Genomic DNA, 72,089 nt, shown 5'->3' with positions numbered 1-72,089 from the left:
GGCCGCTATTCCGATATCGGTCCGCTATTTAAATCCCTGAGTATGCATGTCATTTCTTGACAACCAATAATACAATAAGCATTTCCTTCTCATATATAGACAGAGATTGTGCCTAACCCCAAGGCCCTTGCTGGAGAAAGCCATTAGTCTTTCTTTTTGTTGAAGTACTACTCTTATTCCATACCTTGATGCATCAGTATCCACACAGAATTCAAGTTAGAAATCAGAGAGTACAAAGACCGATGTTAAACATAATGTAGCGGTAACTTGATAACTCCATCCCCAAGCATTTTTCTTAAACAAATTGGTCAAAGGTCTTGTCATTATGGCATAGTGCCTAATGAGTTTGCGATAGTATCTTGAGAGGCCCAAGAAACTCTTCAATTCTTTAATGAAAGTAAGAATTGTTCACTTGCCCACACACTCCACCTTGGCTTGGTCTATGGCCACTGTTACTTAAGAAATGATGTGGCCAAGATACTCTATTTGGACAGTGCCAAAAAAGTATTTTCTTTACTTGGCATAAAGTTAATGCTGCCTTAATATCAAGAAAACTTCTTTAATGTGGGCAATGTGCTCAGGCCAAGTAGTGGAATACACTAGTATATCATTAAAAAAAAGAGCTAGAACTGTCTTATTCAATAATAGCTTAAAAACGGTAGTCATGAGAGCCTGGAAGTTGGAAGGAGCATTGATGAGCCCAAAGAGCATCATTAAAAACTCATAATGGCCTTTATAAGTTTTGAAGGTTGTCTTGTGAATGTCAACCTCACACATTTTGATTTGGTGATACCTTGATATTAAGTCTGGCTTGGAAAAGACATTGACATGTCCCAACTTGTCCAAAAGTTCTTCAATATTGGGAATAGGGAACTTATCTTTGATGGTTAGTTGATTAAGAAGGGAAAGTGGTAGTTTATGCTTCCAAAAAACTAAAGGTTCATAAGCATAACTACCCAACCCATGATTTGGAGTTAGCAGCGATGGTGTTCACACTTAAGATTTGGCGACACTACTTGTATGGTGAGAAGTGTACTATTTATACTAATCACAAAAGTATCAAGTATTTACTTATCATAAGGAGTTGAATTTACGACTATATGATAGAGTATCACCCTACAAGGCCAATGTGGTAGCAGATGCACTGAGCAGGAATTCAATGAGTGAGCAAGCTTTGTTTGCATAACTAAGTGTAACAAGTGATGAAGGATTGCTTTTGGAGTGTGACCAACATTGTCAGAACGGATCAAAGAGAAGTAAGCCTCAAATGAACAGTTGGCGAAGAGGGTCCTCAAATGAATAGTTGGTGAAGAGGGTTCGCTGAGTGGAACAATGAGTGCCAAGGGACTTTGCACTTGACAATGAAGGGATACTCTGTCTCCGTGAAAGATTTTGTATGCCAAGAAATAAGGAGTTACAACATGTTATCCTCAGGGGAGCCCACAATAGTTCATATGCAATGCACCCAATAAGTAACAAGATGTACCGTGACCTTCGCGAACTCTATTGGTGGCCTAGTCTAAAGCGAACTGTTATAAAATTTATAGAGAAGTACCTAATTTTCCAGAAGGTCAAAATAGAGTATCAGTATCCTTTAGGATTGCTTTAGCCACTCAAAATTCCAGAATGGAAGTGGGAAAGGATCACCATAGATTTTGTGTCAGACTTGCCATTGACTGCGACTAAGAAGAATGTTATTTGGGTGACTATAGATCGCCTTACGAAGAGTGCACATTTTCTAGTTGTTCGCATGAGCTATACTTTGCAAAGGCTTACAGAGATTTACATTGCTAAGATAGTGAGACTGCATAGTATGTTAGTTTCCATTACTTCAAATCGAGATCCTCAATTCACTTCGAGATTTTGGAAGAATTTGCAAGAAGCTTTAGGTTGGAAGCTTCAATTCAGTATTGCTTATCATCCTCAAACAAATGACCAATCTGATGAGTAATACAAGTGTTGGAAGGCATATTGCGAAGCTGTGTTTTGGAGTTCACATGAAGTTGGGAACGTTACTTAACATTGACAGAGTTCGCCTATAATAATAGTTTCCAAGCACGTATTCAAATGACGCCTTTTGAAGAAGTATATGGAAGGAGGTGTCAAACACCCTTATGTTGGACTGTGTTGGATGAAAAGTGAATAGATGGTCCTAAGTATTGTTTCTAGTCTATGTCACTCCAATGACTAATGTGATCTCTGAAACTTCTGGAACTCCTGAGCCGAGTTCGGGGTGTCACACAATCTCATAACCTATCCAAAGAGATCCTGAATCGAAACTTTAACAATATGATGTTATATGTTCAAATCCCACATTAAAAATGTATTTTGTATAAAAAGATAAAAACATCCTTATATTAAAAAAAATTATTTAAACTTTTAGTCATTTTTCAATTCCAGTGATGATAACAAGTAAATTAAAAGCTAATTTTGATATATAACTTTCATTATTACATCTACTTATTTCTAATGATTAATATTTTCAATTGAGTAACACAATTTTTTCTTTTTTAGAATTTACGAGTGAGTTAAAAGATAGTTAATGGCATGAGAATTAGACCTCATATGGATTGAAGAAAAAGAAAAATATGCATGCACTTGACTTGATTGCTATCAACCATGGAAGTAGATGTTGTTGCCTTTCGTTATATTATTGTAGACAAACCCAGCCTATAAATCAACTAATTTAAGTAATGGGTTGATTATTGATATTTGCTCAGTTATCATAATCTAGTAAATATTCCAATTCATTTACTTTTCCCATTTGGTTGAAAAGAGAGAGAAAAAAAGAAACTTTGAGTAGTAAAGGAGAATTTTTTTCTCCTTCTTTTATTCACATTGGAATTGATAGATAAGACATGACAAAATTTTGGGCGAATTATGAAAAGATGCAACAAAGGGTTTGTTCCAAATTTTTGCTACATAGAAAGCAAATGAATTTATTGACAATGAAATGAAAATTTTAAGGCTTTGGCCAAAAATAAAAATGAAGAGGCAAAAGCAGCAAGCAGGGCCATGGGAAGTAAAGAATATATATATTTTTTCCCTTTTTCTTTTGTCACATTTGAAATTTTTTATTGAAGAAAATAAAAGGAATATTGATTTCATTTTCACACATATAAATTAGAAGTCAGAGATACTCTTAATCTAAGTGATTAAATGATAATCACCAAATCATTCCCTAATGTTTAGGAGTAATTTTTGAGCTTCAAATTCCCATATTCATGCATGAGGTTTATGAAATGCCTCCCCAAAAGTTCCTCAAATTTGACTTCAGCATTATAAAGTTCTCATAAATAAAAGTAAAATTCATTTGTACTAAAGTGGATTTTTTTAAGAAATTTTTTCTATATGAGTGTAGTATTATGATTCTTATTTTTTTTTGATATAATGTTTAAAATTTCCCATAGCCCCTTCAACCCTTCAATAAAAGAATTATGCGCTTTAACGCACTCAAATCCACTATGCGCTTTAATGCACTCAAATCCACATCTTCTTGCACTAACAGTAATACTGATGCCAACTAAGTTAAGACTCAATCTGCCACTAAATTGAATTCTTAAATTGCTTTTACTTTGAGGGTAATAACTTTACTAAGGTTTGAGTTATTTGATTTTAAAATTGCTTTTTTCAATGTAAAAAAGTTGGAAATTATGATTCTTACATTTGACTTCAAAATTTGTTTATTTTAATATTACTTATGATTGCAATAATATTATTTTATTAAAAAATATTTTTGAAAAATAATTAGAAACAATATAAAAACACTGAATCATAGTAAATTTTATGAAAAGGAAAAGAAAAGAGAGTTATTATTATTATTTTAATACAAACAAGTTAGAAATGGTGGCCAAACATTCATAGCACCCAAACAATCAAACACGTAAAGCCAAATAGCTTTTGCATGCATCATACGCACTTAACCTAAACATCATTTGGTGGTCAATGAATCAAATACCCACTTCCCTAAAAAAAAGCATCATATTCATAAAGATCCATATAAACATATTTCTTTTTTTTTCACTATTTTTTAAATATATTTTTTTCTCTTATTCTATTATTAAAGTGAAGGTTATGAGAATAGTGCTGAATCTTTTTGCTTAAAGGATAAGGCAATCGAAATTGAGAGTCAGTGCAGCCCTTATATTATTGGTATCCAAATTTGGAAAAGAAATTACAGATATTGAAATTCCGACTTTAAACTCATCATGGGTTTCACTTACTTTGTTTTGTTGCCTATAAAAGGACCATTTCTCATTCGTGAAGTTGGCAGCCTAAGAGCAAAGTAGAGAGAGAGGTAATAGAGAGAAAAACAATGGGAGGCCGATCGCCATTTGCAGCTTTGTTTAATGGGTTGAACACAATGAAACCATACCTTGCAATGGTCTCCCTGCAGTTTGGATATGCAGGGATGTACATAGTCTCCATGGTTTGTTTGAAGCATGGAATGAGCAATTTCATACTCGCCACGTACCGACATGTCGTCGCCACCATTGTCATTGCACCCTTTGCCATTGTTCTCGAAAGGTTGTAATGCCACCTTGCGGTTACGATTTAAACCGCAATGGCTCCTCTATCACGAACGCGTTCATATTTCTTCAACTCCCTTAACCTTATCGTTTCTTTCCATTCTTTTATGCAGGAAAATAAGGCCAAAGATGACCCTCCCTGTCTTCCTCAGGATTGTAGCTCTTGGTTTCCTAGAGTAATGCTCTAAACTCCCTTCCTTTTGTATCTTCATGCAAATAAATGCATAATTTCATGCATACATATAATAAGTAATTAAACATTATTAATGGGATGTTTCAGGCCCGTGCTTGACCAAAACTTTTACTATTTGGGGATGAAGTTAACAACAGCAACATATTCATCAGCTTTTGTCAACATGCTTCCTGCTGTTACCTTCATATTGGCAATGATTTTCAGGTGAGAAAAAACATGCCATTGCACCCCACATCAAATAGCTTAAAATTTTCCATCAAGATATTAAAGGAATTTATCGGTCGAATTCAGGTTAGAGAAGGTCAATGTGAAGAAAATAAGAAGTTTTGCAAAGATCATTGGAACAGCAATTACAGTCATAGGAGCAATGGTGATGACTTTATACAAAGGTCCCATTATTGACTTCATCAAGTCAGGGGGAGCAGTTCACCAAGGAACCGCCACCGAATCCGCAGATAAACATTGGGTTACTGGCACAATACTGCTTCTTGGAAGCATCTGTAGCTGGGCAGGCTTCTTTATATTGCAAGTGAGTCCGAATCCGATGAACCCTTGAATGAGAAAAAAAAAATAAAAATAAAATAAAGTTGATTGAAACTACTTATGTTTGATCTAATGCTTTTGTTATGGTTTCTGGTTCAGTCCTTCACGTTGAAGAAGTACCCTGCAGAGCTATCCCTTACAGCATGGATATGTTTCATGGGGATGATTGAAGATGCAATTGTGTCACTCATTATGGTTCGCGACCTAAGTGCGTGGAAAATCGGGTGGGACTCGAGGCTACTCGCCGCATCCTACTCTGTAAGTGCCCCCTACATAGCCTTTTTTTTCTTGGCAGCCATGATCATGCACATGAAACAGATATATATCAACAATTCTAATATCAAAATTTGTGATTGATCAGGGGATAGTGAACTCCGGGATTGCGTATTACGTGCAAGGAGTCGTGATCAGGCAACGAGGGCCGGTTTTCGTAACATCTTTCAGTCCTCTATGCATGATCATCACTGCAATACTAGGGGCAATTATTTTAGCAGAAAAAATCCACCTTGGAAGGTATGGTGCAAAGTGCAAACAACTTGATCTTTCATTTGTTTTTGATAAATATTGACACCAGAAGCATATATTCTATTCATCCTGGGATGATAATAACAAAGTTTACAAATTAAAACATAATAAATTTTGCTGATAGTGACAGAATTGATGCATTTTTCAAGTAGCTTCGTTTGCTTTATTTAACCATTAAACAACTTAAATATCTTATTCATTAGTGGATTCTCCATTGTTTTTCTCATTATTTTTCTTCTTTTTTCATAATTTCAGCATTCTTGGAGCTATTATCATAGTCACGGGCCTCTACACAGTGGTGTGGGGTAAAAGCAAAGATGGGGAAAACTCGGAAACAGATGTGAAATGCAATGGCCTGCAGGAATTGCCTATCACAGGCAATGCTAAATCAATCACTGATGATGATGATGATATTAATGGACCTACCAAAACCTCTTCACTCAAGGAACATAAAAAATATTCCCTTCCAGGTGTTTGATTAAATTCCTAGCAGAGTTGCTCTTCCCCCAACCGATAAAAAAAAATTAAAAATCACTATTTAACATCCCTTCCCCTCTCTATCTCTATAACTGCTCTGCATCTAATGTAATTTAGCTAATTATGTTTTGATTGTTCTCTTGAGGCTTCTGAACTTGGTGCAGTAAAAATTAAAAACCATGAGTGGTTTGCCTATGTTCTTTGTCCAAATGTTTCATTTCCATACTTTTAAGTTCTTTAGCTTAGTTCTCATTATATGCTATAGCAGTCTACTACTGCAAATACCCAAAATAGCAATCAAGCAGCTAAATTTGTTCCAGGTATCTCAATTATTCCAGGTTCATCAATTTTTATATATTCATTGGAATATTTTTTATTTAGCATCCTGATAGCTACATAAGCTATACCTTGATTGAAAATGGCTTGGGAAAGAATCAGATTCCTCGTGTAACTTGCCAATGTGAAGAATATGAAAAGAAAAAAAAGGTTAAATTCTATCTGTAAATTTTACAATGTACTGTGGATTGTTTGGTTATTTTTAGTATTTGTACTTTACAAATTTTAAAATTCCAGTTTTCGTCAAACAGTAATTGTTAAATTCATTAAATAGAGTTTAGTTATTTCTAATTCTAACGTGCTAAACATATAACTATACGTGTAATGTCATATCAGCTTCTTATTTTCACATATTACTCACTAAAAATCTAATTAAATGATTAATGTCTATCATTTGCATGAAGAATGAAATTTCGAAATTTGAAAAGTATAAAAATTTAGAATGATCCAATTGGAGAAAATAAACTAAATCTATAATTGTACGCATAGTACAAGACTAGTAATTGAATTTAACCAAATAGATTTTATTGTTACAGTTTGGGTCAAGACTAAAATTTTAAATTTTAAAAGGTATAAAGATTAAAAATTTGAATTTGAAAAATACTAACTTTTGCAAATTACATGGAGTAATACTAGAATTAAACAAAGAAAAACCATCAACTATTATTATATTATTGTTTTTGAACTAGTGATATATAGGAGGTATAACAGAAAGAGGTAAGAGTCGTGAAAATATTTGAGCATATACATATATGAGCCTAAGTTGGAGTCATGAACCTGTTTCAATTATCAAGTTCATATGAAACCGTTGTTATTTATTTGATTTTATATTGTAGATTCTCTCCCCGGAATCTTGCAATGCATTGAAAATGACAAGTAACAATTATGTTATGAATTTAGATAAGTACAAGATACTAGTGTATTTTTATATTAAAATAAAAATTCAAAGCTTAAAATTTGGATCAAGTGGATTGAGTATTAATTTAAAATAAAACTGAAATTGTTTGACTTCTCTCAATCAAACTTGTTTACTTAACAAAAAATAAGATTAATTCTGATTTCAAATTCACTTATTTTCCCCAAAATAATTGTTTGGTTTTTAAGACTATTAAAATATATGTGAATTGAGTCATCTAGTGAGGTAAATTCACAAAGTTTTTAGCCAAAAGATATCTATTTTACACCCTTATTTGCTATAAATATATTAATTTTTTTTAACTTTTCTTACAAGGTCATTTTGACATCATTTCATATGTAATACAATATTTTGTATTTCATATCTGATATTCGACAGCCGATTCATTAGGATTGCCCTTTTTTAGAGATGGTGGAAAGAAATTGGCCTCAAAATGGAGTATTTTAGCTTGTTTGGAAACACCTATGAATTAGATATAAGACAACATCAAAAACAGAATCTTAGTAATTGATATTGATGGAAAATACGGAAGGAGGTTCAAACATAAGTTTACTGTTCTGTTGTTAAGAATATTTCGTGGGTAGCGTATCTTTCTATTTTAAAAAGCACTATTTGTTTCGAAGAAAAACAAAGAGCAAGAAGCAGTAAGCTATAAGGCATATGAGAAGGTTGGTAATAATACTATTTATAAGTACCATGCATGCCTAAATTTAAGAAATTTGAACATTAGTCAAACAAGTTGAGACAATTGAGAAAAGCAAAAACGGATTCAACTTCGCCTTCTATCACATGCTAGGGGCAGAGAAAACTGATTTGAACTCATCATCTTTATCTTCTCATTTGGGCATTTACAAGCCCAAAGTATGCAATGCTTTAAAAATAAAATTTAACAGGCTTTACTGAAGGATGTGAGGCTCTTCAAAATACATTATACTCCCAACAATCCCCACTTATTTCAAAGAGTAATGGCAAAAATTTTAGCTTTGATATAAGTACTTTGATATACTGTAGTGATTCTAGTATCCTTTAGACCATAAACAAGAACTTAGGTAAATAAGATATAATTTACTGAATAATTGATGAAACTTTGAGTTTCTATGAACCAAAACTAACATTCTCATTGATCACATAACACCTATAATTCATTTTTTAATGCAGTTGTTCACTAATAAGCCATGTGCGCAAAGACGGAGCCAAAAGCTTTTTTTGGAGGGCCGGAATGTCTATTTTTACATTAATAAAAATGCAATTTCAGTATTTTAATAGTCTATATCTTTATGATTTTTAAAGGATTAAATCAAATTTTTATCATTTTTGAGGGGGCCAAAGTGTAATTTATCATTACTAATTTAAAATTTTATAAATTATAAAGGGCTTAAATGAAAAATTTTCCATTTTAGGGTGGCTCGAGACCCCTACCAATCCCCTGGCTCCACCACTGGATGTGTGTGCCTAGATATTCGTGAGTGGTCTAAAGACTACCATAAATCTCATAGAAGTGGCCTCACTTCACACTATTATAGGTCAATCAATCAAGTGTATTCTTCATACCAATACACCACTTATAAATTATATGAATTTGGTTAAGAGTTTTACTTATTCTCACTTTCTTTGCAAGTTCCAACACTATTGACACCATAAGAGGGGCATAACTTTTTTTATAGTACTCAATGAATCAACTAATGATTTGTTATTACCCATATAAACCTAATTCCTAGGATTGCCAATCATATAGGTTGGGTTACAATCATTATTGTTATCACAATTAGGTAGTAGTTCCCTTTCCCCTCGATGTTTCATTTTTTAATTTCTTCCTTAGGGGTCTAGTTAGAGGATCGACTGTAACACCCCTAGCCTATTCCTATCGCCGAGACTAAGCTACAAAATGTTACAGTACAAAACAGAATAATAATAGACATTTAACAAATAAATTGAATAAGAAATCATTAACTACCATTATATAAGTCATTCAGTACAAATTAAACTTTTCTCGAGCTTTATACGAACTTTCATAAGCTCAAAAGTTGACTCAAAATGAATAAGGACCAAACTGCAAAGATTTCAAATGTTCAAAACAATGTTGTGATGTGAGGGAGTTCTTCGTTTTAACGTCACCAAAACAGTTTTTTACATCAAGACATCAATCTGCTCGACATTGCAACGTCATTCACTGTTTGGCCTTATTGAGATGACGGGGTTCCTCGTCTCAATATGACATTAAAGGCCTTTTCTCATCAGGAAACGTGAATCCTGTTTTGGTATATTAAGGTTATTTGTCACTTATTTCATATAATCTTTCAAAATAGCCAAAAGGGTGCATTAAACACATCCTATACCTACTCCAAAAACGTCTAAACCAATATGCCACAATTGGCACCAATTCACAACAAAGATACATAAATCATTCCAAACCATTCCACCTATTTATATCATTTCATATCACTTATCCATTCAAAACAACAAGTTAATTCAAGCATTCCAAACTTATTATAAGTACTTAGCCATATATGCATGTCGAAACCATTTTTAAATCGAGTTTTAGAAAATGGGAATCGACTTTAAGAAAAACGAAAACGGGAGTCGCCACCAATCTTTTTAGGTATGATTGGATCACCTTATAAAATGTTTTGTTTTAAAACATTAATTTTGGTCTACGAAAGTCGAGAAAATGGATTCGGGAGTCGGTTACGTACAAGGAAGGGTTAGCACCCTCGTAACGCCCAAAAATTGGTACCAAATTGATTATCAAGTGTCTTTAATGTCGGAAATTTGAAAGTTTTAAGATGCAAACCTCTTTTAATTAGAATGTCTCAATTTTGAAAATTAAGGCTCACTTATTTCAAACGAGTTAAAACATCACATCCAGTAAGTTAGGACGCAACATTTTAAAACCTTCGAAACTAAGCTCGTCTTTCGAAAATTTCTATCTCGAAACAACAAAACGCCATATCCAGTAAGTTAAGACACTATGTTTTGAAATCTCAAAATAATTGTTTAAGTTTTGAAAACTAAAAATCACTTAGAAGGGTGCTTGACTATTCGAATTCAACAAGAAAAGTCGCAACCCAGTAAATTAGGGCACTACCTTTCTCGAAGTTTCCAAACATCAAGCATTGCCTTTTATTTTTTTTAAAAAAAACCTTGGAATATTATTTTAAATGACGTTTTAGGATGACATATTAATGCATCATGAAACATAGATGTACAAAATATTCTAACATTTCCATACAAACATAAATAATATCATTATGACAAAACTAAATAACATGAACATACGTTTAATGAAAAAAAATCATACTAGGGTAAATATAAGATAATAAACAAATAAAAACATGAGTAAACTAAAAGAAAAACATAATACATGCAAAAATTATACAACAATATATATCATAAAATAACACATAAAAGAAATAATTAAACATAGCATATAAAAAAAATGAAACTATGCACAAATAAGATAAATGACATACACAAAAAAATGAATAAATAGAACATTTACAAATTATAAAAATATAATGCAATAGTTCAAAATACATGAAATGATAATATAATATATATATGCATAGAAAATATATATTTGAAAATAAACTATATAAAAAGGTTAAATATTATAATATATAAAATACATAATCAAATGTATAAAAGATAGGAATAAATATACATATTTGAAAAATGAAGAAATTAAAATAAAAAAAGGTTGAAAAACTAAGATAGACGAAGAATAAAATAAGAACAAACCACAGAGAGTAAGAACGCAAGAGGGAGAGAAATTTGAGTGAATGCTTTCAAGAATTCTTATTGCTTCCCCAAAACTCAAGTCATTTACAATGAAGGGAGAGGCCTCTATTTATAGTTGAACTCCTCAAATCCAACGGTACAGATCAATTATATCAACGGTTAAGATTAAAGGTATCTACAAATTAAATCTCTAAGATTTCAAAATCATATCTTCTAAGATTGCATATCATATCTAAGATTGCAATTATATCTAAGCTTGTATCATATCTAAGATTGCATATCATATCTAAGATTGCAATCATATCTAAGATTGTATCATATCTAAGATTGCATATCATTGAAGATTATATTTCCATATAAGTCAAGCTTGTAGATGGACCTTAAATCTTTTCAAGTAATGGGCCATTCTGATCGGGCCAAATTATATTTGTAATTCTGGACTGAACTTGGACTTCATTTTTTGGGGGGGTTTATTATATTTTTGTTTTTGGACTTATTTTTGGGCCCGGGCAAAATTGAGTGTCTACAATGCATATTAATATACAAAAACTTTAAACATAGGCAAATTAACATCACCGTAAGCACTCAAACAAATTTAACATTACAAATAACTTGACACTCCTAAGTACATGCCACATATAACCGAGTTCAAAATGATCAAAAGGCTACCGGAGTGAAAGATGGATAATGTGAACTCCAAAGTGATTCGATTGTCACACTCTGCGGTTAGTAATCTAAAAATAAGTGAAACCAACGTTAAGTATATCTAATACTTAGTAAGTTCATATGAAATTTAACTTAACTTACCTAAGTATTATATCATTTAATGAATAGGAATTCAAAGGTACACAAAATGATACTACTTTAACATCCTTAAACCTATTTGTACAATCCACAAAACCATCATCAAATTAGCATATTAGTACCATAATCTCAAAGTGTTTATATCATATTACTATACCATTCCAACTCATACGATATTACAACCATGTCAACTAAGTTTCTTATTAGACTTTTTAACCATTCCTTGATCAACTTGTCCATAGCTTTGCCGGATAACTATGATAATTTAATTTTGGATATTCGGGACTGAATTGCTCACATAAGTTGTAACATATAATTTGCTCACATAAGCTGTATAACTCGATTTTTTTCACACAAGTTATAGGTCGGGATTGTTTATATAAATGTTATCTGATGCTGCTTGCACAAGCTGTAGAGAATCCACAATATATGTTGGATCTCAACCATCGAAAACTAAGTCATTGACCAACACCCAGTATGTATCATTTGGGTTTGCTCTCACAAGTTGTAGGTCGAGATTGTTATGCTAACTCTATTCAATGCTGCTTGTACAAGCTATAGAGAATCCGTAACATATGTTGGATCTCAACTATCGATAAAGTAGTCCCTGACCAGCACCCAATTCCTTTAAAACAATAACAGTTTCGTATCGTAACATTTACTAAATTCTCATGGCATTTTTCTTTATACTTTCTTTTTAATCTCTCTAATATAATCATTTATACATATCATTTTACTATATAAACATTTCATAACCATCAATTGCCATGTATTTAATCAAAAACGTTCTATATTACCTACTTTATAATTTAATCCACTCAGTATTAAAACTTAACATTTCCACAACAACTCAACTACAAACAAGATATTAAAACACTTTAATAATTGAAATTACAATAATAAGTTACATACAAAATTACCTAGCAAAAACGACAACTGATAAGGTGTCACGGACTAATCGCAATTTTCCTCTTTCCGCTAATATCTTCTGATTGGTTTAAATTTCGATCTAAATCATAAGTTAATTCAATTATCAATTCCAAACATAATTTAAAAACATATTATAATTATATATCAATTAAATTTCATTTATGGGATATTTCCTCAAGTTTTATGTTTTATTCAATTTAGTCGCTAAAACTGAAATTGTTATAACTTTCAAATTTGAGCTTTAATTTCAAAATCAATCTTAATCTCATCCTTCTATAAACCTTAACAACCTATACTTACAGAAGTTGCATGCTAAATTCAAAATTACGCTTAAGTCCTTATGTATAATGTCGAAACCATTTTTTTTAAAAAAACGCGGGGATCGACTTTGTTTGAAAATGGAAATTAAAACGGGAGTCGCCACCGATCTTTATTAGGTGTGATCAGATCACCCTTGCTTTAATAAAACGTTTTAGTTTATTAAAACGATGTTTTGGTCTGCGAAATTCAAGAGAACAAGTTCGGGAGTCGGTTACGTGCGAGGAAGGATTAGCACCCCCGACACGCCCAAAAATTGGTACCGAATTGATTAGTTAGTGCCTTAATGTCGAAAATTCAAAATCTGGAATGGATTTGAAATACGATCTTTTCTATTAATATCGATTTTAAAATTCTTGAATTAGCTCAAAACGATTGCTAAAGACTTCCTCGTCTCAAGATATCGGAGCATCACATCCCGTAAGTTAGGACACAATACCATGAACTCTCGAGCACAAGTTTGTCTTTAATTTTAATTGGAAATTCGTGTATTTCAAAACTCAAAAGGATATTTAGCTATTTAGAACCAACGAGAGAACCAAAACCCCGTAAGTTGGGGCATAATTCTTCGATGTTCCAAAATACGAAACATCGCCTTAGTTTGAATTTTTTTTGAATAGTAGCGAATTTGATACTTAAACAACGTGTGATTCGTTTGGATTCACATAAAACAATTTATTGGATGAATGTAACAAGGTTTGATTTATGGGGCGATGATATGAAATGAAGTATAGTGCGACATAGAACAATGATTCACGCATAAAATATTCCACAAGCGCATGGCAATAATATGAACACGAGTAAGCAGATTAACGTACATGCAATAGCGATAATTTCACAACATACATTATTTAACATTAAGCTTAATAAACATAGAAATGAAGCATAGTATAAAACAACTTAAATCAAATAAAAAGATAATCTTAAATATGAAATACATATGTAAAAGGTTTAAGATAAATACTATAAAAGCAACTTAAAGTAAATGATAAAAAAATAATTTAAAACCATTAATGCAAAGTCTAAAATAAGTAATATGTAAAAATAAATTTTAAAAAATAATATACATGGTATATAAAAAAGGACAACTTAACATAAATATATATATATAAAGAATAAATAATGTATAAAGAGTTTAAGCTAAAAACATAGAGAAATTCGAAAATAGGTGATCCATACAAAAAAAAAGTTTAAGAACAAACATTCTATAAACTTAAAATAATAAGCTATTCAAAAATAATATATAAAAGGGGTTTAAAATAAATAAATAAAAAGCAAATGTAAAGTGATTAATATATACATAATAATTCAAAATAACTTATGTAAAAAAGGGTTTAAAATAAATGATATGTAAGGTAATTTAAGATAAATAATGAAAATAAGTTTAAAATGAATATTATGTAGCGAGAAATTTAAAATAAGTAATGTACAAAACATTTTAAAAATAAATGGTATATAAAAAAGATAATACATAGAAAAATTTGAAATTGATAATATATATGGAAAAGAAATTAAAGTAAACAATAAAACAATTTAAAATGAATAATACATAAAACAAGTTTAAAATAAATAATGTATAAAGCATTTTAAAATCTATAATACACAAAGCAAAATAAAGAATGACATATATGAATAGTTTTAAAATAAATAATATATAAGTTAATTTAAAAATAATTAATAAGAAGTTTAAACTACATGATACGTAGAAGAATTAAAAAATAGACAATATAATTATATTTTATAATAGTAACAGTTTAAGGGTAATATAAAGAGAGTCATTTGAAATATATATAATATACAATAACTTAAAACATGAAATAACTTGAAATATATATAACAGAACAATTTTAAAGGATTATAAAGATATAAAAAGCTTGAAATAGACTATATGTATACATATATATAATGGGTAAGGAATAAAAAAAATAAATAATACATATAAAATAGATTAAAGTGACATATATACATAAAGTAAGTTAAAATAAATAATATGAATTTGAATAAATAGTACATTAAAATAAGTTAGAATAGATATAAATAAACAACATATAAAATATTAGAAATAACATATAAATGAAACAAAAAAAAAGAGTTAATAAATGAATTAAATAGATTTAGGACATGGCTAAAAACAAATTAAAATTCGGGGTATAAAAGTATAAATATTGGGTAGTTAATTAGGGATCAAAACGAAAGCCAAACAAGATCTGAGGGCCAAATTTAAAAAAAAAACAAAAGAAGATAGAAAATGAGGGTTAATTGCACGAGGTTGCGAGAGAGGAGGACTAAACGCATAAATTTTCCTTTTAGGGAAAGTGCACACACCCCACCCCCAAGCGACGTCATTTCAAAGGGTGAAATAAAACCCAAATTTCATTCATTCTTTTTTGATCTGCCGTTCTCTTTTGTTTTCCAATAAAAAAGCAAAACACCCTCTCCCCCTTTTGTCTTTCCAACGATCGGGCTCCCTCGTCGCCCACTGTACCACCGCCGTTTTCGATGGTCGGTGACGCGCAACAATAGGTATTTCAAACCCCATTTTCGGGACCCTCTGAAGGCCGAGTTTTCAGCCAAACAATGCGGAAATGAAAGGGTCTCTCCCTCTCTAAACGATGCAACCCCGACGACGGAGTAGGGATCTCCGGCAACAAAGCCCTGAGCGATTCCGGTGAGGCCCTTTACTCCCTTGATTCTTTTTGTTTTAAAGTAAGTTAATGAAAAAAAAAGTAAAGATAAATAGAAAGATTGAGATAACAGAGAAAAAAAAATTGAAGTTAACCTTCTAAGCTTTTCTTTTTTCTTTTGTTTTTGATACAAACTTTTTTTCTTTCGAAAGAACACCCCATTTACATATTTTCGATTGAGGCTTCTTATAGCTGAATACCAAGAAAATTTCCATTTTTTGTTGCGTTTTTGCTCTGTTCTCTGTAGTTGTGTCTTGTTTTGCAGGCAGTGTCAAACGCGTGGAGCGTGGTGACCAAGGCTGAGGGGCATGCGTGGGGCGTGGTGGCCAAGGCTGTGGGGCATGCGTGGGGCGTGGTGGCCAAGACTGAGGGGTATGCGGCGGCTGAAGGTCTTGGTACCTAGGGTTGGTTGCTAAAAAATTTTAGGATAGTGGGCTAATTGGGCTTTTAGGGTTTTAATTTTTTTGGGCTGTAATTGGGTTGGTAACTTTGTTTGTAAATGGACTTTTAATTTGGGTTATTTTATTTGTGTTTATTTGCCTGGGCCAAAAATGGCTACTACAGCTGCCCCTCTTTGCTCGTTGTCGTGTAACGAGAACGGAGCAAAGACTTTAAAGGAGCCAATTTTGCCCAGTCCCGCTGAGTCTTGGCTTCTTGGTACTTTTGTTCTTCTAAAGCCTCGTTCCATCCCACTGCATCTTCAGGGGTATAGACTTGTAACTTTCATCTGCTCAATATAGAGAATTCAATCTGATCCTACTGCAACTTCAAAGGTGTAGGACTCGTAATTCGTAGCTTTGATCCGTTCCGCTGCAACTCCAGGGAAATAAGATCCATTATCTTCAGCCTGCTCCACTACAATTTTAGGGAGATGAGACTTGTGATTTCAACTTGCTCCGCTGCAACTTTAGGGAGATAAGGTTTGTTTGGATCCGCTCTACTGCAACTTCAGAGAGATAATATATGTGATTTTCAATCTACTCTGCTGAAACTTCAAGGAGATCTGCTATGGCTTTTAGCCGCTCCAAAGTTATTTCAGGGAGATGATATTTGATTTCTAGCCTGTTACCCTACTACTTAGGGGGTTAAGGCTCATCGCCTTCGATCTGTTTCCCTACTGCTTAGGGTGATAAGATCTGTGAATTCAACCTGTTACCCTACTGCTAAGGGGTTTAAAGTCTGTAAATTCGGCTTGTTACCCTACTGCTTAGGGGGTTAAAGCCCATCACCTTCGATCTGTTTCCCTACTGCTTAGGGTGTTAAGATTTGTAAATTTAGCCTGTTACCCTACTGCTTAGGGGGTTAAGGCCCTTCGTCTTTGATCTATTTCCTTACTGCTTAGGGTGATAAGATCTGTGAATTCAACCTGTTACCCTACTGCTTAGGAGTTTAAGGTCTGTAAATTCGGCTTGTTACCCTACTGCTTAGGGGGTTAAAGCCCATCACCTTCGATCTGTTTCCCTACTGCTTAGGGTGTTAAGATCTGTAAATTTAGCCTGTTACCCTACTGCTTAGGGGGTTAAGGCCCTTTGTCTTTGATCTGTTTCCCTACTGCTTAGGGTGATAAGATCTGTGAATTCAACATGCTACCCTACTGCTTAGGGGTTTAAGGTCAGTAAATTCGGCTTGTAACCCTACTGCTTAAGGGGTTAAAGTCTATCACCTTCGATCTGTTTCCCTACTGCTTAGGGTGTTAAGATCTGTAAATTTAGCCTGTTACCCTACTGCTTAGGGTGTTAAGATCTGTAAATTTAGCCTGTTACCCTACTGCTTAGGGGTTTAAGGCCATCGCCTTCGATCTGTTTCCCTACTGCTTAGGGGGTTAATATCTTTCGTCTTTGATTTGCCCCACTACTGCTTAGGGGGATAAGATCTGTAATCCGGTCTGTTACCCTACTACTTAGGGGTTTAAGACCCTTCGTCTTCGATCTGTTTCCCTACTGTTTAGGGGGTTAAGATCTGGAAATTCAGCCTGTTACCCTACTGCTTAGGGGTTAAGGCCCTTCGTCTTCGATCTGCTCCACTACTGCTTAGGGAAATAAGATCTGCAATTCGGTCTGTTACCCTACTGCTTAGGGGGTTTAAGACCCTTCATCTTCGATCTATTTCCCTACTGCTTAGGGGGTTAAGATCTGGAACTTCAGCCCGTTACCCTACTGTTTAGGGGGTTAAGGCTTGTGAATTCACTGATTCTAGGGACATAACCTGTAAAATTAGTTTCATGCATCTATGTTTATGCCAAATAATTAGGATTCTATGATTGAAATGATTCATATGCTCCTAAATAAATGTGATGCTTATGTCAAATAATTAGGATGTTATGATCGAAATGAATCAAATGCTCCTAATTAGATGTGTTATTATATGAATGTAGAAATGTCATGAGCCCCCTTTTTTTAAAAGAAAAAAAGGCTTAAGGTATCATTGTTCATTGTTCATCAGGACATTATCGCTGACGTATTACGCTGCCATCTTATTCAGCTGGTATTCTTGACAGAAAAGTCAAAGAAACAATCACATTTTGTTCAACAAGCTTGCCCCGCTGTAATTTCAAAGTCCCTTCCACTGTACCTTCTGGGACATAAAGTTTGTGCCTCCTACTGTAATTTCAGAGGAATAACATTTGGTTTCTTCCATCCATTCCGCTGCAACTCAAAGGCATAGGATTTGTATCATCTTCAATCAGTTTGATCTGTTACACTATTCCCTGGGTGTAATGACCAGATGTATATGAATGCAGAGTATCATTTTCTTTTCTCGAGAATGACCCTCTTTTACACTTAGGTTGACATTGCTCGTCATTTGTCGAGGTTGTATCACTGACGAAATGTCTTGTCTTTTGGTTCAACCAATAAAGAGTCCAAAGAGATAATATTTCCAACCCTTAGGCTTGGTGAGTTCTAAACAATAGTCTTGTTTCTGGTTCTTGTATTATTTAGAAACTTCCAGAGTAATATACAAAACTTCTTTTGTGAAAGTGTTATTAGTCCATTAATCGTTATTCCAATGCAAAATGCTTGAAAAAGATCAAAACAATGAACAAGAAGGAAATTGATTAGGAGCATAGCTCGAAATGGATAAATTAATCAAAGATTGCAAATGCAATAAGAAGGAAATTAACTCAAAACGAATAAGTTAATCAAATATAGCAAATTCAAAATGGGTAGAATGGAAAACTAGGTGCCCTAGATATCGCAGCTTGAGCTTCTCTGTACGAACTTCTTAAGGACTTTTTTGAGCTCAATACGTGTTTAGGGGATTCGAAGCACCTTGTTGATGCCCCAAGACGTAGCCTACTACTTCATTGTTAATTCAGGTATAGCAAGACTGTTGTATGCCCCACTTGGATCCAAATTTGAGCCGCCCTTTCCGGGTTTTCAACTCAAATCCCCTTTGGTCTCAAAGCGCCTTTTGCGGGTTTTCGCTTTGGCCTCTCCTGTTTCTTCTCTTTCTTCCTTCCTTTCTTTTTTTTCGAAGGCCTCAAAGCGCCCTTTGCGGGTTTTCGCCTTGGCCTCTCATTTTCTAGGTGAAATACTTCTTGACGAAATTCGAATTCCTCGACTTAAGCAAATCTTTGCCATCCCTCTCGGTCAACATTGATGCCCCTCCAAAACAGGTCTTCTTTACTACATAAGGTTCTTCTCAGTTCGACATCCATTTTTTCTCTGAAGTCTTTTATATAGGAGGGATCTTTTCATTATCAAGTTCCCCTCATGGAACTCTCTAGGATGAACCTCTTCATCGTAAGCTCACATCGTTCATTGGACCATGATGGATAGCTTTCAACCTCCTTTCTTCAAATTCAACTGATCGTATCGGGATTGTCTTATCCACCTTCAGGTCTGACAAGACTCAGAGGCAAGAAATCTCTTCTTTAAAATCGTTTTTATCCCATAGACTGATGAAATACGCTGCCCCGGTGAAGGTCTTGGCCAACATTCGATGAGTATAGAGGGTAAATGGTGACTTCTTATGCCAATCTTTACAAGTCTCGGTCATCTTCCCTATGATCTTTAATTTGTTGTTGGTTTTTTTTTTGCCTTTACCTTTGCCTTTTGCCATATAGTGCCTAATCTTTGAACAGACTGCAACCTTTTGACATTGTACAGCTGTGTTAGACATGATTTTTTGGCACTCTTTGTTGGCACCCTTTTTTCTTTTTTTTTTTTTAGAATTTGATGACTGTCGACCTAGTGACATTGGCATACGAAACAACTTTTACCCTTTCCGCAGAGTAATCGACGACCCTGAAGGCGAATCAGTATTGGTTAAAAGCTTTCAAAGAGATCGGCCCATAACCTCCATGCCCCCACATAGAGAAAGTCTACGGAGAAATAAAAGGGCACCTGAATCTTGTCTCCATAAATTTGGCATTTACAGCATACTGATGTAATCTATTTCTACGGTGGACCAAGAGAAACCAAATCTCATGATTAGCTTGGCCATCGTATATGTCATTAGTATACGTCATTCAAAAACCATGCAACATCCTCACGTCTTAGTGGCCAGGCACATCTTGATACGATCGTGCAAAAATCTTTAAATTCTTGGAAATGAGTCAATAACGTCTCTCTTTGTCTTTGTAGCGATGTAGACTCCAATGTTTGCCTCTTTCTCTTGTCCTAAGCTTGCTGACCACTGACTCTTTGTAGGGTAGGGTCCCCTTTTTAATCTTATTCTACCGTCCTTAACAAATCAAGAGATAGGCTACATCTATGTCATCTTCAAAGTGCTGAGATTATCTATGTCATCTTCAAAGTGCTGAGATTCCTTTAGGCTCATATTTCGCTCAGAAGGAGACTCGGAGTCGGTGACAGCGTCGCTCACATCATTGATATTTGGGGACCTGTTGTAGGTACGAAGGCAGATTCTAAAGAATAAATAATTCTAAGGATGATTATTTGTATGGTATGATTATGAATAAATGAATATTTAAAAGAAAGTTTAAAGAACAAATGAATCTAAGAACGATTATTCGTATAGTATGAAATGCATTTTATTGAAACAAAGATTTAGGACACAAGCCTTTTTTCACAAAAGGATTCTTATTACTTCTAGGCTTAAAGCAATAAGCGTGTTTTGAATATTACTCTAGATTAGCTCTAAAAATAAAAGGGATCTCTTCCACAGTCCTATTGCTCAAAACACTCCCAAGTAGGTAAGGGCAAATGCTCACAAAATTTTATTCCCGGGTTCCCTCTTTTGATACGTCGTTAACGTTCGAATTTCCCAATACCAGGTCTTACTCTAGAGTCCTGAGCTCGATATGCCATTGGATCTCATACCCCTATGGAACTTGTAACACCCACCCCTTTAACAAAAAGGTTGGATAACAGATTTCCTGCTCTAGAATGATCATCGAATTTCACGATACCCGATTTGACAAATCTTTTGATTAGCTTTCTAAAAGCGGTACAGTTCTCGATAGAGATTCTCGCATGGTATTCACATTGGTCACTTGCATCATACCATTTAGGTATGGAGGCTGTATTGGTTCCATGTAAAAAGGGATACGACAGGTGCGTTGAACAAAATGTGGTACAACTCCCTGTACGTGACTAGGATGGGCGTGAATTGGGGTTTTTCTGAGTTTAGTCTCCGATTGGGTCTTTGCCTTGGAGAGACCTGATGGCGGGCAATTATCGTCCTTGGCTGGTTTACTGTAATCAACTTCGAATGTCCCTTGTTATACATGATCGTGCTATTCGCTTCTTTTTCTTTCTTCTTTGGGGTCTTTAGAGTCCATTCTCCCATTTTCTTTGTTTCTGCTAGAACAACTGGTTTAGCTCGATCGTCTTTTAGGTTAAAACTTAGACCCATCAGGAATTTCGACAGTACCGATGCACCAGTCTGATGTTGGGGTCTGATAATGACGGGTGCCCCTTGCATGTTTGGTTGGGTCAGGATGCCTACTGGGGCAAAACTTGGGGAATAGACGATGTCCTCATCATCCTCACTATTAACCACTGGGCTACTCCTTTTTTCAAATTCTTTGGCCAGTAAATGGGTTAACTGGCCCATCATATTTCTTTGGAGTTCCAGCATTTGTTCTCGCATCTCTTGTTGAATTTTGGTCAATTGATCTTGCATCTGCATTTGCCTTTGCTCTATTCTTTCCAACCTTTGGTCCATATCCTTTGTCGGTTCTGAAATAATTTTACCTAATTAAGGTCTTTTAATGAAAGTTTAATGCAAATGATGTAATGCAATGCAAATGCATAGAATGAATGCAAAAGAAAGGAAGGCGTTGATTCTAAATTCAATTCCATTAGAACAACTTTTCTAGAAGACAGATTTCTTTACATGAAGATAGATTACATATGTGGTCTTGCCCTTCATAGTCCAAGTAAACGCTGATCTTTTCTTCATGGTCGAATCCTGTAAATTCTCCAAAAGATACCTTTGCTAACTCCTTACTGCTTAATCTGAGCCTCGACCTCTTGCTCACTTATTTCCATGATACTCATAGAAAGGTGCCAGCTCTTGGATAATCTTCGTCAGTAATTAAATCAAGTCATGCATTCCTTCGTGGACTTTTAGCTTTCTCTCGTCATGCTCTTGGATAACCTTTGTTAGCTTGAATCTCTGGAAATTACATCATGTATTTCTCCATGGACATCAGCTTTCTCTCGTCGTGTTTATTTGGACTATATTTAGACGACCGCACTATAATTCACTTTATCAAGAAATTCGTTTCCTTATGACAAACTATTCTATTTAGGAATCAGATTTCGAATCAACATATTCTTTTCTTTGATGTAATGTAATGCAAATGCATGAATGCAAAAAAAAAAAGGAAGGCATTGATTCTAAATTTAATTTCATTATAACAACTTTTCTAGAAAGCAAATTCCTTTACATAAAACGGACTACATATACTGCTTTTCTCTCATATTCCAAGTGAAGACACCTATCTTCCTCTTCATATCCGGATCTTATGGTCGAGTATGACGAATTCTCCAAGAGAAGTCTATATTAACTCCTTTTTTGCTTGATCCAGGCTGCGACTCGTTGCTCACTTATTACTGTGATACTTGTCAACTCCTTTAAGAAAGTCGAGACGTGACAACTCTTTGTCAAGCGATAAAGTAAAGTCGTGTATTTCTTCATGGACTATCAATCTTCCTTCATTGTGTTTACTTGGAACATAGTTAGACAACCGTGTTATAATCCACTTTATCAAGAAATTCGTTTTCTTATGACAAACTGTTCTATTTAGCAATCAAATAGGAATCAACACCTCCTTTTTATGATGATGTAATGCAACGCGATTATAAACAAGACAAAAAACAAAACACGTTAGTGCAGGAGAAATAAATAACAAATAAAACACTTATTCGGGTGACCAACTAGGGGTTCAGAGTGGCTCTACCTAGGGTAAGCTCCTAGGTCTCTCTATATGTGGCTCAGTTCTAGAGTAAGGGTACCCGAACTAGCAGATTCCTCGATCCTCACCCATTATAGGCTCATATAGACCGAGTTCCGTTCAGGGGAATACATTTCCCTATGGCTGCACGGAGATGAAAATCTCACGAAGACATAGGTACGGATGTATCCCGAAAGTAATCCGCTAGCCCATGCGGAGGTGAAAACCTCACGAAGGCATAGTTTCTCACTCCCGCTTAAAGGGTGTGACCTCAACGGTCATACAATGCAATGTGCGAGGGTATATGCATAAGAACTTGAAGCAATAAAGAAAATAGAAATAAAACGATGAAAGCTGTAAGAAAAGCAGATGCAATGATAGGATCGTAAATTTAAAACAAAAATGAATTTTCAATTTTCGACAAAGGACAAAAATTAATCAATTTGTGGCTCGACTCTCGATGTCCCCAGTGGAGTCGCCAAGTTATCGAAACCATTTTTAAAAAAAACGCGGGGATCGACTTTGTTTGAAAATGGAAATTAAAACGGGAGTTGCCACCGATCTTTATTAGGTGTGATCAGATCACCCTTGCTTTAATAAAACGTTTTAGTTTATTAAAACGATGTTTTGGTCTACGAAATTCAAGAGAACAAGTTCGGGAGTCGGTTACGTGGGAGGAAGGATTAGCACCCCCCGACACGCCCAAAAATTGGTACCGAATTGATTAGTTAGTGTCTTAATGTCGAAAATTGAAAATCGGGAATGGATTTGAAATACGATCTTTTCTATTAATATCGATTTTAAAATTCTTGAATTAGCTCAAAACGATTGCTAAAGACTTCCTCGTCTCAAGATATCAGAGCATCACATCCCGTAAGTTAGGACACAATACTATGAACTCTCGAGCACAAGTTTGTCTTTAATTTTAATTGGAAATCCGTGTATTTCAAAACTCAAAAGGATATTTAGCTATTTAGAACCAATGAGAGAACCGAAACCCCGTAAGTTAGGGCACAATTCTTCGATGTTCCAAAATGCGAAACATCGCCTTAGTTTGAAATTTTTTTGAATAGTAGCGAATTTGATACTTAAACAACGTGTTATTCGTTTGGATTCACATAAAACAATTTATTGGATGAATGTAACGAGGTTTGATTTATGGGGCGATGATATGAAATGAAGTATAGTACAACATAGAACAATGATTCACGCATAAAATATTACACAAGCGCATGGCAATAATATGAACACGAGTAAGCAGATTAACGTACATGCAATAGCGATAATTTCACAACATACATTATTTAACATTAAGCTTAATAAACATAGAAATGAAGCATAGTATAAAACAACTTAAATCAAATAAAAAGATAATCTTAAATATGAAATACATATGTAACAGGTTTAAGATAAATACTATTAAAGCAACTTAAAGTAAATGATAAAAAAATAATTTAAAACCATTAATGCAAAGTCTAAAATAAGTAATACGTAAAAATAAATTTAAAAAAATAATATACATGGTATATAAAAAAGGACAACTTAACATAAATATATACATATATAAAGAATAAATAATGTATAAAGAGTTTAAGCTAAAAACATAGAGAAATTCGAAAATAGGTGATCCATACAAAAAAAAAGTTTAAGAACAAACATTCTATAAACTTAAAATAATAAGCTATTCAAAAATAATATATAAAAGGGGTTTAAAATAAATAAATAAAAAGCAAATGTAAAGTGATTAATATATACATAATAATTCAAAATAACTTATGTAAAAAAGGGTTTAAAATAAATGATATGTAAGGTAATTTAAGATAAATAATGAAAATAAGTTTAAAATGAATATTATGTAGCGAGAAATTTAAAATAAGTAATGTACAAAACATTTTAAAAATAAATGATATATAAAAAAGATAATACATAGAAAAATTTGAAATTGATAATATATATGGAAAAGAAATTAAAGTAAACAATAAAACAATTTAAAATGAATAATACATAAAACAAGTTTAAAATAAATAATGTATAAAGCATTTTAAAATCTATAATACACAAAGCAAAATAAAGAATGACATATATGAATAGTTTTAAAATAAATAATATATAAGTTAATTTAAAAATAATTAATAAGAAGTTTAAACTACATGATACGTAGAAGAATTAAAAAAATAGACAATATAATTATATTTTATAATAGTAACAGTTCAAGGGTAATATAAAGAGAGTCATTTGAAATATATATAATATACAATAACTTAAAACATAAAATAACTTGAAATATATATATAACAGAACAATTTTAAAGGATTATAAAGATATAAAAAGCTTGAAATAGACTATATGTATACATATATATAATGGGTAAGGAATAAAATAAATAAATAATACATATAAAATAGATTAAAGTGACATATATACATAAAGTAAGTTAAAATAAATAATATGAATTTGAATAAATAGTACATTAAAATAAGTTAGAATAGATATAAATAAACAACATATAAAATATTAGAAATAACATATAAATGAAACAAAAAAAATAGTTAATAAATGAATTAAATAGATTTAGGACATGGCTAAAAACAAATTAAAATTCGGGGTATAAAAGTATAAATATTGGGTAGTTAATTAGGGATCAAAACGAAAGCCAAACAAGATCTGAGGGCCAAATTTAAAAAAAAACAAAAGAAGATAGAAAATGAGGGTTAATTGCACGAGGTTGCGAGAGAGGAGGACTAACGCATAAATTTTCCTTTTAGGGAAAGTGCACACACCCCACCCCTAAGCGACGTCATTTCAAAGGGTGAAATAAAACCCAAATTTCATTCATTCTTTTTTGATCTGCCGTTCTGTTTTGTTTTCCAATAAAAAAGCAAAACACCCTCTCCCCATTTTGTCTTTCCAACGATCGGGCTCCCTCGCCGCCCACCGTACCACCGCCGTTTTCGATGGCCGGTGACGCGCAACAATAGGTATTTCAAACCCCATTTTCGGGACCCTTTGAAGGCCGAGTTTTCAGCCAAACAATGCGGAAATGAAAGGGTCTCTCCCTCTCTAAACGACGCGACCCCGACGACGGAGGAGGGATCTCCGGCAACAAAGCCCTGAGCGATTCCGGTGAGGCCCTTTACTCCCTTGATTCTTTTTGTTTTAAAGTAAGTTAATGAAAAAAAAAAGCAAAGATAAATAGAAAGATTGAGATAACAGAGAAAAAAAAATTGAAGTTAACCTTCTAAGCTTTTCTTTTTTCTTTTGTTTTTGATACAAACTTTTTTTCTTTCGAAAGAACACCCCCTTTACATATTTTCGATTGAGGCTTCTTATAGCTGAATACCAAGAAAATTTCTATTTTTTGTTGCGTTTTTGCTCTGTTCTCTGTAGTTGTGTCTCGTTTTGCAGGCAGTGTCAGACGCGTGGAGCGTGGTGACCAAGGCTGAGGGGCATGCGTGGGGCGTGGTGGCCAAGGCTGTGGGGCATGCGTGGGGCGTGGTGGCCAAGACTGAGGGGTATGCGGCGGCTGAAGGTCTTGGTACCTAGGGTTGGTTGCTGAAAAATTTTAGGATAGTGGGCTAATTGGGCTTTTAGGGTTTTAATTTTTTTGGGCTGTAATTGGGTTGGTAACTTTGTTTGTAAATGGACTTTTAATTTGGATTATTTTATTTGTGTTTATTTGCCTGGGCCAAAAATGGCTACTACATATAAAATTACCAATTTTCACTTTACAAACTAGTCTTTTTTTCATATCTAAGCTCAAAACCTATCAATTTAGTACCAAAAGCTTCAAGATTAAACAATGGAAACTTTTTTAAACTTTAACAGTTTTAGAAATTGATCAACGAGTTAGCTAAATTAAGCTTCCAAAACTTCAAAAACATAAAAATTATAAGAAAATATCTTGAATTACCTTAGAAATTAAAATACCTAAGCTTGGACGATGGAAATCCCGTTTCCCCTTCTTTTAATCAATTTTGGGAAGATGAAGAGAATGTGTTTCATTTTATTTTTAATTTTATTTTTATACCAAGTTTAATAATTAATTAACCCCAATTAGCATAATTAATCTTTGATTATTGAAAGATAAGTATGGGTTTAACTTAATGTAGTGGAAAAATACATCATCCTCCACCAACCATCAAAGAAAAAATGTCTAATTGCTAAATTAGTCCATTAACTAATGAAAAATCTATAGTGATTAGATTTTTATCATTTTTACAATTTAGTCTTTATACCTTAATTAATCATTAATTTGGCAAAATTTCCTATCCAAAATTTAATTCATTTATATAATAACTATTAAATATCTATCAGCTTAGTTTACGAAATTGAGGTCTCGATACCTCATTTTCTGATACCATTGACTTTAGGATCGAAACACTTGTACCTTGACTAACTATTTCATTAAACAAATTTGTTAAACCAAAATGCAATATAATTCTAAAATAAAGTCATAAATATCAATAAAAAAATTTACTAACTCGATCATCGAAAAATGAGGTTCCGACACCACTATTTTTGGCACCACTAAAAAACGGATTGTTACATTGACCAAATTTACTTCTAACTTCACGTATCCAATTGATTTAATTCCATCTTTTTAGAGCTAGTTAATCATATCATGTCTTAGATATATTGGCTATTTTTTTCATTGAATGTTTTATTCTTTGCAATGGATATTGATAATTGACAATTACAATGCATGGACAGAAAACTATTGGCTTCATACCTAATAGAATACTTGCTAAGAATTTTGTCAACCACTCATCATCATTACCAACCGATTCTAGAGTAATAAACTTTGACTCCATGGTAGATTTTGCTGTAATAGTTTGCATAGTAGATAACCACAATATTTCACATCCACTAAGGGTGAATATATAACCACTAGTGGATCTTATCTCATCTCGATCTAAAATCTAATTAGCATCATTGTATCCTTCTAATACAATAGAAAATATACTAAATAAAATACCATAATTAATGGTACCCTTCAAATATTTCATAAATTTGACTATAGCAATCCAATGTTCATGATTTGGGTTACGTGTGTATCTACGTAGCAACATATAACATATGTTATATTTGGTCAAGTAAAATTTATTAAATGCATTAGACTTTTGATAATCTATGCATACTCAGACTGAGCAACAAGATCGCCTTTAGTTTTCCTCATTTTAGTATTGGCATCATAAGAAGTACTTATTGGGCTCCACATCAAAGTGTCTAAAATTTTTTAGAAAATTTTCAACATAATGTTCTTTTGACAACATTATGGTGTCATCTTCCTTATGATTTTAATATCCAATATAACATTTGTTTCACATATATCTTTTATGTCAAATTTGATAGCATGAAATATCTTTCTGTCAAGTAGTAACTCATAATTAGTTCTAAAAATTAACATATCCTCAACATACGAACAAATAATCACACAATTATCATCAAGTTTTATATATACACATCGATCTACTTCAACAGAAGAAAAATCATCATTTGCTAATATTTGATCAAACTTCTCATGTCACTATTGAGGTGCTTGTTTCAAGCCATATAAGGATTGGCGAAATTTACATGCTTTATTTTTTACACGACCTTCAGATTGTTTCATAAAAATTTCTTCTTCTAAATCTGCATTTAAATTTTTTAACATCACTTGATGTATAAAAAGTAGTTGTGTATAAAGCAAAAACAATTAAAATTCAATTTGAAGAAATTCTTGTCACTGGAGCAAAAGTATCAAGATTGTCTATGTTTTGTTTTTGTGTAAAATCTTGTGCAACAAGTCTAACTTTATATTTTTCAATAATCCCATCAAGTTTAAGTTCCTTTTTAAACATCAATTTGCAATCGATACATTTTTCTCTAAGAGGCAAATCAACTAATAGAATTGGATTCTAAAAAGGAGCATCAGAAAAAGAATTTGCTTCAAAATAAGTTAATGGATCATTTCCACCCAAAAAGTGTAAAAATAATTTCCAAAAGATTTTTCAGTTCTAGGTCTTTTAGGTCTTCTCAGATGTTAGTATTCACAGTCATTTTGTATAATAAGTGCATGAGAAATTTTATCAAAATTTAAAGGAAAAACACACTAAAAAAATTAGCATTTTTTGTCTCTAATATGGTATTACAATCAAACACTTCACTGTCCACAACAAGAAATCTATATGCAATGTTATGTTCATTATAACCAATGAACATGTAATCAAAAGTTTTAGAACCTTTTGTTTTTTTACTTAGGCTCAAGTAACAAAACTTTAGCTAGACATTCCACACTATAAAAATTTTAGGTTAGGAAGATAATTCTTCCATAGTTCATAAGGAGTCTTACTAGTTCTCTTATAAGGGATTTGATTTTGTAAGTAACATGCTGATAAAATAACTTTTCCTTACAAATTTTCGAATGCATTAGAACTAACAGGCATACAATTCATCATTTCTTTTGATGTTCTATTTTTCTTCCTACTACATGATTTGATTTAGGTGAATAAGGTGGAGTTACTTCATGTATTATGCTTACTTTTTTTTCACTAAATTTTTTAAACAAAACATATTCCCCTCCTCTAGTTGATTTAACTTTTTTAATATTTCGTTTTAACATATTTTCTATTTTGGCCTTATACTTAAAAAACATATCAAAAGCTTCATCTTTATTTATAAGAAAATATACCTTAATGTATCTTTAAAAAATCATTAATTACATAATATCTTTTACCTCCCCTGGTCATAGTTTGTTTTAAGTTTCCTAAATATGTATGGATAAAGCTTAAAATTTTTCTTAGTCTACTTTGATTCAACACATATTTCACATTTTACATGCAAATATTATTATTACTAGAAATCAAACAAAGTGGTTTCATATTTTTAACATAAGAAATATTCATATGACCTAGTCTAGTAAGCCATAAATAATATAAATCAATCAATTAAAGAATTAGCTATTCCATTATTATTTCACAAACATTAACAACAAACAACCCATTATTACAATAACCTTTACCCACAAAAACATTATTTTTAGTCATTATGATCTTATTAGACTCAAAGGAAAATTTTATCCCAGTCTTTCCTAATAATCCAACAAAAATTAAATTGATTCGAAAATCAAGAACGTAGAGCACATCATTTAAGACAAGGGTTTTTATAGAAGTAAATTTGAGCATGACATTACCTTTCCTAAGCATATTTATTGTTTGTGAGTCTCCAAGATAGACTATTTCTTCTCTTTTCTCCATAGACTATTTCTTCTCTTTTCTCCACTTGGGAGTAGGAGGCAAATGCATTTCGATTGCTATGAATGTGTCTAATTGCCCCGAAGTTTATCACCCACTCTGTCATATTTGCCACAATGTTGACTTGAGAAATGTCCAGCTGATGAAATTAGATATGAATACTTTAAGGTATTAAGAAAAAAAAACTCTCTAAAAGTATGTATTTATTAGAAATATGTATGTATTTATTAGAAATATGTACAACTATATATACATGAAGATTGAATCAACTTAAGGAAAAAATATCTCTTAATTAGAATATCTAAAAATTTATTGTAATCTCTAAAGATACTAATTAATGCTATGAAATAATCAAAAGATTCTCAACATTCCCATTCAAGTTGCTGCATAGATGTCTCGCATGCTCAACTTGCAAAAAAGATTATGATAAGTCTTACAGTTGAGCCCTTTAGTAAAAACACCCGCCAACTATTTTTCAGATGTTAGATAAGATAGACTTAAGGCACCACTAGCTACTTTTTCCTTGATAAAATGATTATCTATATTGATGTGCTTGATTCTATCATGTTGTACTGGATTTTGAGCTATGTTGATGGCTGCCTTATTGTCACAGTACAAGGTTGATCCATTTTTGTTCAAAAACTTTTGCTCTTGCAATACCTTTTGCAGCCATAAAAGCTCACAAACACCTTGAGCCATGGCCTTATATTCAGCCTATGCACTCGATCGAGCCACAACATGTAACACCCCTAACCCGTATCTCCCGTCGGAACAAAATTACGGAGAATTACCAGAAATTTCACATCAAATGAATACAATTTTTAAACATTTCAAATCATATTAAAACAAATACAAATCATACATATTGTCTATTATACAAGCCCTCGAGGCCTTAAATACGCGCTAGAAACAAGTCGGGACTAAATCAGAAACTCCGATAAATTTTTAGAAAACATTAAAAATTTTCAAAGCTGCAGGGGTCACACGACCATATGGCCAGGCCATGTGACTCACATGGACAAGAGACACGCCCGTGTGGGCATTCAAAGTACGAACACACGGTCGTGTCCCAGCCCGTGTCCGTGTCCGTGCCCATGTAACTCACTGACTTAGGTCATACGGTTAAGCCAAACTCCTGTGTGCCAGGCCGTGTACCCTTCAAAGTAACCTCACATGCCCGTGTGCCATGCCATGTGCTAGGTCTTGTAATAGCTTGACTGTAACACCCCAAACTCGTATCTGTTGCTAAAACAGGGTTACAGAACATTACCTGAGTTACAGAACATTTAAACATAATTCGTGACAATTACTATTCACTTTACAAGATTAATTCTAATGTCCCTTAAATGGACCCTCGAGGCCCGATATACATAATAGAATCAAGTCATGACTAAACTGTAATACCTCTAACCTGTATCCGTCACCGAAATAGGGTTACGAGACATTACTGACCAAAGCACATTTCAGAACAGTCATAATTCACATGCTTTAAAACTTCACTATTCAAATCATATATGTATACTTATCATTTATGGCAATCGAATAATCTAAATATAAAATAACTTATTATTTTACAAATTATATGCGCATACTTTAAAATATGCAAACATACAACATTTCATTTCATATAACTAACATGTATCATTATGTCTATTTCATCTGTCAAATATTAACATACCATTTATTTATTTAGTACATAAGTTTATTAAAATAAATAAATCATTTCACACCAACTAATAATTAAACTCATACACAACCTTAATGTATTCAATTACCAAATCAAATAACATATATAATATTCTACCTAACATATGTCGAATATATTATCAACTCAACCAATTAAACTACCCAAATAAACTGACCAAAACATAAAAGTAGTATAATCATTATTTGTCTTAACCATTCGTACCTAATTAGTCAACCGTCACCCAATTAATTGAATACATATTCGGTCATTCATGACAACATTCAAGACATAATATAATTATACAATTTTCTATATACCAAATCACATACATATCAATATGAATTCTAAACCTTAGCCAAATATACATATACACATTATTTATCATTTCTAGACCAAAATATCCAAGTAAACATGCCATTTGAAACTAACACAAAAACCACATTCATTAATCAAATTTTCATAGCCTAATTTAGTCCACAATATTCAATACCACAATTATAACATTAACATATAAGTTAACACTTAATGACATGATTTAAACACACTTGCCGAATTATAAATAGCTTATAACCATCACATATATTTCAAGTCATGCATCTCAATGATAAGCCATTAACAACCCATAACCTAAACACATTCAACAACCACATATATCAAACTTTCCAAACGAACTAATCATAAGTCATATATAATTACTTCTAAACAAAACATTTATATATATCAAGCATATCATACACTTATACTATGAAACATAATTTCCAACATGAACTCATAACACATCACAGCCGAAAATGCATAAACATAACATCATTTCAACCCATTTTCACACAGTTCATATATTTACAATCTCAAAACCAACAAAATTAATATATCAAGCCTATACATGCCATATATTCAAAGTTTCAAACTTATAAAATACTGATATAAGGATCGATAGTATGACGGACTTCCTTGACGATCCCCGAGTCTGTAACTATCTTCCCCAATCTATAAAACAGAGGCAAACATACACACAAAGTAAGATATCATAGCTTAGTAAGTTATAAGCAAATAAATAACTCAATGACATAATCAACTAAATTTATAATAACATAATCACATTTAATCTCAAGCTTAAAGTTTCATATACAACATATACTTTCATATATAAATTTTACCTTGGCCGAATATACATATATCTATTATCAAAGTATCATTCAATTTCAAAGCCATAATATCATTTTATATCCGAATGTCAACACACTCATAAGCAAATACTAATGAATCCAACTTTTATATCACGTGCTTATTCATAACATGTTTTCGAATATAATTCACTAATACACATATATTTACATTAGCATCATGTTTAATTTGCATCATATATCAAATAACCAACTTACCTTGTTTTCAAATAGATAATTAAATATCACATACCTGATCACTTTAGCTTGATTTACACATTCGATCACAACTTATCATTGCCCGTTGAACCATTCGAAATTGAATAGGATACTCGGATAATCACACATATCATTCAATGCCAATGTCCCAGACGTGGTCTTACATGTAATCACATATCGATGCCACTGTCCCAGACAGGGTCTTACATGAATCAAATACAATGTCGATGTCCCAGACATGGTCTTACACATAATCACATATCTATGACAACGTCCCAGACGTGGTCTTACACAAAAACACATATCTGAAATCCTATGTCATGACATATGTATCCTAGTTATTCCTAAGGTTCGTATGAGGCTTTCGAATGTCGTAACTCGATCGAATCAAACTCATACACTTAGCTTTTAAACTTATACATATTCGGCTTCCACATATATACTATCACATTATTCATTTCAGCATATATAGTTCGTATTTAATCAAATAAATGACATCTATTTACTTATAAACTTACCTCAGACAACGATATTCGGAACGGGACGACTAATCGACAACTTTGGTTTTCCCCCGATCCAAATCCGATTTCTTTGGTTCTTGATCTAAACATATTCAAATTATACTCATCCAAACATAATTTCATTCAATTTAGTCCAAAAACACATAAATGGGAAAATAACCATTTTACCCCTAACATTTCTCATTTTTTACAATTTAGTCCAAATTGCACAAAACACTGAACATGAAAATTTTGCAGACACCATGCTTAGGCCGAATGTTACCCATGCTCATACAAGTCCATAAATTTCATTTATTTCACATTTTAGTCCCTCAATTTATTATTTTTTCAATTTAGCCCTAATTACTCAAAATCATCAAAAATTCCAATACAAAACATATTAATCCAAAACATATCTTTCATAATTCATCAACTAACATCACAAAGCTCAATTATTCATCAATGGCATAACTCAAAATATTAATCAAAATCAGAAATTCAAACACGGGCTTTGTACATTACACTGCAACGATCTCAAAAATGTAAAAATTATCAAAAACCGAGCTAGTTACATACCTTAATCAAGCTCAACAATGGCTGAATACCCTAAGCTTATTTCTTTTCTTTCTTTCTCAATTTTCGATCAAAACAAGATAATATGCATGGTTGTTTTATTATATGTTTTATTATAACATATATTATTTAACATTTTACAAATTTAAGCTTTATAATTTAATAGCTTAAACATATATATATTAAGGCCACAACCGTCCATCACTAACTCCAATGGTAATATTGCAACTTAAATACTTCAAATTATTAAGATACATTCAATTCGACCCTTACACATTAAACCATCAAATTTTCATTTTACGCGATTAAGCCCTTTTTTTAAATCATGCACTCAAACGACAAAATTAAAACACAAAAAATTTCACACATATAAATTCACACATTATAAACACAGAAAATAATATTAAAATATTTTTTAACTCAGATTCGCGGTCCCAAAACCATAGTTTCGAATAGGGTCTAAATCGGGCTGTTACATAATCTGGAAACATAGGAAAATTTTCCTGAAATTTAAAATTTTGTCTCATGTACAAAGTCACACGCTCATGTGGTTAGGCCGTGTGGCTCACAGCCAAGTGACACAAGTAACACGGTCGTGTTCCCAACCCGTGTAACTCTCTGACTTGCAAAACATTAAAGAGCAGTTTTCACACGGCCAAGACACACGCCTATGTTCTAGGCCATGTAGCACACGCGGCTGAGACGCATGCTCGTGTCTCTGCCCATGTGTTCAATCCTGAGCATTCTATTTCTCAAATTTAAGGTGTAGAGGACACATGACCAAATCACATGCCTATGTGCAAGGCCGTGTGTCACACACTGTCAAGACACACGCCCGTGTGTATACCCATATAGACGAAAATAGGCCACTTCAAGGACACTTTTCTCACCCTTTTTAAAATTTACCTGCATATAAAATTTGTACACACTAATATATCCTAACAAAACAGCCAATTCAAGTCAAATATCAAGTTTTAAACATAATATGTCATCACACTACTCATTTGTATAACATACTATGTAATTTCCATTCATTAACCACTAATAGATACGATTAAATATATGCACATAAACTAACATATACGTATATAAGCTTTTCATAACCATATTACAAGTTTAATTTCTTTTCATTCCGTCCTATACATTCCATACAAACCATAAGGTACTTGTAAAATCTACCGGAGAAAATATGGATAGTATGGCCCAATGTGTTAATCCGATCCTCTGAACTCTTGTTAATCTACATAGAATATTAAACATGCAGGAGTAAGCTTATGAAAGCTTAGTATGTTCATAGGTATATAATGTGAATCTTACCGATCATACTTTAATAAATCATTAAACTAGCATTTCGCTAATATTTCCTGTCATTCGCAATTCCAAATGATGAATTCACTTTATTGAGCGCAATTCCAATGATTATTAAAGTTCTATCATATTAATTCATGTAACACTTACCAAACTTTGTCAAATTAGAGAACGTCTTACGGATTTGAGTACATCATTAATTTTTTGCCATAGTCCAACTATGGTCTTACACGAATATTGCTATAACTCTGCTATGATCTTTCACTCATGATGCTATAACCCGGTTATGGTCTTATACATGTACACTTACTGTCATGATCCAACCATGGTCTTACGTTCACTATGCCATAACTCAGTTATGGACTTTTCACTGAAATGCCATAGCCCAACTATGGTCTTACATTTACACTTTGCCATGGTTATACCATGACTTAATCAGTCATTCTGTCACTTGTCAGTTCACTTGTCACTGTACGATTGTACTCAATCCAGTGTTCTACTCCATTTGAACTTTAGTTTTGATTTTCATTTTATCACAATAATCATAATTCCATAACAAAGATATGAAATAATACATTATATAATCTCTAATTTTAACAATTAATCATAAAATTCAACCATATGAACTTACTTGTACCACTCGGTAGAATTTGTAGAAATTCAGGGATTAGTCTACTACTTTTTCTTTTCCTAGTTTATCTTTCATTTCTTGATCTATAATATAAAATTATTCATTAATTAGCACACATATTTCAGTCTCATTTCAATTCAAAATTTATGCCCTTCAATTTTTGAAATTACACTTTTACCCTAAATTTTACAATTTTTACAATTTAGTCCCTAATTATTTAGCCCATCAATTGAACTAATTTTTCTCAATTAACAATTTATTCCATTATTATAAACTAATACATAACCTTTGGAATTTAAAATTTCAGCACAAAACCCTAATTCTTAACACTTTCACAATTAGTTCCTGAAAATCAATTTCTATTGAAATCACTTAATAAAATCATCATTTAATGAAATTAAAGCTTCAAATCCATGATAATTCATCATAAAAATACAACACTCATCCATGGAAACTTTCAAAATCACCCATAGAATCAAAAACTAATTAATTCAATAGGTGGACCAAATTGTAAAAGTCACAAAAACATAAAAATTACAAAGAAAAAGCAATAATTTAACTCACATGGTGTAAAAATATGAAAAAACAGCTTCTTTTAGACCTCCTCTGGTTTTTTGGCTGATGAAATATGAAGAAATCTCTAGATTTTTCAATTTAGTCTTTGTTTTATTTAGTTAATTTGCAAAATTTTTAATTTTGCCATTATTTCACATTGTTTTCTTACTTATTCCTTTGCCTATACCGTCCAGCCCATTTAATTTGGGTCTAATTGCCTTTTAAATCTATCCTTATTAGACACTTAAGCTATTTAATCACTTTAACAAGTTTTGCACCTTTTACAATTTAGTCCTTTTTAATTAATTAACTATCAAAACGTTAAAATTTTCTGACGAAACTTTAATACTAACTCAATAACACTCCATAAATATTTCTAAAAATATTTATGGCTTGGTTTATGAATTCAAGGTCTCGATACCTTGTTTTTTATCAAATTTACTTAATAATTTCTTTTAATTCTCAAAGTTCAGTAATTCAAAAATGCTTCTAATACCATACTTGACTTATAAATGTTAATTTATTTAAATTTTCAAACTTACTCGTCGGATTGAGTGATCTCGAATCACTATTTTCAACACCACTGAAAATTAGGTTGTTACAACTCTCCCCCCTTTAGGAAATTTCGTCCTCGAAATTTGTTACCTGGAAATAAATTTGGATATTGTAATCTCATTGATTCATTTGTTTCCCAAGTTGCCTTCTCCGAACCATGTCGATGCCATAACACTTTAACTAACGCCACTCGTTTGTTTCGTAATTCTTTAACTTCACGAGCCTTACGAGCTTCTGACTCACTATAAAACACGAAAAATAACGTAGAGTAAGCATTTAAGCTCAGTAAGTTCGTATAACTTAAAACATAACTTACCATTTAATCATAAAATAGGTAAAATAAACATAGCATATCCCAACATAATTTGGCCAAATGCCTAAGCACATATACACTAACCATGTTAGCCATGTAAATACATATACAAACCAATAATCACGGATGAGCAATCATCCAATTTAATTTTCCATATACCATGTAACAACATTTCCATATAAGTCATATGTATCCCTCTAATAGTCCGTAATCAACCCGTACCATTTCATATCAGAATTATGCCCATTGAACCATTAGAATTCTGTTGGATACCCAGGATAGCTCACACATAGTGTTTTAACTCATATAACTGTAATCCATCAAATCATGTACATGTATGCTCATAAGAGCTGTGAATCAGTATGCTCACACGAGCTATGAAAATAGGTCTGGTCTTATGAACTGTGGAGTATCCGTAACATATGCCAGACCTCAGCCATCGGTAGGACGTTCAAGACCAGCACTCCAATCATGTAAACCCTAATGACATGTCATTCATATCCTACAAATTCTTAAAGTTCAAATGGGGCTCAGTAATAGTCGTACATCATTGGATTTGCAACCAGTATATACGTATAACAATTCATAACACAAGTATATTTCAATCAAAAGCATATATAAACAATTTAATTACCCAAACTTACCTCGACGAATATAGGTAGACACGGAGGCGATTAATCCGAGACTTTCTCTTTGCCCCAATCTAAAAGATGAAAGCTTAATTTTGTTTTATTTATTTTATCATTTATTTACCAATTTACATATATAACCTTAAAAATTAATCAAAATTTTCATAATGCCAAACCATGTTCATCCACTAACACCATTAATGGTCTAATTACTATTTAAAGACTCAAATTTAGGGTTCTATAGCTATTTAATACTTTTAGCTACTAGAACTCAACTTTTGCACTTTATGCAATTTAGTCCTTCTTCTCAAATTAAACATGTAAACGACAAAATTTCTTTACGGAATTTTTATACGGTACTACTATCATATTATAGGAAATAAAATAATAATAAAATAATTTTTTTGACATCATATTTGTGGTCTTGGAACCATTATTCCAATTTCACTAAAAACGGGTTGTTACAACTCTTCCCCTAAAGGGATTTTCGTCCCCGAAAATCTTACCAAAAAAAAAGTTAGGATATTGCTTTCTTATATAGCTTCTTTAGGTTCCCAGGTGGCTTCTTTCTATTCCGTGTCACTGCTAGAGAACTTTTACTAAAGTTATGTTCTTATTTCTCAATTGTTTCACCTCTCGTGCTAGAATCCTGATTGGTTCCTCACTGTACGACATATAAGGCTGTATCTCGACATCCGTCAGGGAGTTAAAATCTGAAGGGTCAGATTGGTACCATCATAACCTATACATGTGAAAGACATTATGAATCTTTTCTAGTTCTGACAGCAAAGCTAATCGATACGCAACAAGCTGATTCTTTCAGTGATCTCATGCAGCCCGATAAATTGCTAGATCAGCTTCCCTTTGCAACCGAACCGAAGGAATTTCTTCCTGGGTGATACTTTCAAGAATACTCTATCATCGACTTGAAATTATCTATCTTTACATTTGAGATCCGCATAAGATTTCTGATGATCTGAAGCTGCTTTCAAACTATCTCGGATCACTTTTACTTTTTCTTCAGTCTCACGAATCAAATCAACCCCGTGTATCTTTTTCTCACTCAGCTCAGTCCAGTATAACAGAGTTCAGAATTTATGACCATAGAAAGCTTCATATAGTGTCATCCTTATGCTCGACTGAAAACTATTGTTATATGCAATTCAACCAACGGAAAATATTTCACCCAATTGCCTTCAAACTTTAATACACAACAACGAAGCATATCCTCGATAATTTGGATTACTCGCTCAAACTGACTATCTGTCTGAGGATGAAATGCAGTGCTAAAATGTAATCGCGTACCTAATGCTTCCTGTAATTTTCGTCAGAATCATGATGTAAACTGCAAATCTCTATCCAAGATGGTAAAAACTAAAACCCTGTGTAATTTGACACTCTTAGAAATGTATAATTCAACTAATCTCTCAAGGGAGAAATCTGTATGTATTAGAATAAAATGTGTTGACTTCGTTAGGCGATCAATGATAACCAAAATGACATCTTTCTTTCTCAGAAATAAGGGTAAACCCAATACGAAATCCATAGTAACTCGATCCCATTTCCACTCTAGTATCATCACTGCCTGTAACAATCCAAAACGTACCTGATGTTTAGCTTTAACTTGCTGACATACTAAGCATCTCGATACAAATTCAGAAATCTCACTTTTCATTCCCGGCCACCAATACATTATTTCAAATCACTGTACATCTTATTATTTCCCAGATGAACAGACAAGCTACCACTATGAGCTTCGTGCAAGATTCTTTGAATGAGCTCTAGAGTCTTTGGTAAACACACTCTACCTCTAAACAATAAGCAATCATCGGGTCCTATTTGAAATTCTAAATCAAAAGTCAACTCACACTGTGCCCGTTTAGCTAGCAACCAACATCATATTTCTAAGCTTTGTAGATCTGTTGTAAAAACATCTGTCTAACTTTCAACTCGGCTAAGATCGAGCCATCGTCATATAATGTCAGCCGTGTGTTCATCGCTCGCAAAGTAAATAAAGACTTTCCACTCAAAGCCTCAGCAACTACATTCACCTTTCCCGGATAATAATCAATGATTAATTCATAATCTTTCAATAGTTCGAGCCATCTACGCTGTCTCAGATTCAAATCTTTCTACGACATTAAATATTTTAGACTCTTATGATTGGTAAACATATGACATTTTTCACCGAACAAACGGTGTCGCCAAATTTTCAACGCAAACATAATAGTTGCCTACTCTAAATCATTCATTGGATAATTCTTTTCGTCTGGCTTTAACTGTCTAGAAGCATAAGCTATCATTTTGTCTTCCTGTATCAAAACACAACCTAAACCATTTAAATATTCATCATTGAAAATTACAAACTCGTTACCCAATTCAGGTTGAACCAAAACTGGTGCATCGATTAACAATACTTTCAACTAATTAAAACTCTGTTGACATTTCTCGGACCATTCAAATTTCAGAAATGAATAATTTAGTTACACCAAACGGCATCACAAGAAAATTATAGTGTTTGTACCTGGTTCTAAATGTAGTTTTTAACATATTTGAATCTTTAACTCATAGCTGATAGTAGCCAGAACAAAGATCACTCTTCGAAAATACTGTGGCACCTTTCAACTAATCAAACAAATTGTCAATTTGAGGCAGTGAATATTTATTCTTGATTGTAATCTTTTTTAGCTAATGGTAATCAATACACAATCTCATCAAACTATCTCTTTTCTTAACAAACAAAACTGGTGCACCACAAGGTGAGAAACTGGGTCGAGCAAAACCCCTATCTGTCAATTCTTGCAACTATGCTTTCAACTCTTTCAACTTAGTAAGAGCCATTCTGTAAGGTGTGATACATAATTTTCATGATAGGTTTTAAATATCTATAATGAATCGTTCCTGAAACTAACTATTATCATGATGAAGGCAAGTGTACCTATCGAACAGTAGTATAGCTTTAGCAAGACCGAATTATCGAACCCAAAGGAGCTAAAAGTACTAGTATCAACTTTCTTTTTATTATCTAGCCTAAAAAATAAAAGGGTTTTGTTTATCTAACTAATTAATTAAACTAAGAAATCACAGAAAAGAAATTTGGGGAAAATACTTTTCGAAAAACTTGATTGATTAAGACAATACCTAAGGAAAAATCCACCTAGGCTTCATTTGTTATTTGACTCTGAATCGGACGATTTATTCATTCAACTTGTTTCGTAAAGATCCCTAAGTTATATTATTATCTCTCTCAAGACTAACAATGTCTAACCCTAGATTGAATAATTGAAATCTCTTTCTAATTAACACCCAAGGGTTGTATTAACTCGATCTATGGATCCCTTATTTGGTTTCACCCTAATCCGGCAAAATCTTGTCACCCTATCTCTAGGCGCACAACCAACTCCGCTTAATTATGACAAATTTACTCTTAGATAGGGTCTATTCCTCATCTGAATAAGAGCTTAACTTGAATCAATATCCTGGAATATCAAAACAAGAATTAAGAACACATAATTAAGAGAAAGTTAAATATTTATCATACAATTCAGATAATAATAACAAGATCCGTCTTAGGTTTCATCCCCCTTAAGTATTTAGAGGTTTTAGTTCATGCTAATGAAAGAAAACATCTCAAAAGAATAAAAATAACAAAACATAAGAAAACCCAAAACTCCTGAGGGAATTTGAAGGGAGATCTTTAGTCTTGATGGTGAATCTGGCTTCTGAGATGGATCAATCGACTTTCCTTGAGCAATTCCTTCCTTCCTCCTCTCTGTCCCCCTCTTCTCCTCTTCTAGGGTGTATTTTTAGGCTTTTGAATGCCTAGGAGCCCTCAAACTTGGCCTTTTCTGAATTGGACTAAACTTGGGCTCGGTAGGGACACGCCCGTGTGCGATTACATAAGGCCGTGGTCAAGGCTGTTAAATGGGCACGAGCGTGTGATCTACCCATGTAAATCGTGCTTTGGCCTTACCAAAGGGACACGACCGTGTGGTCTGCCCTTGTGAGGAAGTTTAGGCCGTGTTGATTTCGTACGTTGGCCTATTTTCTCTGTTTTTGGCCCGTTTCTCGTTCCTTTCACTCTCCTATGCTCACCTAAGTATAAAACACGAAATTAAGACATTAAGAGCATTGAATTCACCAATTTTAAGGAAAAATCATATATAAAATGTGCTAAGCATGGGATAGAAATATGTATAAATTCTGGTTTATCAAATACCCCCACACTTAAGCATTTGCTTGTCCTCAAGCAAAATCCTCAACTCATAATCAAAATAAATTCTTCTCAACTAATAATTTCTATCGATAACATCTCAAAATAATCCATAGGTAATCATACATTGAAAATTCAACTGAAAGAACATCAAAGTTTCAAACATTCCAAGTTGAGCATTTTATTATGAAAATATAGGTGTCTCGCCTCATCTAAGTAATTACCTTTGATTCAAAATATCACAGAGTTTCACATCCTCACTAAAGATTCACTCAAATCACTCGAGGTGTTTAAGGACATAAATGAAGCACTCAATAGTCAATAATGAAAAGTCATTACCATAGGCTTGCATGAAAATCAAATCTCCACCACTATAAATTGAGATGAAACATCAATCAAAAGGTCTTTAGAGGGTTGTAACGTGGCTTTGGTTAGAGGGTATGGTCACAAGCTGAAAGAAAAGGGTTAGAATCGAGATTGAATTGAAAAATTGCCTCACTAGAAAAATGACTAGTCATCAATTGCGTACAACAGAGCTTTTCTCAGAATATGAAATTTAACTTCTTTAGCTCAGAAGATCACTACTACTAATACGTATACATGTATTTTTTTAGAACAAGTCAAATTACAAAATAGAATAAAACTAGCTAATCAACTATTCCAACTCAAATCTCGACAAAAATAGGGATCGAATTAATTTAGGGATTTCAACAATAATGAGTTATGGGTTAATATTGAGGGTAAATTAATGAATGGGTTGTTAGGCTCAAGGGGGTTCACTAAGGGTTAATTGTGAAGGTAGGCTTTTATGGAGTGAGTGGGTTAAACCTAAATGCCTTTATCAATTTGACATATCAAATCAAATGGTGTCGTCTTGACATGCATAATCAAGCAAGTTCTAGAATAACAATTCAATACTGACGCACTCATAATGAAAGTGAGCATGAAAGAAATAATAGATGCTCTAAAGGCTCAAGATCTCACAAAAATTATAGCTTTTTGATGTTTAAACCTTTGAATTCCAACTCAAACTAATACCTAAACTTGAGGAAACAACCTAAAAGTTTTTATTTCTTCAAAAATCAACTTATCATGCCTGATTCCCTAATGTCTTAAAGTTTAAACAATCAATGCATAAATGCCTATGTTTTAATTTAAGACATTTAAAAAAATCATAAATTAATAAAAATCCATTCTAATCATGGCATGAGAAGATCACATGAGAATAAGACAAAATTCAGGGATTTCTAATGATGATATAAAAGACCCCTCACACTTAAGATGTACATTGCCCTCAATGTACAAAGGTAGATATATTAAAAAAGATAGATTTATAATCATAAAATAGAGAGAGAAGTGAAACTTCCTGAATGATGAATGAATTCCTTGAACTGGAGTTTTGGAGAATGATCAGCGTGAGAGTGGAGAAGGATACTCCAGTGGTGTTAAAGGTTCATTAGCCCATAAGTCTTGCGCCAAAAGAATAGTATATCTGGTGGTAGCTATGGTTGTGGTTGAGCAGGACATGGCAGTCATGGAGAACCTTTCCTAGTGGAGTTTTTAGTTCCTATGCGAGGATGAGCTTTGGAGCTCTTTCTGACTGTGATAAAATCAGGAACTCTTTAAGAGGTATACTGAAGCATAATTACTCGTAATGAAATAGCGAAGAATAAAAATTGTAAAAACTAGGATAAAATAGTATTAAAAGGAAATAAAAAAATAATTTTAAAATATAGAGATAAAACTAAAATAAAATAAATAATAGGTGTTTATAGAGAAGTTGGGGCACACGGCCGTGGGGCATGCTCGTGTGCTCTAATCTCGGCCCGTACGTTTCGTAGTTTTCAAAATTAGGCACATTGGTGTACACGGCCATGTTGCACGGTCGTGTCGATCTCCGTTCGCTTCTCCCACGCCCGTGTATGCAGGTGCACGCTCGTGTTAAATTGACAGGTTTACCCACAGTTTCAAAACACGGGCGTGTTGCACGCCCATGTTATTTTGGCAGTTTCGCCCACGGCCATGTCGTATGGCCGTGGCTACTTATTGCATCCCACGTTAGGGAAGAAATTTTTGCCCTATTTTCACACGGCCGTATCGCACGATCGTGTTTATCCCGTGGTATGTGCACGGCCTACAGCAATCCCGTGTGCCTGGCCACGTGGTTTAGAAAGCCTACGTTCCATGGGTCAGTTAGTATGTTAGAAGTTAAAACTAAAATTTAAATAAATTAATATTGTTAGTGCTCGGGTTACCTCTCGAGAAGTGCTTATTTATAGTCTAAGCTCGACTTACCTCTCTGGTGTGTGATCATGGTGGATCGAGGAGTTTAGACTCCTCATCCCTGCTATAAATTTTATCAACATAAGGTTTAAGACGAGTAATTTTTACCTTGAACGTGCCGAATTTGGGGTGATTTACCTCGACCGTACCGTATGAAGAAATGCTAGTTACCGTAAGAGGGGTTTCTTCATTCGGTTCAGAAGTTGCGATTCGAGGATCTGCTGCATCTAGTAGTACTTTGTCTCCAACTTGAAGTTAATTTGGTGAGGCATTGAGCTTGTTCTGACGTAGTTTTGGTTTATCGTGTTTTCTCAGTTTAAATGTCAGCCATTCATCTAACTCCTCAATTCGTAACCTTCGTTCTTCATGGGTAGATTCTTTGTTGTGGATTGAACATGGCTGATGTATATCCTTCGAACTTATTTCCTGCAAAATAAGTTGCACTGTATGATCAGTCTTAGTAGAACAATTTGTATAATCACCTTCAATTTTCGATGTGTTATTCGGGTTGCGAGCTTGAAGGTTGATTGTTTCGTCTCCTACACGAAGTGTGAGTTCACCTGTGCCAATGTCAATAATTTTTCTAGCAGTTACTAAAAAGGGCCTTCCCAAAATTAAAGGAACATTACTGTCATCTTCTATGTCTAAAACAACAAAATCAACTAGGAATATAAATTTTTCAATTTTAACCAGTACGTCTTCAATGATACCCCTAGGAAATCTGACAGTTTTATCTACTAATTGAATGCTCATCCTAGTTTTTTTGGGTTCCCCTAGACCTAGTTGCTTAAACAATTTGTAAGGCATAACATTGATACTAGCCCCTAGATCAGCCAACGCATTATTAACATCTAAACTACCAATTAAAAAAGGAATCGTAAAACTCTCTGGATCTTTTAGTTTGTTGGGTAGCTTATTCTGAAGAATGGCTGAGCAAACTGCATTCAGCTCCATATATGACCTTTCATCTAACTTTCGATTATTTGCTAGAAGCTCCTTTAAAATTTGACTAAGTTCGGCATCTGCGAAAGTGCTTCAATAAACGGTAGGTTAATATGTAGTTTCTTTAAAAGTTTAAGGAATTTACTATATTGTTTGTCTGAGCGGTCTTTCCTTGTCGCATTGGGGTATGGCACACGAGGTTTATATTCTGTACTTACAGATTTTTTCTCGTTTTGGCCTACCTCATTCTTACCTTCGCTTACCACCGGTTCTGGCCTTGGTTTTGCCACTAACCCTTCCTCATCTTGAACGGCAATTGCGTTGAGTTGCTCCCTTGGGTTAGATTCAGTGTTACTTGGCAGGCTACCTTATGGTCGTTCGAAAATCAACTTGGTGAGCTATCCAATCTGAGTTTCAAGCCCCTGGATTGATGCTTGTTGATTTTTGAGTGCCGTCTCGGAATTCTAAAAATGAGTATCTGACGCCGAGATGAATTTGGTTAGTATCTCCTCAAGTTTGGCTTTTTCTTCTACTGGTATGGTGGTTGCTGAAAGCTTGGAGGGGTGGTGGTTTCTGATTTCCTTGGCCTCCCCATGAAAATTTTGGGTGATTCCTATAAGGATTGTTATAAGGATTGTAAGTATTGCTATAAGGATTGTTTTGAGATCGAGGATTATTACCCATGTAATTTAACTGCTCGTTCTCCATGTTGTGGCCACAAGGTGGGTATTCTGAATTAATCGATTCACCTCCATTTTCTTCGCATTGCATTACTGGGTGAACCTGTGAAGAACTAAGAAAACCATCAATTTTCTTATTCAAGAATTCTACCTGATTAGAGAGCATGGTGACCAAATCGACGTTATAAACACCGGTTATTTTCGTTGGCTTTGTCCTCATGACTTGCCATTGATAGTTATTCAATGAAATCTCCTCTATAAATTCATAGGCATCTTCAGGTGTTTTATTGTTGATGGTTTCGCCAGCAACTGCGTTAACCATTTATCGAGTCAAAGGATTCAGGCCATTATGAAAAGTTTGAACCTGTAGCCAGAGTAGTAACCCATGGTGAGGGCATCTTCGCAAAAGGTCCTTATATCTCTCCCATGCATCGTAGAGTCTTTCTAAATCCATCTGCACAAAAGAAGAAATATCATTACGTAATTTAGCTATTTTAGCCAGCAGAAAATATTTTAGTAAGAACTTTTCAGTCATTTGTTCCCAAGTAGTGATTGACCCTCGTGGTAATGAGTTCAACCATTGTTTAGCCTTATTCCTTAACGAAAAGGGAAACAACCAAAGGCGGATGGCGTCATCAGAAACGCCATTAATTTTAAAGGTATCACAAAATTCTAGGAAATTTGCCAAGTGAGCATTGGGATCCTTGTCCTGCAAACTAACAAACTGAACAAACTGTTGTATCATTTGAATTGTGTTAGGTTTCAGTTCAAAAGTATTTGCAGCTACAGTAGGTCTAACTATGCTCGATTCAGTTCCTGTCAAAGAAGGTTTAGCATAATCATACATAGTACGCGGAGCAGGATTTTGATTAACAGCAATCGCAGGAGGTAGCGAATTTTCTTGGTTTTCAGCCATCTCTTTGGTTGTGGTTTGAATATCGTCCACTTGCTCATTCTTTGTGTATCTTAAGCTTCGCCTTATTTTTCTTTGATTTCGACGAACTGTGCGATCGATCTCATTGTCAAAAAGTAATGGTCCTGACAGGTTTCTTCTAGTCATAAACTATAAGAACTTGCTAGAAAAAGGGAAAAAGAAGAATTAGTAATAAAAATTAGAATAAAATTTAAATTGCAGTAAAAGTAAATGGCTAAAGTAATAAAAATCGAGTGTTCCTAATATCTTAGTTCCCCGGCAACGGCGCCAAAAACTTAATACGTGATATTCGTGACAGGTTTTAAATGTTTATAATGAATCATTCTTGAAACTAACTATTATCACAATGAAGGCAAGTGTACCTATCGAACAGTAGTATAGCTTTATCAAGACCGGATTATCGAACCCAAAGGAACTAAAAGTACTAGTATAAACTTTATTTTTATTATCTAGCCTAAAAAATAGAAGGGTTTTTGTTTATCTAACTAATTAATTAAACTAAAAAATCACAGAAAAGAAATTTGGGGAAAATACTTTTCAGAAAACTCGATTGATCAAGACAATACCTAAGGAAAAATCCACCTAGACTTCACTTGTTATTTGACTCTGAATCGGACGATTTATTCATTCAACTTGTTCCGTAGAGATCCCTAAGTTATATTATTATCTCTCTCGAGACTGACAACGTCTAACCCTAGATTGAATAATTGAAATCTCTTTCTAATTAACGCCTTAGGGTTGCATTAACTCGATCTATGGATCCCCTTATTAGGTTTCACCCTAATCCGGCAAAATCTTGTCACCCTATCTCTAGGCGCGCAACTAACTCTGCTTAATTATGACAAATTTACTCTTAGATAGGGTCTATTCCTCCTCTAAATAAGAGCTTAACTTGAATCAATATCATGGAATATCAAAATAAGAATTAGAACACATAATTAAGAACAAGTCAAATATTTATCATACAATTCAGATAATAATAACAAGATCCGTCTTAGGTTTCATCCCCCTTAAGTATTTAAGGGTTTTAGTTCATACTAATAAAAGAAAACATCTCAAAAGAATAAAAATAACAAAACATAAGAAAACCCAAAACTCCTGAGGGAATTTTAAGGGAGATCTTCAGTCTTGATGGTGAATCCAGCTTCTGAGATGGATCAATCGACTTTCCTTGAGCAATTCCTTGCTTCCTCCTCTCTGTACCCCCTCTTCTCCTCTTCTAGGGGTATTTATAGGCTTTAGAATGCCTAGGAGCCCTCAAAATTGACCTTTTCTGAATTGGACTAAACTTGGGCTTGGCAGGAACACGCCCGTGTGCGATTGCTTAAGGTCGTGGTTAAGGCTGTTAAATGGGCTGTAACAGCCCAATTTCGAATCTAATCAGAATAGGTGGTTTCGGGACCCCTTAACCGAGTAAATATTATTTTTATATTTTTAACAATGTTTATAGTGTGGTAGTATTACTATGTGAAAGTTTCGTAAAGAAATTTTACTGATTAAATAGTTAATTCGATAAAAAAGATTAAATTGCGTAAAATGAAAACTATGTGTGCCATTAGTAAAATGACTTATTTAATAATGGCTTTATAAATGGGAATCCTTGCATGGTAATTATACCATTGCATATTTGAGTGGACGGTAGTAGACCTTGAATTTCATAATTTATTTGGTTATTAAACATGGGTATTTTGGTAAATTATGGAATAATGCTTAATAAAATAAAGCCATATGATATTTTTATTATGTTTTCATCATCCTCAACCGAATAATTAAACAAAGAAAAGGTTTTGGAACCTTTAACATTCGACCATGGCTTTCTAAGGGATTTAGGTACGGTTTTTGATCCGTTTTTAATGATTTCTATGTTTTTGAGCTCGTTGCAGCTTGGTTTAACTGACCCGCACCTCAATTTCTGAAATTGGTTGTGTTTTTGAAATGTGCCATTGATGAGTGCATGTTTTTTTTAATATTTCTTGTTAAATTATTGATGGTTGTTTATGGATATACAAGTTTTATAAAGAGATTTTTGATGAAATTGAGTATTTGGGATTAAATTGAAAAAGATAGAATTTTTGTGGTTAGAAATGTGAATAAAATGAAATTATGGGTTGTTTCAATACTATAGAAAATTCGGCTAAATATATGTATATTGGAGTTTTGTGTATTTTTGCATAATTATGCATTAAGGACTAAATTGTTAAAGTATGGAAATATAAGGGCTATTTTGCAAAATGGCCAAAATACTTGTATATGTATTTAATTGATTATTTTAGTGAATAATTGAGTTAAATTTGGTTAAATTTAGATCAAGCCAAACGAATTCAAGATTTTGATCGAGGAAAAATCCAAAAGTAGACGAATAGTCGACGGATACACGAGGTAAGTTCGTATGGTTAAAAATAATTATATGATATAAGAAATGATGGGTAATCGGCCAAATTGTAAGTATGTAATGGTAGATATGTTAAATGGCTTTTTACTTGATTATATTAATATTACATGATGATGGAATGCCATAATATATATTCGGTCTTGTGTTTGAAAGTAATGAAGTACTTTGTGGTTGAGTAAATATATATTGGAGTTAATTGAGCTTTCATATATGATAAATTAAATGCCTTGTATGTGGTAAGTTACTAAGGAAATATTTTTTGTTGATTAAATTAAATACTATATATACATATATGTGCCAAATTGAAATGTATATATAAAAAAAAGTTGAGGTTGCCGAACGCAAATAAAGTTGATAAATTTGAATTGATGAATAGTGAGTAATTGAATTTCGACACAGAGGGTGCGAGTATAAAAGTTGATAGATGTAAAAATTGCACTAAGTGTGCGAATCTAATTATTGAGCACTAAGTGTGCAAGCTTAAGTATCTAGCACTAAGTGTGCGAATTCGATATATAATGCTGAATAACTATTGGCACTAAGTGTGCGACTTTTTGAGTAATTGGGAATGGTTGAAAGTATTTTTGCCTTGAATTTCTTGAGAAGTATTTATGATTTATAAATTTGAATTTGAGTAGGTGAGTATCAAAACTATAGGGTTAATATTATTGATCGTAAAGCTGTGTGATTGATAATGGTAAAGAAGGTTGCATGATAGATGTACAAATTGGATGAGTAAAATGATATGATTATATATATCTATATACAATACCATGTAGTAAGTCTATAAGAAATTTAAATGTTCTTGTTTGAATAAAACAATTTGTTTAAAATGTTAATTTTGGATATATGGCTAAATGAATTATAGCTGAATGTAGTAAGGATAGAATGGGAATGTTTGAGTTGTTTGGATTAAGTTTTGATATTGAGAAATTGAATGGAAAATGTATGAATGAAAGTGTGCTTGAGTTGATTGTGAATAAATGATATTCGGGTTTCTAGCCTAGCAGGCTATGTGCCGGAGAATTTGATCGGGCTTCGTGCCTAGCAGGCTTATTGCCGGTGAATGAATATCAAACCTTGGGTCTAGCAGGCCTTGTGCCGGTGAATGATTCAGGCTAAAAGCCTAGCAGGCCTTGAGCTGGTGAGTTTTATCAGGCTTATTCCTAGCAGGTTTATACCGGTGTATTACTTTAGGCTCGATGCTTACAAAGTTAGGTGCCAATGTGGTATGGAATGTGTAAGACGAGTTGGATGGTCAGGTACGACCTAATTTATTTGTTATTCAAAATTAGGTAAGTAAGTAAAACGATTATTTGTTACAAATTATGAATTATTGATGTTACTGATGAGTTAATATTTATACGGGTATAATTCTACTATCGGTTATATAAAGGTGTTACAAGTTATACGTAATGAAATAAATCGACCCAATGCTATGTGAATTCTATGATATTGATATTGTATTGGTGATATGTGATATAAATGGTTTAGTCACATATATGGCATTTAGTATGCAAGATACAGAGTTTTCGATGTTGGTCTCAAGGGTTCAACTGTAAATATGATGCTGCGAGAATAGAAATGATGATACAAATCAGTACAGGTATACATAGTACACTTGACAAGCAAGTGACATTGATAAATATATATGACACGTGAGTAGATGTGATAAATTACACATGAATTACATAACTGTTAAGGAAATAAATATTGAATTAGATGAGGCTGGTTTAAAAGCAATCTTATTGCTTAAAATGACAAGCTTTATGTTAAATCTTTTATACAGTGCTGATAATTATGCGAGCTTACTAAGCTTATTCGCTTACTCTGTCTATTCTCTGTATTTTACAGTGATTCGAATACTCACTCAGGTTGGAAGTCATCGAAGATTTAATCACACTATCCAGGAGGCAATTGGTATTCCTGAACTCTTAGAAATTGGGTAAAATGGCATGTATAGGCTAGTTAATAAGTTGATTATATGGTCACTTGTTTATATGAATGTGAGATGAATTTTGAGTATTATGATCAAGCTATGTGATATGGCTTGATATAAGAAAAGTTGGTTTGATACAAAAGCATTATATGATGTGTGCATTTAGTGTTAAAATTTATAATTAGTATTTTGGTTTGAATGATATGTAATTATGGATGAGTTGATAAGAATGTTGAAATGTGATTAATTTGTAAGTGGTATTTAGATGCTTATATATATGTGACTACATGGAATGGTCACTTTAGTATAAGCTTATACAATTGTTTTAAGCATGATATGTTGGATTAGTGTTGAATGATGTTGACGATTGATAAGTTAAAGTCTTACTGTTCCAGTTTGAGTTATAAATCCGGTAATGCCCTTACCTATTCTGGCGACGGTTACGGGATAAGGGTGTTACAATATGGATGTGTTTGAAAAGTTTTTAAATTGAACGAAATTTTATGGCTCGGTTTTGTATGAATGTAAGTGTTTAAGTCCGGTAATGCCTCGTACCCTATCCCAGCATCAGATACGGGTAATGGATGTTACATGGGCACGGGCATGTGATCTACCCATGTAAATCATGTTTTGACCTTGCCAAAGGGACACGGCCGTGTGGTCTGCCCGTGTGAGGAAGTCCAGGCCGTGTTGATTTCGTACGTTGGCCTATTTTCTCCGTTTTTGGCCCGTTTCTCGTTCCTTTCACTTCTTATGCTCACCTAAGTATAAAATATGAAATTAAGGCATTAGGAGCATCGAATTCACCAATTTTAAGGAAAAATCATCCATAAAATGTGCTAAGCATGGGATAGAAATATGTATAAATTATGGTTTATCAAGGTGCTATCAATATCGGTGATGTCCTAGGTACTAATTCAATAGAAAATTCCACCTCTCTGATCGGCAGTAATCCAAGTAACTCTTCTAGAAACACATGAGGATACTCACAAACCACTAGCATTGACTCAAGCCTCGGTTCAGACACTTTAGAATCCAATACATAAGCAAGGTAAGCATTGCAAACTTTTCACACATATTTCTACGCTAACGTAGCAGAAATAACAATAGACAACCCACTCACACAATCTGATTCAATACAATAAGATTTCGTCTGCAATTTACAATAGCGTCGTGTAAAGTTAGCCAATCCATGCCCAAAATCACGTCAAATTCATCAAACGGTAATAGCATCAAATCAACCGAAAAACTATAACCCCGAGTCATCAAAGGACAATTCTTGCAAACTTTATCAACAAACACATACTGACCTAGGGAGTTCGATACTTTAACAGCAAATTAAGTGGACTCAACAGGTAAATTCTTACTAGATACTAAATTCGTACAAAAAAACGAATAGGTTGGTCCCGGATCAATCAAAGCATTAACATCAGTATAAAAAATAAGGAAAGTACAGGTAATGACATCTAGCGCAAAAGCATCCTCTTGTGCACAAATAACATAAGCCCTAGTTGGTGCTCGTGCCTCGGATCTCTTAACAAAATCTTTCGTTACACCATCGCTTCTACTCAAATTATTGGGATTATGAGGTGGTTTACCTCTCGCAGTTGTGTTGTTCGGCCTCGTAATTTGAACTTTTTCTTTCTCGAATTTCTCAAGGAAATTACGATGATAATGCTCGAAGGAACCACACCTGATGCACGATCTGTTCTTCATTCAACATTCATCATAATGTGGTCTTTTATAGTGCTTACACTCGACTCTGACATCTTCGACACTACCTACACTCACTACAGACGTAGCCTAAGGTTTGGGACTGAAGCGCCAGTTACCTCTGTCTCTATTGGAGTACCCTACTGAAGCTGTAGAACGATTATGATGTTCTTTTATCTCTTTGATGCTGACTAATATGACTTCCCAGTCGATCTCTTTCTCAGGTCTTTAGCTTCAAAATTAGCATGTGTTTTCTCTTTACTTAGCTCTTTAGCTTTATGTGCTCGGTCAACCAATACAAAAAATTCTTTCAGCTCAAGAATTCCAACTAGAAGCTTAATGTCTTCTTTTGACCCTTCCTCAAATCTCTTACACACAGTAGTCTCGGTCAGAATACACTCCCAGGCATATTTGCTCAGTCTAACAAATTCTCGTTCATACACTGACACAATCATACGGCCCTGTTTGAGCTCAAGAAATTCTATACATTTTTTATCGAGAAATCTTTGACTAATATATTTTTTTGGAACTCAATTTGAAAGAATTCCCAAGTGATCCACTCTCTCGACACTACAGAAATCAACGTGTTCCACCACTAGTAAGCCGAATCTTTCAATAACGATATCGTACACTTAACACACTCGACCAGTGAACAAGATAGTTCGTCAAAAACTCCGATTGTATTCACTAACCAAAATTTTGCTCTTTCGGGATCATCTTCAGCAGTAGCTCTGAATTCCTCATTCACGTACTTACGAATCTTATCAACAGGTGGTTTACTAACTTGTAATGGTTCCATACCTTGAGGAATAACAGAAACTAGTTAGGGAGTAGGAGGGTTGGAGGTTGTTGAGTAGCTAGGTTTGTCAGTACGAACTTAGTGAACCAATCACTCGTCATCTGGAAGAAGGCTTCCTTAGTCTCTCTTCCTCGGCCCTCAAATACTGGCCTTGTACCTCTCGATGCTACTCCGTGAACAGGGGCTTGAGTGTTGATTTCTACTTTATCGAAGTCAGCTCGATTGGATGTCATTGCTATATGAAAACATGTTTTAAAATGGTCAGGAGATATCAAACTATCATAGGTTATATAATGGCATGAATAGCTAGACTCGTACACACCACGTTCAGTCTAAGATTCGACTAAATCGTAGCTCTGATACCAATAAATGTAACACCCCTTACCTGTATTCGTTCCCGAAACAAAGTTACAGAGCATTACCAGAAATTTCACATCAAATAAATATAATTTTTAAACATTTCAAATCATATCATTAATCATATTAAAACAAATCCAAATCATACATATTATCCCTTATACGAGCCCTCTAGGCCCTAAATACACTTTAGAAACAAGTCAGACAAATTAGAAACTCAGAGAATTTTTCAGAAACATTGAAATCTTTCAAAGCTTAGGGGTCACACGGCCAATAGACACTCGCTTGTCTTAGGCCGCATTCGAAGTAAGGACACACGGTCGTGTCCCAGCCCGTGTCCGTGCCTATGTAACTCACTGACTTGGGTCATACGGCCAAGCTACACGCCCGTATGCCAGGTCTTGTGCTAGGCCGTGTAACAACCTGACTTGTAACCCTTTGGAAGCCACAAGGGACACACAGCTGTGTCACTTGGCCTTGTGTGACACACGACTGAGACACACATCCATGTCTCTGCCCGTGTGGATGAAAATAGGTCATTTTTACAAACCATTTTTCTCACCCAACTTGGCATATACCTATAACTAAAATTGCACATATACACAAGCCATAACAAGGCATCAAAATCATGCATAAACAAGTCATATACATATAGTATAATATCATACAACCAATATGACCTTAGGCACCTCAAATGACTATATGTAAACATGAAAAATCATGTACTCATTTTGGTCAAAATGATAAACTAACTTTCAACAAGATTTGCATCAATTCATACCATTGAATTCGCTTACCAAAAAACATAGCAAATTGTACTAAATATACCATTTAACTTCTAGAATCAATATTCATATATGTCATTCATAACCAAGTACCAATTCACCACATTCCTAACAAGTCACATGACATATATAATATGCATATTCACTATTATCATTTCATCATCCATTTTCAAACATAACAAGCCAAGCATCAACCATTTTAAAGCTAATATTTACATGCCAAATCTATATATATTACACCACCAAAATACCATAACTTAAGCCAAACCAAATGGTCATCTCAACTTCAGAACACATAGCCAACATTAGCTAAAATACCTATACATGCCATTATAACCAAAATCAAAACAACCGAAAGTACCAAAAGAGTCGATGGATAGTGTGATATAGCTCCGACAAGCTTCCAAACTGAACCAGCTTCCAATTCACTATAAAACACAGAAAATAACGCAGAGTAAGCATTTAAGCTTAGTAAGTTAGTATAACTTAAAACATAACTTACCATTTAATTACAAAATAGGTAAGATAAACATAGCATATCCCAACATAATTTGGCCAAATGCCTAAGCACATTTACACCAACCATGTTAGCCATGTAAATACATGGATGAGCACAACAATTGATTAAGTTGCATATACATGTATCATCCAACTCAATTTTCCATATACCATGTAACAACATTTCCATATAATTCATATGTATCCCTGCAATAGTCCGTAATGAACCCTTACCATTTCATATCAGAATTATGCCCATTGAATCATTAGAATTTTGTTGGATACCCAGGATAGCTCACACATAGTGTGCTAACTCATATAACTGTAATCCATCAAATCCTGTAAATATATGCTAACACGAGTTGTGAATTGGTATGCTCACACGAGCTGTGAAAATAGGTCTGGTCACACGAACTGTGGAGTTTCCACAGCACATGTTGGACCTCAGCCATCGGTAGGATGTTCAGGACTAGTACTCGAATAATGTAAACCCGAATGACATGTCATTTATATCCTACGAATTCCTAAGGTTTCAACGGGGCTCGGTAATAATTGTATGTCATTGGATATGCAAGCGGTATATACGTATAGCAATTCATAACGCAAGTATATTTCAATCAAAAGCATATATACACAATTTAATTATACGAACTTACCTCGACGAGTATACGTAGATACAGAGGCGATTAATCTGAGACTTTCTCTTTGCCCCGATCTAAAATCGTACGAGGTCTGTCTTGATCTATACGGATAAATTTAACTCAATTCAATAGATGTTTTATTCAATTTAACACAAAATCATATTTGGAAAAATTACCATTTTGTCCCTATACTTTTAATCTCTTTGCAATTTAGTCTATCTCACTAAAGTGGAAATTTATGCAATTTCACCACAACCCACGATAGTCGAATATCAATTAGGTCTCTAGCAAGCCTTATATTTCATTTATTTCATAATTTGACCATGTAAAATTTTCTATTTTTAAATTTAATCCTTATTTGACATTTTTATCAAAAATTACTTAATAAAAGTTGTTTATTTAACAACAACTATCCATTTTCTTCCATAACTCATCAAAACCCGTGCATGTTTATTAATGGAAAAATTGTAATAGTTTAACACTTTCACAAATTAGTCCTCGGCTTAGCTAGATTAAGCTACGATCCTGAAAACATAAAAATTATTTAAAAACATGACAAAAATCACTTACCAAGCAAGATAAATAACCTAGCAGAAACTTCAAGCTTCCATGGATATTCTTCTTTTTTAGTTTTAGTTAAAGATAAAAGTAAAAGATGAAAGCTTAATTTTGTTTTATTTATTTTATCATTTAATTACCAATTTACATATATAACCTTAAAAATTAATCAAAATTTCCATAATGCCAAACCATGTTCATCCACTAACACCATTAATCATCTAATTAGTATTAAAGGACTCAACTTTAGGGTTCTATAGCTATTTAAAACTTTAAGCTACTAGAACTCAACTTTTTCACTTTACGCAATTTAGTCCTTTTTTATCAAATTAAGTATGTAAATGGTAAAATTTCATCACGAAATTTTTATAAGGTATTACTATCATACTGTAGGAAATAAAATAATAATAAAATAATTTTTTTGACGTTAGATTTGTGGTCCCAAAACCATTATTCTGAATTCACTAAAAACGGGTTGTTACAACTCTCTCCCCCAAAGGAATTTTCGTCCCCGAAAATCATACCAAAAACAAGTTCAGATATTACTTTTTTATAGTTTCTTCGAGTTCACAGGTGGCTTCTTCTATTCCGTGCCGCTGCTAGATAACTTTTACTAAAGTTATGTTCTTATTTCTCAATTGTTTCACCTCTCATGCCAAAATTCTGATCAGTTCCTCACTATACGACACATCAGGCTGTATCTCGACATCCGTCAAAGAGATAACATGTGAAGGATTGGATCGGTACCATCATAACATAGACACGTGGAAGACATTACGAATCCTTTCTAGTTCTAACAGTAAAGCTAATCAATGCGTAACAAGTCTGATTCGTTTAGTAATCTCATACGGCCCGATAAATTGCAGAATCAGCTTCTTTTTGGAACCAACTGAAGGAATTTCTTCTTGGGTGATACTTTCAAGAATACCATGTCACCGACTTGAAATTCTCTGTTTTTACATTTAAGATCAGCATAAGATATCTGAAGATCTGAAGCTTCTTTCAAACTATCTTAGATCACTTTTACTTTTTCTTTAGTCTGACGAATCAAATCAACCCTATGTATCTTTTTCTCACTGAGCTCAGTCTAGTATAACAGAGTTCGGCATTTATGACCATACAAAGCTTCATATGTGCCATCTTTATGCTCGACTGAAAACTATTGTTATAAACGATTCAACCAACGGCAAATATTTTTCCCAGTTGCCTTCAAACTCTAATACACAGCAACGAAGCATATCCTCGAGAATTTGAAGTACTAGCTCGGACTGACCACCGGTCTGAGGATGAAATACACTACTAAAATGCAATCGCATACCTAATACTTCCCGTAATTTTCTTTAGAATCATGATGTAAACCGCAGATCTCCATCCGAGATGATAGAAACTGACACCCCGTGTAATTCGACAGTCTCAGAAATGTATAATTCAGCTAATCTCTCAAGGGAAAAATATGCATGTACCAGAATAAAATGTGCTGACTTCGTCAGGCGATCAACGATAACCCAAATGACATCTTTACTTCTAAGAGATATAGGTAAACCCAATACGAAATCCATAGTAACTCAATCTCCTTTCCATTCCGGTGTCATCATTGGCTGTAACAATCTAGAAGGTACTTGATGTTTAGCTTTAACTTGATAACATACTAAACATCTCGATACAAAGTTAGAAGTCTAACATTTCATTCCCGGCCACCAGTACGTTGTTTCAAATCACTGTACATCTTATTACTTCCCAGACGAACAGACAAGCTACCACTATGAGCTTTGGCAAGATTCTCTGGATGAGCTCTAGACTCTTTGGTACACAAACTCTACCTCTAAACAATAAGCAATCAATGGGTCCTATCTGAAATTCTAAATCAGAAGTCAACTCAAACTGTGCCCGTTTAGCCAGCAACTCAACATCACAATTCTAAGCTTCGTAGATCTGTTGTAAAAATATCGGTCTAACTTTCAACTCGGCTAAGATCGAGCCATTCTTAGATAATTTCAGTTGCATGTTCATCGCTCGCAAAGCAAATAAAGACTTTCCACTCAAAGCGTCAGCAACTACATTCGCATTTCCCGGATGATAATTAATGATCATCTTATAATCTTTTAACAATTCGAGCCATCTGCGCTATCTTAGTTTCAAATCTTTCTATGACATTAAATAAGTTAAACTCTTATGATCGGTAAATATATGACATTTTTCACCGAACAAATGGTATCGTCAAATTTTCAACGCAAACATAATAGCTACCAACTCTAAATCATGTGTTGGATAATTCTTTTTTGCATGGCTTTAACTATCTAGGAGCATAAGCTATCATTTTGTCTTCCTACATCAAAACACAGCCTAAACCATTTAAAGATGCATCACTAAAAATTACAAACTCTTTACCCAATTCAGGCTAAACCAGAACTGGTGCCTCGATCAATAGTACTTTCAACTAATTAAAACTTTATTGACATTTCTCAGACCATTCAATTTCAAAAATGTATAATTCAGTTAAACCAAGTGGCGTCACAAGAAATTTATAGTGTTCGTAGCTGGTTTTGAATGCAGTTTTTGACACATTCGAATCTTTAACTCGTAGGTGATAGTAGCTAGAACAAAGATCAATCTTCGAAAATACTGTGGCACCTTTCAACTGATCAAACAAATTGTCAATTTGAGGCAGTGGATATTTATTCTTGATTGTAACCTTTTTAAGCTAACGACAATCAATACACAATCTTATCAATCCATTCTTTTTCTTAACAAACAGAACTGGTGCACCCCAAGGTGAGAAATTGGGTTGAGCAAAACCCCTATCTGTCAATTCTTGCAACTATGCCTTCAACTGTTTCAACTCAGTAGGAGCCATTCTGTAAAGCCCTATCAATATAGGTGATGCCCTAGGTACTAATCTAATAGAAAATTCCACCTCTCTGATCGGCGGTAATCTAGGTAACTCCTCTGGAAACACATCAGGATACTCACAAACCACTCGTACTGACTCAAGCTTCGATTCAGACACTTTAGAATCTAATACATAAGCAAGGAAAGCATTGCAACTTTTACTCACATATTTCTACGCTGACGTAGCTGAAATAACAATAGGCAACCCACTCACACTATCTGATTCAATATGAAGTGTCTCACCATTTTGACATTTCAAGACAATAACCTTTCGTCTACAATTTACAATAGCATCATTTAAAGTTAGTCAATCCATACCCAAAATCACGTCAAATTCACCGAACAGTAATAGCATCAAATCAACTGGAAATTTATAACCTCGAGTTATCAAAAGACAATTCTTACAATCTTTATCAACTAATACATACTGACCTAGAGGGTTCGATACTTTAACCACGAATTCAGTGGACTCAATAGGTAAATTCTTACTAGATACTAAATTCGTGCCAACATATAAATGAGTTGATCCCGGATCAATCAAAGTAGTAACATTAGTATAAAAAATAAAGAAAGTACTGGTAATGACATCTAGCGTAGAAGCATCCTCTTGTGCAAGAATAGCATAAGCCCTAGTTGGTGCTCGTGCCTCGAAACTCATAGCAAAATCCTTCATTACACTGCGGCTACTACTCACATTTCTGGGATTACGAGGTGGTTTGCCTCTCGCAACTGTGTTGATCGACGTTTTAGTGTAAACTTTTTCTTTCTCAGATTTCTTAAGGCAATCATAAAGATAATGGTCAAAGGAACCACTCCTAAAGCACACTCCATTCTTCAGCCAACACTCACCATAATGTGGTCTTTTACAGTGCTTACACTCGGGTCTGACATCTCTAACACTACCCACATTCACTATAGACATAGCTTGAGGTTTGGAATTGAAGCGCCGGTTACCTCTGTCACTATTGGAGTACCCTACTGAAGCTGTAGAACGACTATGAAGTTCTTTTGATCTCTTTGATGCCGACGATATAACTTCTCAGTCAATCACTTTCTCAAGTTTTTAGAATCAAAATCAACATGTCTTTTCTCTTTACTCAGCTCTTCGGCTTTATGTGCTCAGCCAACCAGTACAATAAATTCTTTCAGCTCAAGGATTCCAACTAGAAGCTTAATGCCTTCATTTAACCCTTCTTCAAATCTCTTCCACATAGCAGTCTCTGTCGGAATACACTCCTAAGCATATTTGTTTAGTCTAACAAATTCTTGTTCATACACTAACACAGTCATACGGCCCTGTTTGAGCTTAGGAAATTCTTTACATTTTTCATCCGACAATCTTTTACTAATGTATTTCTTTTGGAACTCAATTTGAAAGAATTTCCAAGTGTTCCACTTTCTCGGCGCTACAAAAATCAACGTGTTCCACCACTGGTAAGCTAAATCTTTCAATAACGATATAGCGCAATTCACACATTCGACTGATGAACAAGACAATTTGTTAAAAACCCTTATTGTATTCTCTAACCAAAATTTTCCTTTTTCGGGATCATCTTCAGTAGTAGCTTTGCATTCCTCAGCCACATACTTACAAATCTTATCAACATATGGTTTACTAACTTGTAAAGGTTCCATACTTTGAGAAATAACGGAAAACAGTTAGAGAGCAGGAGGGTTGGAGGTTGTTGAGCAGTCGGGTTCATCTGTACGAACTCGGTGAACCAATCACTCATCATCTAGAAGAAGGCTTCCTTAGCCTCTCCTCTCTAGCCCTCAAATACGGGCGTTGTACCACTTAATGCTACTCTATGAATGGGGGCTTGAGCATTGCTTTCTACTTTATCGAAGTCAGCTCTGTTGGATGTCATTGCTATATGAAAACATGTTTTAAAATGGTTAGGAGATATCACACTATCACAGGTTATATAATGGCATGGATAGCGGGACTTGTACACGCCATATTCAGTTTGAGAATCGACTAAATCGTAGCTCTGATAACAATAAATGTAACACCCTTTACCTGTATATGTTGCCGAAACAAAGTTACAGAGTATTACCAAAAATTTCACATCAAACAAATACAATTTTTAAACATTTCAAATCATCATTAATCATATTAAAAAAATCCAAATCATACCTATTGTCCCTTAGACGAGCCCTCAAGGCCCTAAATACACTTTAGAAACAAGTCAGGACTAAATCGAAAACTCAGAGAATTTTTCAAAAATATTAAAATTTTTCAAAACTGTAGGGGTCATACGGCCAAGAGACACTCCCATGTCTTAGGCCATGTGGGCATTCGAAGTAAGGACACACGGTTGTGTCCCAGTCCGTGTCCATGCTCGTGTAACTCACTGACTTGGATCACACAACCAAGTCACATATCCATGTGCTAGTCCGTGTAACAACCTGACTTGCAACCCTTTAAAAGCTACAGGGGACACACAGCCGTGTCACCGGCCGCGTGTCACACACTGCTAAGACACACGCCCGTGTCTCTACCTGTGTGGACGAAAATAGGCTATTTTTAGAGGTCATTTTTTTCACCCAACTTGGCATATACTTACAACCAAAATTGCACATATACACAAGCCATAACAAGGCATCAAAATCAAGCATAAAGAAGTCATATACATATGGTATAATATCATACAACCAATATAACCTTAGACACCTTAAATGACAATATGTAAACATGTAAAATCATGTACTCATTTTTGTCAAAATGATCAACTAACTTCCAACATGATTTGCATCAATTCATACCATTGAATTCACTTACCAAAAAACATACCAAATGGTACTAAATATACCATTCAACTACTAGCATCAATATTCATATATGTCATTCATAACCAAGTACCAATTCACCATATTCCGAACAAGTCACATGACATATATAATATGCATATGCACTACTATCATTTCGTCATCCATTTTTCAAACATAACAAGCCAAGCATCAACCATTTTAAGGCTTATTTACATGCCAAATCCATATCTATTACACCACCAAAAAACCATTAAGCCAAACCAAATGGTCATTTCAACTTCAAAACACATAGCCAACATTAGCCAAAATACCTATACATGCCATTAAGCTTAGTAACTTCGTATAACTTAAAACATAACTTACCATTTAATCACAAAATAGGTAAGATAAACATAGCATATCCCAACATAATTTGGCCAAATTCCTAAGCATATATACACCAACCATGTTAGCCATGTAAATACATGTACAAACCACTAATCATGGATGAGCACAAAAATTTATTAAGTTTCTTATACATATATCATCCAATTCAATTTTCCAAATACCATGTAACAACATTTCCACATAATTCATATGTATCCCTGTAATAGTCTATAATGAACCCTTACATTTTCAGATCAGAATTATGCCTATTAAACCATTAGAATACCGTTGGATACCTAGGATAGCTCACACATTGTAATGACCCAAAATTCATGGGCATCGAAAAGTGCAATATCGGGCCTTTGTTAAACCGAATTAGTAAATATTATTAAAAATATTTATGTGTCTAGTGGGTGTCTAATTAGGTTTTTATTAAGTGAATTTAGCTTAATTTAGAGTAATTAGTAAAAAGGACTAAATTGAATAAAGGGTAAAAGTTTAACTATAAATTAAAATAAAATAAAGGGGATTAAATAGGCAATTATGCCTGTTTCATTAGGTGAGGCTGCAAATGGGAATAAAAATATAAGATTTTTCTAAGATTACATATTATATATAATTATTGTTAATTATTATTGTAGTTTTATAATAAATTATTACTATTAAATAAATTAAAATAGTGACAAATGTATGGTAATGATAATAAACATGAGTAAAATACATGAAAATACACTTGTAATATACTTTTATATTTTCTTAAATAATAAGTAAAAAAATTATTAATTATTATTATATTATGAAATAAATTAAATAAAGACAAGTGTAAGGTGATGACAAAATACAAGTGTGTTAATTAAAATATGTACATTTGTAATATATGTAATTTATTTATTTATTATTTAAGTAATAGATATTTGTTATAATTATATATTATATTATTATTAAATTAATAAAAAAAATATAATATAAAGAAAGTAAATAAAACAAAGGTTAAAAAAAACAAAAAAACAAAGCATAAAAGAAACAAAAACCTGAAACGAAAAGGGAGAAAAAAAAGGAGAAAGAAAAGGAAAAGGAAAAACTAGGGTTTTAATGCTTAAAGCTTATTTTGTTAACTTAATTAAGTCCTTTTCGTTTAATTTTAATGTTTTAGAAGCTTTAGAATAAAGTTTTGTTGAAATTAAGTTGAATTTTTGGAAGTTCTTAGGTTTTGAACATAATTCATGTTGAACAAAATGATGAATTGGGGTTAATTGATAGAATTTCTACTTAGAATTTATAGAGGGGTTAAATTGTAAAAGAAGCTATAAGTTTTATGTTAGATGGACTAAATTGAAAGAAATTTGAATTTATGGTTTTAATATGAACATTGGGTAGTCAAGTTGAATATGGCAAGAGATTTAAGTAGAAATGAAGTGTGAATTGAGTTAGAAAAGTAAATGAGTTTAGTTAGGACCAAATTGAAATTGAGATAGAAATTGAATAGAAATTAAATTATTTAATATAGATTGGTGTTGTATTAATAGTGAAAATTATCTTAATTTTTCATAGCTAATAAAGAACTCGAGGCATCAGCATAGAAAGGAAAAGAAAAGATCATCAAGGAGTAATCGCGAATTTTGGGTTTGTATTACTATAATTCAAACTACTATTTAGTTAATGTTATATTTAAAATCTTATGTATGGTGAGTAAATTATAAGGTAAGTATTACTATTGACATGAATGAAATTGAGATAAAGTATGAATATGTTTTAGTATTTAAATTGTTTATTGATTAGAAAGTGGAAAATGTATTTAATTGAATTGTGATTAAATTGAAAGGTATGTTTTGAATTGAAATGAGATTTAATTGAGAAATGATTTGAATATCCTATTAACTAGTCGGGCTAAATCGAATATAGTTTGCATGCCATAGGATTTGGAAGAGTTCAGGGGGCTTTTCGGCTTGGCCGAGTAAATACTGATGTTACTTTATTTCTTCGGATTCTCCGAAGAGGCATTTAATGTCTTTCTGGTGTTTTTGGGAGGATTATTTATTTTGATGTGTTTGGTTGGAATCCGTGTATCCGTCAAAGTCCGAGTGTTGTTAATAGGGTGTTCAATCGGTTAACCGACCCGAAATAACATTAACCGAATTAATCGACCTTTCAAAATTTTTAACCGTTAACCGAACCGAATTTTTTTCAAAAAAATTAACCGAACCAAAAATTTTCGGTTAATTTGGTCGGTTAGCCGAATTAACCGAAAATTATATGTTTTTTAATTTTTGATTAAATTAAGTATAAAATTAACCGAATTAACCGAATTAACCGAATTAATCGAATTAATCGAATTAACCGAATTACTCGAATTACCCGAATTAACCGAATTATTTGTATAAAATTATATATTTTTTATTTTTATTTTTAGTTTTAGATTTTTTTTATTAAATTATTTGTAATTTTTATGATTGGGTTGGGTAATTTGGTTGGGTTGGGTATTTGGGTTAATATATATTAGATTGGGTATTTAGGTTTATGTTGGATTGGGTTTGAGTGAATAGTTGGCTATTTATATATTATAATTTTATTTATTAATTTTTTTGGTTAAACTAAAAAAATTCGGTTAATCGACAGGTTTCAAACCGAATTAACCGTTAACTGAAAACTCAAAAAATTATTAACCGACCCCCGACCGAAAAAATTCGGTTAACCGATCGAATTCGGTAATTCGGTCGGTTAACCAAATTTTTTCAGTTTTACCCAAATTTTGCACACCCCTAGTTGTTAATAGGGGTAATTTAATGAAATAAGAAAATGAATAAATCTTGATTTGAATGAGTTGATGGAAGAAATGAGATAGTGAAATTATGAATTGATATGTGAAGTGAGAATGAGATGAGATTTGAAAGCATGAACTTAAGGTTCATGAATTGATCAAAAATACAAATTGTTGATATATGATATCTGTTGATAGACTATTATAAATGAAATATTAAATTGATTGTAAAATTTGTTCTTATGATTTTCTATATTCCAAGTTGATGTTATAATTTATTAATGTTATATAATTTGAATTATGGTAATACCATTAAGTATAGACATACTCAGCGTACGGTTGTTCCCGTGCGTAGGTTAGTAGAAGTCAAAGGTCTCGGTTCAACATCCAAATCAATCCCTACTTCAGCACAACTTTGGTGATGTACTTTTCTTTTCTGGTAAATGTGACATGTACCTAGGTTATATACATGGGTCATGTGATTTTAGTTATAAAGTATGGATAGTTTGTAATGTTTTGAACTTGGTCTAAGTGAAATGGTAAAGAGTATACTATAAAATTTAGTATTGAGTTTGAATGGAAAATGAATGAAGTTATTAGTAAACTTTGAATTATTTTATGAATTTTTAATTATTAAATTATTGTGTTAATGAATTGGTTATGATTTAGGTGTATTTAAGTATAAATTGTTTTGGTTGTGCCATTAGTTTTAGATTGGTTGTGGTTTGAAATTGTAAGGAAGGTTAGATGTTTATAAAGGGGTTATATTGAGTTCACAAAAAAAATTACGAAAAATTTTGGAGCACCCGATCAAGTCTCGATTCACTTCTTATTCGTAATTTGGGCCCCGAGGGTCCATGAAAAGGTCTTAATGAATGTATTATATTATAAATGTTAATTAATTGTATAATATTTGTAAGTTGTCTGTAATGTCCGGTAATATTTTGTAACCCTGTTCCTGCGACGGTTTAGGGTTAGGGGGTGTTACACACATAGTGTGCTAACTCATATAACTGTAATCTGTCAACTCTTGTACATGTATGCTCATACAAGCTGTGAATCGGTATGCTCACACTAGCTGTAAAAATGGGCCTACTCACACGAGTTGTAGGTTGGAATGTAGCTACACGATGTTGCTCACGTGAGTATTCGCAACACATGCGGATCTCAGCCCTCGATAGGACATTCTAGACCAGCACTCGAATCATGTAAACCCTAATGACATGTCATTTGTATCCTACGAATTCTTAAAGTTCAAACAGGGCTCGGTAATAGTCGTACATCGTTGGATATGCAACTGGTATATACGTATAGCAATTCACAACACAAGTATATTTCAATCAAAAGCATATATACACAATTTAATTACACGAACTTACCTCGACGAGTATACGTATATACGGAGGCAATTAATCTGAGACTTTCTCCTTACCTCGATCTAAAACAGTATGAGATCTGTCTTGATCTATACAAATAAATTTAACTCAATTCAATAGATGCTTATTCAATTTAACCCAAAATCATATTTTGGCAAAATTGCCATTTTACCCCTTTACTTTTAATTTATTTGTAATTTAGTCCATATCTCATAAAAGTGGAAATTTATGCAATTTCACCAAAATCCACTATAGCCAAATATTAATTAGGTCTCTAGCAAGCCCTATATTTCATTTATTTCACAATTTTACGATTTAAAATTTTCTATTTTTCAATTTAATCCCTATTTGACATTTTCATCAAAAATCACTAAACAAAAGTTGTTTATCTAACAACAACTATCCATTTTCTTCAATAAATCATCAAAACCCAAGCATGGTAATTAATTGAAAAACCCTAATAGTTTAAAAGTTTCACAAATTAGTCCCCGTGCTAACTAGATTAAGCTATAACAATCTTGAAAACATAGAAATTATTAAAAACAGGACAAAAATCACTTACCAAGCAAGGTAAATAACATAGCCGAAACTTCAAGCTTCCATGGCTATTCTTCTGTTTTAGTTTCGGTTAAAGATAGAAGTAATAGATGAAAGCTTAATTTTGTTTTATTTATTTTATCATTTATTTACCAATTTACATATATAACCTTAAAAACTAATCAAAATTTCCATAATGCCAAACCATGTTCATCCACTAACACCATTAATGGTCTAATTACCATTTAAGGACTCAAATTTAGGGTTCTATAGCTATTTAATACCTTTAGCTACTAGAACTCAAGTTTTGCACTTTACGCGATTTAGTCTTTTTTATCAAATTGAGCATGTAAATGGTAAAATTTATTCACGAAATTTTTATACGGTACTACTATCATGCTGTGGGAAATAAAATACCAATAAAATAAATTTTCAATATTATATTTTTTGTCCCAAAACTATTGTTCCAATTTTACTGAAAACGGGTTATTACACAACACTTTGTTTCTTGCTTCTCCAAGTGACTAAGTTTCCTCCCACAAGAGTACAATAACCCGTTGTAGACCTTCTATCATCAAGAGAGTAAAGTTTCCTCCCACAAGAGTACAATAACCCGTTGTAGACCTTCTATCATCAAGAGAGCCAACCCAATCTGCATCTATAAATACATCTATCTTGTGATGACTATTTTTTTAGAAGAGAATACCTTTGCCCGGTGCAAACTTTAAATAACACAAAATTCGAAATACTGCCTGCATATGAATTTTGTGAGGATCATGCATAAATTGTCTTACCAAACTAACCACAAAGGCTATATCAGGTTAAATATGAACGAGATAAATGAAATGTCTGAAAAGTCTTTGATATCTCCCTTTATCCACCATTGCACCGATCCCTGCTTGTAACTTGCGATTACTCTCAATAGGTGATCCTGTTGGTTTGCAATCTAACATGATAGTCTCTGTCAAAAGATATAAGACATAATTTCTTTGGGAAATAAAAATTCCCTCTTTCGATCTGGCCACTTCTATTCTGAGAAAACATTATAACTTTCTCAAGTATTTGATTTTAAACTCCTAAGCCAATTGTTTCTTAAACTAGGCCATTTCTTCCTTGTCATAATTATGTCATCAACATAAACTATAAGGAGAGTAACCTTACCCTTGTGATGTTTTATAAAGAGGGTATGATCAACATTACTTTTTTTATAGCCAAATGACACCATAGCCTTACTAAACCTATCAAATCAGGCTTTGGGAGATTGCTTTAGTCTATGTAGGGCCTTTTTCAATCTACATACCTTCCCTTGAGTATTTTTATCCTCGAATCCTGGAGGAATTTTCATATACACTTCTTCTTCTAGGTCTCCATGTAAGAAGGCAGTCTTTACATCAAACTATTGTAAGTCCCAGTCAAGATTTGTTGCACTTGATAAAAGGATCCTAATCGTGTTTGACTTAGCAATTAGAGAAAATGTTTCTTGATAATCCAATCATTATGTTTGAGTGAATCCTTGCGCTACTAATCTGGCTTTAAGTCTTTCAATTAAACCATCAGCCTTATACTTGACAGTAAACACTCATTTGCAACCAACCATTTTCTGCCCCTTAGAAGGATTAACCAATTTCCACGTTTCATTTTTTGCTAAAGCCTTAATTTCTTCAATCATAGCTTTTTTCCATCTTGGATCAGTGATATCTTCTCTCCAATCCTGTGGAATAGACATAGAGAACAAAGACAAAGAAAAAGCTCTATAGGAGGAGACAAAGAATCATTAAAAAAAGTGAGAAATAGGATGTAAAGTGCAAGTTATAACACTTTTTCATTAAGCTATTGGTAATTCCAAATCAATAGCAAATGAATGTAAAGAAGACTCACCTGATAGTGAATAGTCAGGGCTTAAAGTAGATTATATGATGGCATCTTCTTTCTTGCCTTTTCTAACACATGTCCTTAAATCATGTCTATCCAATAAATGCCCACTAGTCTTCTCTGGAACCAAATTCTCTGCTGGAACTAAATTCTCACTTAGAAAAGTAACAGAACAATGTGTTATCTCTTCATTTAATAACCTCTCCCTGAAGAGATGGTTGTGAGGAAATAAAGTAGGGTTCATCCCCACAAAATGTTACATCCATACTTACATAATACTTTCTAGATGGCGGATGATAACATTTCTAACCCTTCTATGTGGGATAGTATCCAATGAAAACACATTTGAATACTCAAGGATCTAATTTGCTCTCATGTTGAAAATGAAATTGGGTAATCTGTCTTGCCCTGTAAGGTTTCTATGGGGCTTTTAAAATCAAGGACACGAAGAGGCATCCGATTAATAATATAAGCTGCAACCAAAATCGCATCCCCCCAATAAGGCTTTGGAAGATTCATAGTGAATATAAGTGATCTAGCAACCTCCAAAAGACACTAATTTTTTCTTTCGTCAACACCATTCTGAGCACTTGTACCTGGACAACTGGTTTGATGCAAAATCCCATATGATTCCAAATAATCATTAAATTTATACCTAGTTTCATTATCAGTTGGCAAAATCTTAACCTTAGCATCAATTGAGTAGTAATCAATTTATGAAAAGAACGAAAACACAAGAAAACATCACTTTTGAACTTTAATAAAAATGCTCTTGTCATCTGAGTGAAATAGTCAATAAAAGTAACAAACCAACAATTTATTTAAGTAAAGCGACTAGAGCCCCAAACAGCCGAATGAATAATCTCCAAAGGAACAGTACTTTTATTATTATGTAAAGGATAATTGTTTCTTATATGCTTAGCAAACTCACATGCATCACAAACTAAAGAGTCTAACTTAATTCTTGAAAACAAATTAGGAAACATCTTGGCAAAAATAGTAAATGATGGATGTTCTAACCGCCTATGCCACTAAATTATCTCTCAATTGACTTCTTTATTGTCTTTAAATAATGCTTGAGACATACTGGACAATCGATCCAAAACATATAACCCATCACACAATCTACCACTGCCAATTATCTTCCTTATTTAGAGCTCCTGAAAGATACAGTGATCGGAAAAGAATTTAAGTTTACAATTTAAGGCTTTAGTGATAGTATTAACAGATAAAAGGTTACCGGGGAATTTAGAGACATGGAGGGTAGAGGATAAAGTGATATTAGGAGTACAAACAACAAAACTTTTTCCAGAGATGGAGGTAATAGAGCCATCGGCTAGTCGCACACTATCATTAAATGGACAAGTAGTATGGTTAAATAAGCTTTTGTTGGACCCTGTCATATGTCTATTTACACTAGAATCAATAATCTAAGAGTTAGAAGTAGATGGAGCATTTAAAATCGTACCTAATTTTGCATTGTTAGACTTGGCAATCGAGGTAGAGTCTAATTGAGACAAGATGCATCAAAGATGTTGAATCTCGTTTAAGGTAAAACTTCCAGCAGAAGTGGACTTATCCTCTGTTGTTACAGAGTCTGACAAATTTTCCTGAGGCTGAGAATTACCGCCTTATTTTCCATCACAACCTCGGATGGGGAAACCACACACTTCTAACATGAATCTTTAGTGTGCCGGGGCTTACCATAGTAGTCACACGTCAAGTTATCCTTAGCAAACCTAACATTCGATGGACCATTCTAGTTAGCAATGAGGCTAACTTTCTTTAAAAGTGGATTATAGAGCATAACAACACAACGACTCTCCTCCTGTTGTACATAGGAGTATGCCACATGGAGAGAAGGGAACGGATTCTTGACAAGAACTTGAACCCGAATCTGATCATACTCAGTATTCAACCCAGCCAAGAAATAAAAAACACGATCTTTTTCTACCATTTTCTAAAATTTTTTGGCATCCTTGTCACAATTCGCTTGAAAATCTTGATAATAATCAAGTTCCTGCCACAACCCATTTAATTCAGCAAAATATTAAGAAATCG

The 72,089-nt window shown here is 33.4% G+C and overlaps 1 protein-coding gene and 1 non-coding gene across 2 annotated transcripts; both read left to right on the top strand.

Moving 5' to 3' along the window:
* The first annotated feature begins 4,250 nt into the window (after nucleotides 1-4,250).
* Nucleotides 4,251-6,462, top strand: LOC107951022 (WAT1-related protein At4g08300). The gene is made up of 7 exons (XM_016885901.2): nucleotides 4,251-4,527; nucleotides 4,643-4,705; nucleotides 4,810-4,926; nucleotides 5,014-5,251; nucleotides 5,365-5,523; nucleotides 5,627-5,778; nucleotides 6,046-6,462. Exons 1-7 carry the CDS (start codon nucleotides 4,316-4,318, stop codon nucleotides 6,266-6,268), a joined length of 1,164 nt encoding a protein of 387 aa, XP_016741390.1. The 5' UTR covers nucleotides 4,251-4,315; the 3' UTR covers nucleotides 6,269-6,462.
* A 40,760-nt stretch (nucleotides 6,463-47,222) lies between these two features.
* Nucleotides 47,223-47,329, top strand: LOC121217097 (small nucleolar RNA R71). Its single transcript, XR_005913310.1, has one exon. It is a non-coding gene; the product is annotated as a small nucleolar RNA R71 (small nucleolar RNA).
* Nucleotides 47,330-72,089: the final 24,760 nt, after the last annotated feature.

The sequence above is a fragment of the Gossypium hirsutum genome, chromosome A02 (genome assembly GCF_007990345.1).
Source record: "Gossypium hirsutum isolate 1008001.06 chromosome A02, Gossypium_hirsutum_v2.1, whole genome shotgun sequence".
NCBI lineage: Eukaryota > Viridiplantae > Streptophyta > Magnoliopsida > Malvales > Malvaceae > Gossypium > Gossypium hirsutum.
Note: the sequence above shows the minus strand (reverse complement) of the source record. Positions and strands in the feature narration are given on the sequence as shown.

Excerpts from the sequence above, each read along its gene's own strand:
- LOC107951022 (XM_016885901.2), top strand. The coding sequence starts at position 4,316 with ATGGGAGGCCGATCGCCATTTGCAGCTTTGTTTAATGGGTTGAACACA. Across the intron at positions 5,524-5,626 it reads TACTCGCCGCATCCTACTCT|GGGATAGTGAACTCCGGGAT; the intron begins GTAAGTGCCCCC and ends GTGATTGATCAG. Across the intron at positions 5,779-6,045 it reads GAAAAAATCCACCTTGGAAG|CATTCTTGGAGCTATTATCA; the intron begins GTATGGTGCAAA and ends TCATAATTTCAG.